This window comes from Staurois parvus, unplaced genomic scaffold (genome assembly GCF_062004578.1).
Source record: "Staurois parvus isolate SC_StPar_1 unplaced genomic scaffold, SC_StPar_1.0 ptg001302l, whole genome shotgun sequence".
Taxonomy (NCBI): Eukaryota; Metazoa; Chordata; class Amphibia; order Anura; family Ranidae; genus Staurois; species Staurois parvus.
In genome coordinates, this window is record NW_028319098.1 from 6,591,984 (window position 1) to 6,664,072 (window position 72,089).

Here is a 72,089-nt window from a genome sequence, read left to right on the forward strand (position 1 = left end):
AATCATTTCTGAGATTAGTAAGCGAAGAAAATGGAAACTATTTCAAATAAACACTGTTGACTGAAATTTTGTGCAGAACATAAAAATGTGTTAAATACATGACTTTTGTGTGATAAACAAGTGGAAAATTATATTTTGTATGCCCAATAAAGGTAAAATTTATAACTCTACATCCAAAGAATAGTTTTACTCCCAAAGTTTCCTGTGCTGTTATGATGGCATTCCATATATAAAGCCTTTTAATATTTATACATGAAATGGTATACAGTGACCCTTATTTACCATTGGGTCTATGGGACATTTGTGACAGCACAAATGTTCAGAGGATCCCAGATCCTCCTCAGAGGTTCAAAGAAGCAGCAGCCATTAACTTGTCTTTTTTTTATCCTTGGATTTCTCTAGTTCAGATACTACTGTACTCTCTCTAGACTTTTGGGTGTTCCTAATAGTTTTCATTTGAATTTGTTACAGTTTTGCTTAGAAAGAAATCAATGCAAGCATTTGGAGCAGAGAGGGAAGAGATCTATAGAGGTGGAGATCTACAGTATATAGCTATAGATGTCCAGGAATAAATCACAACTGTAAAATGGACTCACACACAAGATAGTGTAAACCAATATGGAGTTTATATTGGAATCAAAGGTAATTTGTTAAAAAGAACAAAATTACATTGATTGGTAATTGTGAGCAAAAATAACATTCACCATAAAGCAACAATACCTGACTCCAATCTGAGGGAACCGCTGAATCCCCAGTGAGCAGAAAAACACTATCAAGAAACAGGTAAGCTCACTGTTGGTCCTCAGAACTATATGACAAGTGTTAGATGTGAAGGAAAAGGAATTCTCATTATAAATTGAGCACTGTCCCTTTAAGTACACTACAGTGTCTTCTGTGTGCTCATTGGGGCCCAGTTGGTATTAGGTTGAGTTGAGGTGTATAATATAGTTCTTTGGAATGGTGATGCAAAGATAGCGAAGAAACAAGGGGAAAATTAACACTTTTCCTCTTGATGGTGGTGGATTAAGTCAGGGTCCCCTTTAAAGCACTAACATGAGGCAGTCTTGAAGTAATGAATAGCAACAACTGTTATAAATGCCTATAGGCAAAGACAGATCCTTTTGTACATCAAGGGCAAAAGTTAACAGTAATGGGAATCCTGCTTTGTTGAGGAAGGGAAACTTGTTGTTTCAGTAAACACTGCTGTATCCTAGCCTGCAACTGTATGTCCTGTGATCAGCTTGTACAAGAAACTGCAATGTAGATGTATCTCAACAATGGCGGTTGCGAGAGCTAGGCCACAAACGGAAGCAACTACATGTAATGTTCACAACTATGTGTAGGTAGATAGCTGAGGTGGCAAACTGTCAGTATTCACCAGGTTAGTGGATGCATGGGTCTCTCTCACCTGATTAAGTAGTCCAGCAGATTGTAGCAGTCTGCCTCTCTTTCTGCAAACAGGCTCAATCCATGGACTCTCTCCAGCTCAGACTTGGCATCCTATCTTGTTTCCTGCTAACAGATTGGCCTGCTGGGCAGTGTGGCAGACCAGGTGGTCAATAGTCTCTTTCTGCTCTTCCTCTCTCTCCAATTCCTGCTCCGCTGCCTAGTTCAGCACTTCAGCCATCAGTACACCTCCTTCTCTTTCAGTCTCTCCCTGCACTCTCCTGACCAATCTCCCGGGCTTTGATATTTATATGCCCCCCCCCCCCCCCCCACACACACACACACACACACATGCTACCTCTCTGGGGAAATGTAGTCCCTGACTGCCCTGCTCACTGAGCTAAGTCCTGCTATATAGCATACATGTTCCAGAAGGCTGTTCTGTCCATGTGAGTGACCCTGAATGGCAGACCACTGCCATCTAATGTCCATTTTAATGTACTGCAAGTAATAACATTTCAATGGGCTACACTGTACTTGTAGCATTTTTAACCACTTTGCTACCATGCTATAGCTGAATGACGGCTACAACGTGGTAGTCCAGTTCTGGGAGGGCGTTATATGAAAATAAATACATTTGCAAGTTATTGTCAGTACTTTCCTCACGTTGCCACTGCATGAGGAAAGTACTGCCGGTAATCGGTAACTGTCAAACAGACATCTGCACTGTTAGTCAGTGACCTGATTATCATTGCAGCCCCAAAAGTGCCCAACAGTGCTGCTCAGCAGTGCCCAACAGTGCTGCCAATCTGTGCCCGTCAGTGCCATTAGCCAGTGACGCCAGTCAGTGCCATCAGTCAGTGCTGCCAGTTAGTGCCACAAGTAAGTGCCCTTCAGTGCTACCTATCAGTGCCACCTACCAGTGTCCATCAGTGCCGCATATCAGTGCAGCATCATCAATGCCCACCAGTTCCAACTCTTCAGTGCAGCCTATCAGTGTCCATCAGTGCTTCCTATCAGTGCAACCTCATCAACGCACATCAGTATAGGAGAAAAAATACCTGTTTGCAAAATTGTATAATAGAAAAAAAAACTTTTTTTTTTTAATTTTGCTTTTTTCATTTATAGTGCAAAAAATAAAACACCCAGTGGTGATTAAATACCACTAGAGATGAGCGAAGTATTCAAAAATTCGATTCGACTGATTCGGCGAATTCGTAGAAAAATTTTGATTCGAGTCGAATATATTCGCTGTGAATTTAACTTAAAAAAGGGTGTTTCTAGGCTTCAGAGAGACTTAATATTAGTGCTGAACACTGTACCTTTAATTTAAATGCCCTTGGAGTCTGCTGGGGAAGAGAAATAATACTGTCAGGCAGTATGACATGCAGATGAGTGCCGTCGATCTTAGAATCACCGCACACTTCACTCATTTGGGCAGTCACGGGGCCAAAACCAGAGTGTGGAGCCACAGTGTGGCGGTGGAGGCAGCAGCAATGGGAGGCCATACAGCACCCTATGACAAAAATGGAAACCACCAGCAGTGTGAGGAGACCTGAAAGTGGCACATGGCAGAGTGTGGCGATAGAGACAGAAGCAATGGGAGGCCGTACAGGGACCCATGACACACTCTGGACCTGGCAGCAGCATGAGGAGGCGGTACAGGGGCCCATGGCAGATTACGGGCCTGGCAGCAGCATGAGGAGTCGGTACGGGGGCCCATGGCAGATTACAGGCCTGGCAGCAGCAATGGGAGGCCGTACAGGGACCCATGACACAATCTGGACCTGGCAGCAGCATGGGGAGGCGGTACAGGGGCCCATGACAGATTACGGGCCTGGCAGCAGCATTTGGAGTCGGTACGGGGGCCCATGACACACTCTGGACCTGGCAGCAGCATGAGGAGGCGGTACAGGGGCGCATGACAGATTACGAGCCTGGCAGCAGCAACTTGGACAGGAGGACGTTCAGTTTCTGCACCGTCTGGTGCGTGCTCGCAAACTGTTGTCTCTTGGAAACGGATTCCAAGAAAGACTGCTGACGGAATCCGTGAAGAGGAGTAGCAGGAGAAGGAGCATCTGAACGAGCGGAATATGCCAACAAGCGACAACAGGGGCCCATGGCAGATTAGGGGCCTGGCAGCAGCTATGGGAGGCCTGTAATCTGCCAGCACCCTATGACAAAAAATGGAACCCACCAGCAGTGTGAGGAGACCTGAAAGTGGCACATGGCAGAGTGTGGCGATGGAGACAGCAGCAATGGGAGGCCGTACAGGGACCCATGAGAGACTCTGGACCTGGCAGCAGCATGAGGAGGCGGTATAGGGGCCCATGGCAGATTAGGGGCCTGGCAGCAGCTATGGGAGGCCCGTAATCTGCCAGCACCCTATGACAAAAAATGGAATACACCAGCAGTGTGAGGATACCTGAAAGTGGCACATGGCAGAGTGTGGCGATGGAGACAGCAGCAATGGGAGGCCGTACAGGGACCCATGAGAGACTCTGGACTTGGCAGCAGCATGAGGAGGCGGTATAGGGGCCCATGGCAGATTAGGGGCCTGGCAGCAGCTATGGGAGGCCCGTAATCTGCCAGCACCCTATGACAAAAAATGGAACACACCAGCAGTGTGAGGAGACCTGAAAGTGGCACATGTTTGGGGCATGATTCATGGCGGATTTAGTCAGTTGTGTCAGGAACTGGTGGTTTGAAATCCAGACTAATCCACGCCTGATTCATTTTCACAAACGTCAGTCTCTCCACACTTTGGGTGGACAGTCGTGTCCTCCGCGGAGTTGCAATACCTCCTGCCGCACTAAACACGCGCTCCGATGCCACGCTACTGGCCGGGCATGACAGCCTTTCAAGGGCAAATTCAGCTAGTTGGGGCCAAAGGTCAAGTTTCGTTGCCCAGTAGTCAAGGGGATTGTCTACCTCGGTTGGCAGGGTGCTGTCCAAGTAGGCCTAAGCCTGTTGTTTGAGGTCCTGCTCCAGGTCCACCTGATGCTGCTGCTGCTGCTGCTGCTGCGGCTGGTTAGTAGTTTCCTCACTGCGCTGGTGAAGAAAGCTACTCATCATCGACTGCAGACTGAGGCAGCCGCTGCTGGTGGAGCTGCCACTGCTCCTACCACCCCACCCCTCCCCTGCTGCCATGGCAGCGGAACGCGAGCGCACAGGGCCCACAGTGTCTGAGGATGGACGTTGGCGCAGACAGGCAGAGACCAGCTGACTACATAGGTGGTTTTTATAGTACGTTATTTTGGCCTCCCTCTCAGCAGGTGTGAAAAAGGCCACCATTTTTGAACGGTAGCGAGGGTCCAACAAGGTGGACAGCCAAAAGTCATCCCTCTGTCTGATGGTTATTATTCGGCTGTCGCTACGCAAGCAAGCGAGCATGCTATGGGCCATTTGTGCCAAGGAATGCGAGGGACTCCCTGCCTCCATCTCCACAGCATACTGCCACGGTGCGTCTGGGTCCTCTGTCTCCTCCTCCTCCTCCTCCTCTACCAGATGCTCCTGCTCCTCCACTCCTGTCCGCTGAGTGGAAAAACCACCCATTTCACTCAATAATTCCTGAGCACCAATGTCCTCCTCTACCTCCTCCTCTTCTTCCTGTCCTGCCCCCACAGGGGTCATGTGGCGTTGAGATCTGTGCGCCACGTCTACCGCACCCTGACCAGCCATTGTTAACAGCATTTGTTCCAGGACGTGCAACAGAGGAATGACGTCGTTCATCCCATAGTCCTGCCGACTCACGAATAGCGTGGCCTCCTCAAAGGGCCTGAGCAAGCGCAGGTGTCACGCATGAGCTGCCAATGGCTGACATCTAATTTACACAGGGAGTACCTTTATCCGCTTTTAACATCAGGAAATCGGTGATGGCCTTTCGCTGTTCGTAAAGGCGGTCTAACATATGTAGGGTTGAATTCCACCTTGTTGCAACGTCACAGCATGAGGAGTCGGTACGGGGGCCCATGGCAGATTACGTGCCTGGCAGCAGCAATGGGAGGCCCGTAATCTGCCAGCACCCTATGTCAAAAAATTCAACACACCAGCAGTGTGAGGAGACCTGAAAGTGGCACATGGCAGAGTGTGGCTATGGAGACAGCAGCAATGGGAGGCCGTACAGGGACCCATGACACACTCTGGACTTGGCAGCAGCATGAGGAGGCGGTATAGGGGCCCATGGCAGATTAGGGGTCTGGCAGCAGCAATGGGAGGCCCGTAATCTGCCAGCACCCTATGTCAAAAAATTCTACACACCAGCAGTGTGAGGAGACCTGAAAGTGGCACATGGCAGAGTGTGGCGATGGAGACAGCAGCAATGGGAGGCCGTACAGGGACCCATGACAGACTCTGGACCTGGCAGCAGCATGAGGAGGCGGTATATAGGGGCCTATGGCAGATTAGGGGCCTGGCAGCAGCTATGGGAGGCCCATAATCTGCCAGCACCCTATGTCAAAAAATTCTACACACCAGCAGTGTGTGAGGAGACCTGAAAGTGGCACATGGCAGAGTGTGGCGATGGAGACAGCAGCAATGGGAGGCCGTACAGGGACCCATGACAGACTCTGGACCTGGCAGCAGCATGAGGAGGCGGTATATAGGGGCCCATGGCAGATTAGGGGCCTGGCAGCAGCAATGGGAGGCCCGTAATCTGCCAACACCCTATGTCAAAAAATTCTACACACCAGCAGTGTGTGAGGAGACCTGAAAGTGGCACATGGCAGAGTGTGGCGATGGAGACAGCAGCAATGGGAGGCCGTACAGGGACCCATGACAGACTCTGGACCTGGCAGCAGCATGAGGAGGCGGTATATAGGGGCCCATGGCAGATTAGGGGCCTGGCAGCAGCAATGGGAGGCCCGTAATCTGCCAACACCCTATGTCAAAAAATTCTACACACCAGCAGTGTGTGAGGAGACCTGAAAGTGGCACATGGCAGAGTGTGGCGATGGAGACAGCAGCAATGGGAGGCCGTACAGGGACCCATGAGAGACTCTGGACCTGGCAGCAGCATGAGGAAGCGGTATATAGGGGCCTATGGCAGATTAGGGGCCTGGCAGCAGCAATGGGAGGCCGTAATCTGCCAACACCCTATGTCAAAAAATTCTACACACCAGCAGTGTGTGAGGAGACCTGAAAGTGGCACATGGCAGAGTGTGGCGATGGAGACAGCAGCAATGGGAGGCCGTACAGGGACCCATGAGAGACTCTGGACCTGGCAGCAGCATGAGGAAGCGGTATATAGGGGCCTATGGCAGATTAGGGGCCTGGCAGCAGCTATAGGAGGCCCATAATCTGCCAGCACCCTATGTCAAAAAATTCTACACACCAGCAGTGTGTGAGGAGACCTGAAAGTGGCACATGGCAGAGTGTGGCGATGGAGACAGCAGCAATGGGAGGCCGTACAGGGACCCATGACAGACTCTGGACCTGGCAGCAGCATGAGGAGGCGGTATATAGGGGCCCATGGCAGATTAGGGGCCTGGCAGCAGCAATGGGAGGCCCGTAATCTGCCAACACCCTATGTCAAAAAATTCTACACACCAGCAGTGTGTGAGGAGACCTGAAAGTGGCACATGGCAGAGTGTGGCGATGGAGACAGCAGCAATGGGAGGCCGTACAGGGACCCATGAGAGACTCTGGACCTGGCAGCAGCATGAGGAAGCGGTATATAGGGGCCTATGGCAGATTAGGGGCCTGGCAGCAGCAATGGGAGGCCCGTAATCTGCCAACACCCTATGTCAAAAAATTCTACACACCAGCAGTGTGTGAGGAGACCTGAAAGTGGCACATGGCAGAGTGTGGCGATGGAGACAGCAGCAATGGGAGGCCGTACAGGGACCCATGAGAGACTCTGGACCTGGCAGCAGCATGAGGAAGCGGTATATAGGGGCCTATGGCAGATTAGGGGCCTGGCAGCAGCTATAGGAGGCCCATAATCTGCCAGCACCCTATGTCAAAAAATTCAACACACCAGCAGTGTGAGGAGACCTGAAAGTGGCACATGGCATGAGACACTGTGGACCTGGCAGCAGCATGAGGAGGCGGTATATAGGGGCCCATGGCAGATTAGGGGCCTGGCAGCAGCTATGGGAGGCCCATAATCTGCCAGCACCCTATGTCAAAAAATTCTACACACCAGCAGTGTGTGAGGAGACCTGAAAGTGGCACATGGCAGAGTGTGGCGATGGAGACAGCAGCAATGGGAGGCCGTACAGGGACCCATGACAGACTCTGGACCTGGCAGCAGCATGAGGAGGCGGTATATAGGGGCCCATGGCAGATTAGGGGCCTGGCAGCAGCAATGGGAGGCCCGTAATCTGCCAACACCCTATGTCAAAAAATTCTACACACCAGCAGTGTGTGAGGAGACCTGAAAGTGGCACATGGCAGAGTGTGGCGATGGAGACAGCAGCAATGGGAGGCCGTACAGGGACCCATGAGAGACTCTGGACCTGGCAGCAGCATGAGGAAGCGGTATATAGGGGCCTATGGCAGATTAGGGGCCTGGCAGCAGCTATGGGAGGCCCATAATCTGCCAGCACCCTATGTCAAAAAATTCTACACACCAGCAGTGTGTGAGGAGACCTGAAAGTGGCACATGGCAGAGTGTGGCGATGGAGACAGCAGCAATGGGAGGCCGTACAGGGACCCATGAGAGACTCTGGACCTGGCAGCAGCATGAGGAAGCGGTATATAGGGGCCTATGGCAGATTAGGGGCCTGGCAGCAGCTATAGGAGGCCCATAATCTGCCAGCACCCTATGTCAAAAAATTCAACACACCAGCAGTGTGAGGAGACCTGAAAGTGGCACATGGCATGAGACACTGTGGACCTGGCAGCAGCATGAGGAGGCGGTATATAGGGGCCCATGGCAGATTAGGGGCCTGGCAGCAGCTATGGGAGGCCCATAATCTGCCAGCACCCTATGTCAAAAAATTCTACACACCAGCAGTGTGTGAGGAGACCTGAAAGTGGCACATGGCAGAGTGTGGCGATGGAGACAGCAGCAATGGGAGGCCGTACAGGGACCCATGAGAGACTCTGGACCTGGCAGCAGCATGAGGAAGCGGTATATAGGGGCCTATGGCAGATTAGGGGCCTGGCATCAGCTATAGGAGGCCCATAATCTGCCAGCACCCTATGTCAAAAAATTCAACACACCAGCAGTGTGAGGAGACCTGAAAGTGGCACATGGCATGAGACACTGTGGACCTGGCAGCAGCATGAGGAGGCGGTATATAGGGGCCCATGGCAGATTAGGGGCCTGGCAGCAGCTATGGGAGGCCCATAATCTGCCAGCACCCTATGTCAAAAAATTCTACACACCAGCAGTGTGTGAGGAGACCTGAAAGTGGCACATGGCAGAGTGTGGCGATGGAGACAGCAGCAATGGGAGGCCGTACAGGGACCCATGAGAGACTCTGGACCTGGCAGCAGCATGAGGAAGCGGTATATAGGGGCCTATGGCAGATTAGGGGCCTGGCAGCAGCTATAGGAGGCCCATAATCTGCCAGCACCCTATGTCAAAAAATTCAACACACCAGCAGTGTGAGGAGACCTGAAAGTGGCACATGGCATGAGACACTGTGGACCTGGCAGCAGCATGAGGAGGCGGTATATAGGGGCCCATGGCAGATTAGGGGCCTGGCAGCAGCTATGGGAGGCCCGTAATCTGCCAGCACCCTATGTCAAAAAATTCTACACACCAGCAGTGTGTGAGACCTGAAAGTGGCACATGGCAGAGTGTGGCGATGGAGACAGCAGCAATGGGAGGCCGTACAGGGACCCATGAGAGACTCTGGACCTGGCAGCAGCATGAGGAAGCGGTATATAGGGGCCTATGGCAGATTAGGGGCCTGGCAGCAGCAATGGGAGGCCCGTAATCTGCCAACACCCTATGTCAAAAAATTCTACACACCAGCAGTGTGTGAGGAGACCTGAAAGTGGCACATGGCAGAGTGTGGCGATGGAGACAGCAGCAATGGGAGGCCGTACAGGGACCCATGAGAGACTCTGGACCTGGCAGCAGCATGAGGAAGCGGTATATAGGGGCCTATGGCAGATTAGGGGCCTGGCAGCAGCTATAGGAGGCCCATAATCTGCCAGCACCCTATGTCAAAAAATTCAACACACCAGCAGTGTGAGGAGACCTGAAAGTGGCACATGGCATGAGACACTGTGGACCTGGCAGCAGCATGAGGAGGCGGTATATAGGGGCCCATGGCAGATTAGGGGCCTGGCAGCAGCTATGGGAGGCCCATAATCTGCCAGCACCCTATGTCAAAAAATTCTACACACCAGCAGTGTGTGAGGAGACCTGAAAGTGGCACATGGCAGAGTGTGGCGATGGAGACAGCAGCAATGGGAGGCCGTACAGGGACCCATGAGAGACTCTGGACCTGGCAGCAGCATGAGGAAGCGGTATATAGGGGCCTATGGCAGATTAGGGGCCTGGCAGCAGCTATAGGAGGCCCATAATCTGCCAGCACCCTATGTCAAAAAATTCAACACACCAGCAGTGTGAGGAGACCTGAAAGTGGCACATGGCATGAGACACTGTGGACCTGGCAGCAGCATGAGGAGGCGGTATATAGGGGCCCATGGCAGATTAGGGGCCTGGCAGCAGCTATGGGAGGCCCATAATCTGCCAGCACCCTATGTCAAAAAATTCTACACACCAGCAGTGTGTGAGGAGACCTGAAAGTGGCACATGGCAGAGTGTGGCGATGGAGACAGCAGCAATGGGAGGCCGTACAGGGACCCATGAGAGACTCTGGACCTGGCAGCAGCATGAGGAAGCGGTATATAGGGGCCTATGGCAGATTAGGGGCCTGGCAGCAGCTATAGGAGGCCCATAATCTGCCAGCACCCTATGTCAAAAAATTCAACACACCAGCAGTGTGAGGAGACCTGAAAGTGGCACATGGCATGAGACACTGTGGACCTGGCAGCAGCATGAGGAGGCGGTATATAGGGGCCCATGGCAGATTAGGGGCCTGGCAGCAGCTATGGGAGGCCCGTAATCTGCCAGCACCCTATGTCAAAAAATTCTACACACCAGCAGTGTGTGAGACCTGAAAGTGGCACATGGCAGAGTGTGGCGATGGAGACAGCAGCAATGGGAGGCCGTACAGGGACCCATGAGAGACTCTGGACCTGGCAGCAGCATGAGGAAGCGGTATATAGGGGCCTATGGCAGATTAGGGGCCTGGCAGCAGCAATGGGAGGCCCGTAATCTGCCAACACCCTATGTCAAAAAATTCTACACACCAGCAGTGTGTGAGGAGACCTGAAAGTGGCACATGGCAGAGTGTGGCGATGGAGACAGCAGCAATGGGAGGCCGTACAGGGACCCATGAGAGACTCTGGACCTGGCAGCAGCATGAGGAAGCGGTATATAGGGGCCTATGGCAGATTAGGGGCCTGGCAGCAGCTATAGGAGGCCCATAATCTGCCAGCACCCTATGTCAAAAAATTCAACACACCAGCAGTGTGAGGAGACCTGAAAGTGGCACATGGCATGAGACACTGTGGACCTGGCAGCAGCATGAGGAGGCGGTATATAGGGGCCCATGGCAGATTAGGGGCCTGGCAGCAGCTATGGGAGGCCCATAATATGATTCATGGCGGATTTAGTCAGTTGTGTCAGGAACTGGTGGTTTGAAATCCAGACTAATCCACGCCTGATTCATTTTCACAAACGTGAGTCTCTCCACACTTTGGGTGGACAGTCGTGTCCTCCGCGGAGTTACAATACCTCCTGCCGCACTAAACACGCGCTCCGATGCCACGCTACTGGCCGGGCATGACAGCCTTTCAAGGGCAAATTCAGCTAGTTGGGGCCAAAGGTCAAGTTTCGTTGCCCAGTAGTCAAGGGGATTGTCTACCTCGGTTGGCAGGGTGCTGTCCAAGTAGGCCCAAGCCTGTTGTTTGAGGTCCTGCTCCAGGTCCACCTGATGCTGCTGCTGCTGCTGCGGCTGGTTAGTAGTTTCCTCACTGCGCTGGTGAAGAAAGCTACTCATCATCGACTGCAGACTGAGGCAGCCGCTGCTGGTGGAGCTGCCACTGCTCCTACCACCCCACCCCTCCCCTGCTGCCATGGCAGCGGAACGCGAGCGCACAGGGCCCACAGTGTCTGAGGATGGACGTTGGCGCACAAAGGCAGAGACCAACTGACTACATAGGTGGTTTTTATAGTACGTTATTTTGGCCTCCCTCTCAGCAGGTGTGAAAAAGGCCACCATTTTGGAACGGTAGCGAGGGTCCAACAAGGTGGACAGCCAAAAGTCATCCCTCTGTCTGATGGTTATTATTCGGCTGTCGCTACGCAAGCAACCGAGCATGCTATGGGCCATTTGTGCCAAGGAATGCGAGGGACTCCCTGCCTCCATCTCCACAGCATACTGCCACGGTGCGTCTGGGTCCTCTGTCTCCTCCTCCTCTACCAGATGCTCCTGCTCCTCCACTCCTGTCCGCTGAGTGGAAAAACCACCCATTTCACTCAATAATTCCTGAGCACAAATGTCCTCCTCTACCTCCTCCTCTTCTTCCTGTCCTGCCCCCACAGGGGTCATGTGGCGTTGAGATCTGTGCGCCACGTCTACCGCACCCTGACCAGCCATTGTTAACAGCATTTGTTCAAGGACGTGCAACAGAGGAATGACGTCGTTCATCCCATAGTCCTGCCGACTCACGAATAGCGTGGCCTCCTCAAAGGGCCTGAGCAAGCGGCAGGTGTCACGCATGAGCTGCCAATGGCTGACATCGAAGTTACACAGGGGAGTACCTTTATCCGCTTGTAACATCAGGAAATCGGTGATGGCCTTTCGCTGTTCGTAAAGGCGGTCTAACATGTGTAGGGTTGAATTCCACCTTGTTGCAACGTCGCAGATCAGGCGATGCTGTGGAATTCCGTTCTGCCGCTGCAGCTCAAGGAGGGTGTGCTTTGCGGTGTAGGAATGGCTGAAATGCATGCAAAGTTTACGTGACATTTTAAGGATGTCTTGCAGTGGGATGGTGGATTTTAAGAACCGCTTGACAACCAGATTGAACACGTGAGCCATGCATGGCGCATGGCACAACCTTCCTTGACGCAGAGCAGACACCATGTTCTTTCCGTTGTCGGTCAACATGGTTCCGATTTTCAGTTTGCGCAGAGACAGCCATCTGTCGATTTCTCTGTTCATTACACTCAGAAGTTCCTCCCCTGTGTGACTACGTTCGCCAAGGCATACCAGGTGCAGAACAGCGTGACACCGTTGCGCCCTGCACATGTGATATGCCGGTCGGGTAATGGGACTTGGCACGGGGGTGGCGGCTGAGGACACGGCGGAAGAAGAGGTGGTAGAGGCGGACATCTTTGCCGGACCAAGGACGTGCAAACGTGGAGGCAAAAGCGGCGTGACCTGTCCAAGTTGCTGGTGCGGCTGTGACGGCACCACGTTCACCCAGTGGGCCGTAAATGACATGTACTGTCCCTGACCATAGTTACAGCTCCACACGTCGGCGCTGCCGTGCACTTTGGCAGAGACCGACATGCTCAAAGACTGGCCCACCATGTCTTCTACATGTGAATGCAGGGCTGGCACTGCCTTTTTGGCGAAGAAATGACGGCTTGGCACTCTCCACCGCGGCGCGGCACAAGCCATCATTTCTCTGAAAGGTGCTGAGTCCACCACTTGGAAAGGGAGGGACTGCAGCACCAGCAACTTGGACAGGAGGACGTTCAGCTTTTGCACCGTTGGGTGCGTGCTCGCAAACTGTTGTCTCTTGGAAACGGATTCCAAGAAAGACTGCTGACGGAATCCGTGAAGAGGAGTAGCAGGAGAAGGAGCATCTGAACGAGCGGAAGATGCCAACGAGCGACAACTCCCCTCAGCAGAGGTGTTGGAGCCTTGACTGGCTGATGGAGGGCGATTGACGTCGGGTGACGGAGCAAGTAACGGAGCGGGTGATGGAGCGGGGGCTGGGGCGGGCAGAACCGCCGTATCTTTATCACGGTTTTCCCAGGCCACCAAATGGCGACGCTGCATATGCTGCCGCAACGCTGTAGTCCCAACATGGGCCCCCTGGCCACGCTTGACTTTCTGGCCACATAGTCGACATACGGCTACGTTTACTTCCTCGGGCGGCTTGACGAAAAATTGCCACACCGCCGAGTAGGAAACTTTGCCCCCGATACTCCTCACTGGCTGACTGCTGCTTCCTCCGTGCACACCGGCACCACTACTGGCCGTGGTGGTAGGCTGCAGTGGAGCTGGTGCTCTACTCCGTGGCCGTTTGGCTCCACTGACACTGCTGCGACCCTGCTGCTGTCTCCTGGGCAACCCACCGACTGTTTTGCTCGCTGCCAAGCTGCCACCCTCTTCTCCTGATGATGCGGAAGAAATTGCCTGATGACGACGAGGCTGCCAAGTGCGATCAACCTCCTCATCATCAAGTAGGGTCTCCGCCTCACTACTAGCCCCCTCGGCTGCTTCTGGGTCAGGAGACAGACCTGTCTCTAGACCGGCTACCGAGCCACTCTCCTCGCCACTACTTCTTCGCCTGGCTGCTGAAAAGGCGGATGTCTCCCCCCGTTCCTGACCGCCCTCTGTTAGCTCTTCCTCACTGTACAGTGGGGCTGAGCCCACAGCATGCGATACTTCGCTTGGTGAGGGAACACCAAAGGACAGGGGCAGGTAGAGGACACGTGATTTCAGTGGGCTTGGTCCCGGGCCATGCCAACTAACGGTTGTGTCTGACGTACCCACCGACCGTTGGCTGTAGGTGTCAGAGGTGACCTGGGAAGAGGAAGACGACCGAGCCAACCAATCGACGACGGCAGGGTTGTCGGTGGAGACACGACCGCTGGATGACACCGGGAGCACTGGCCTCTGGCTGCGAATAGTGCTGCCTCGACCCCTTCCTCTGCTGCCACGTCTGCTCGCTCCTAAAACATTGCCTCCTCTGCCACTCCTCTGCATGTTGTCTGACATACTCTTTAATTAAACGATTATGTGTCCCTGAGTAACAATTCTGTGTCCCTGAGTAACAATTCTGTGTCTGTGCGAGTAACAATTCTGTGGCCCTAAGTAACAGTTCTGTGGCCCTCAGTAACAATTCTGTGTCCCTGATTAACGTTTCTGTGGCCCCAAGTAACAGTTCTGTGGCCCTCAGTAACAATTCTGTGTCTGTGCGAGTAACAATTCTGTGTCTGTGCGAGTAACAATTCTGTGGCCCTAAGTAAAGTTTCTGTGGCCCTAAGTAACAATTCTCTGGCACTCAGTAACAATTCTGTCTGTCCCTGAGTAACAATTCTCTGGCACTCAGTAACAATTCTGTCTGTCCCTGAGTAAAAATTCTGTGGCCCTAAGTAAAGTTTCTGGGGCCCTGAGTAACAATTATCTGGCACTCAGTAACAATTCTGTCTGTCCCTGAGTAACAATTCTCTGGCACTCAGTAACAATTCTGTCTGTCCCTGAGTAAAAATTCTCTGGCCCTAAGTAAAGTTTCTGTGGCCCTGAGTAACAATTCTCTGGCACTCCGTAACAATTCTGTCTGTCCCTGAGTAACAATTCTCTGGCACTCAGTAACAATTCTGTCTGTCCCTGAGTAAAAATTCTCTGGCCCTAAGTAAAGTTTCTGTGGCCCTGAGTAACAATTCTCTGGCACTCCGTAACAATTCTGTCTGTCCCTGAGTAACAATTCTCTGGCACTCAGTAACAATTCTGTCTGTCCCTGAGTAAAAATTCTGTGGCCCTAATTAAAGTTTCTGTGGCCCTAAGTAACAATTCTCTGGCACTCAGTAACAATTCTGTCTGTCCCTGAGTAACAATTCTCTGGCACTCCGTAACAATTCTGTCTGTCCCTGAGTAACAATTCTCTGGCACTCAGTAACAATTCTGTCTGTCCCTGAGTAAAAATTCTGTGGCCCTAATTAAAGTTTCTGTGGCCCTAAGTAACAATTCTCTGGCACTCAGTAACAATTCTGTCTGTCCCTGAGTAACAATTCTCTGGCACTCCGTAACAATTCTGTCTGTCCCTGAGTAACAATTCTCTGGCACTCAGTAACAATTCTGTCTGTCCCTGAGTAAAAATTCTGTGGCCCTAAGTAAAGTTTCTGTGGCCCTGAGTAACAATTCTCTGGCACTCCGTAACAATTCTGTCTGTCCCTGAGTAACAATTCTCTGGCACTCAGTAACAATTCTGTCTGTCCCTGAGTAAAAATTCTGTGACCCTAAGTAAAGTTTCTGTGGCCCAGAGTAACAATTCTCTGGCACTCCGTAACAATTCTGTCTGTCCCTGAGTATGAATTCTGTGGCCCTAACTAGCGTTTCTTTGTCCCTAAGTAACAGTTCTGTGGCCCTGAGTAACAATTCTGTGTCTGTGCGAGTAACAATTCTGTGGCCCTAAGTAACAGTTCTGTGGCCCTCAGTAGCAGTTCTGTGTCTGTGCGAGTAACAATTCTGTGTCTGTGCGAGTAACAATTCTGTGGCCCTAAGTAACAGTTCTGTGGCCTTCAGTAACAATTCTGTGTCTGTGCGAGTAACAATTCTGTGTCTGTGCGAGTAACAATTCTGTGGCCCTAAGTAAAGTTTCTGTGGCCCTAAGTAACAATTCTCTGGCACTCAGTAACAATTCTGTCTGTCCCTCAGTAACAATTCTCTGGCACTCAGTAACAATTCTGTCTGTCCCTGAGTAAAAATTCTGTGGCCCTAAGTAAAGTTTCTGGGGCCCTGAGTAACAATTCTCTGGCACTCAGTAACAATTCTGTCTGTCCCTGAGTAACAATTCTCTGGCACTCAGTAACAATTCTGTCTGTCCCTGAGTAAAAATTCTGTGGCCCTAAGTAAAGTTTCTGTGGCCCTAAGTAACAATTCTCTGGCACTCAGTAACAATTCTGTCTGTCCCTGAGTAACAATTCTCTGGCACTCAGTAACAATTCTGTCTGTCCCTGAGTAAAAATTCTGTGGCCCTAATTAAAGTTTCTGTGGCCCTAAGTAACAATTCTCTGGCACTCCGTAACAATTCTGTCTGTCCCTGAGTAACAATTCTCTGGCACTCAGTAACAATTCTGTCTGTCCCTGAGTAAAAATTCTGTGGCCCTAAGTAAAGTTTCTGTGGCCCTGAGTAACAATTCTCTGGCACTCCGTAACAATTCTGTTGTCCCTGAGTAACAATTCTCTGGCACTCAGTAACAATTCTGTCTGTCCCTGAGTAAAAATTCTGTGGCCCTAAGTAAAGTTTCTGTGGCCCAGAGTAACAATTCTCTGGCACTCCGTAACAATTCTGTCTGTCCCTGAGTATGAATTCTGTGGCCCTAACTAGCGTTTCTTTGTCCCTAAGTAACAGTTCTGTGGCCCTGAGTAACAATTCTGTGTCTGTGCGAGTAACAATTCTGTGGCCCTAAGTAACAGTTCTGTGGCCTTCAGTAACAATTCTGTGTCTGTGCGAGTAACAATTCTGTGTCTGTGCGAGTAACAATTCTGTGGCCCTAAGTAAAGTTTCTGTGGCCCTGAGTAACAATTCTCTGGCACTCCGTAACAATTCTGTCTGTCCCTGAGTAACAATTCTCTGGCACTCAGTAACAATTCTGTCTGTCCCTGAGTAAAAATTCTGTGGCCCTAATTAAAGTTTCTGTGGCCCTAAGTAACAATTCTCTGGCACTCAGTAACAATTCTGTCTGTCCCTGAGTAACAATTCTCTGGCACTCCGTAACAATTCTGTCTGTCCCTGAGTAACAATTCTCTGGCACTCAGTAACAATTCTGTCTGTCCCTGAGTAAAAATTCTGTGGCCCTAATTAAAGTTTCTGTGGCCCTAAGTAACAATTCTCTGGCACTCAGTAACAATTCTGTCTGTCCCTGAGTAACAATTCTCTGGCACTCCGTAACAATTCTGTCTGTCCCTGAGTAACAATTCTCTGGCACTCAGTAACAATTCTGTCTGTCCCTGAGTAAAAATTCTGTGGCCCTAAGTAAAGTTTCTGTGGCCCTGAGTAACAATTCTCTGGCACTCCGTAACAATTCTGTCTGTCCCTGAGTAACAATTCTCTGGCACTCAGTAACAATTCTGTCTGTCCCTGAGTAAAAATTCTGTGACCCTAAGTAAAGTTTCTGTGGCCCAGAGTAACAATTCTCTGGCACTCCGTAACAATTCTGTCTGTCCCTGAGTATGAATTCTGTGGCCCTAACTAGCGTTTCTTTGTCCCTAAGTAACAGTTCTGTGGCCCTGAGTAACAATTCTGTGTCTGTGCGAGTAACAATTCTGTGGCCCTAAGTAACAGTTCTGTGGCCCTCAGTAGCAGTTCTGTGTCTGTGCGAGTAACAATTCTGTGTCTGTGCGAGTAACAATTCTGTGGCCCTAAGTAACAGTTCTGTGGCCTTCAGTAACAATTCTGTGTCTGTGCGAGTAACAATTCTGTGTCTGTGCGAGTAACAATTCTGTGGCCCTAAGTAAAGTTTCTGTGGCCCTAAGTAACAATTCTCTGGCACTCAGTAACAATTCTGTCTGTCCCTCAGTAACAATTCTCTGGCACTCAGTAACAATTCTGTCTGTCCCTGAGTAAAAATTCTGTGGCCCTAAGTAAAGTTTCTGGGGCCCTGAGTAACAATTCTCTGGCACTCAGTAACAATTCTGTCTGTCCCTGAGTAACAATTCTCTGGCACTCAGTAACAATTCTGTCTGTCCCTGAGTAAAAATTCTGTGGCCCTAAGTAAAGTTTCTGTGGCCCTAAGTAACAATTCTCTGGCACTCAGTAACAATTCTGTCTGTCCCTGAGTAACAATTCTCTGGCACTCAGTAACAATTCTGTCTGTCCCTGAGTAAAAATTCTGTGGCCCTAATTAAAGTTTCTGTGGCCCTAAGTAACAATTCTCTGGCACTCAGTAACAATTCTGTCTGTCCCTGAGTAACAATTCTCTGACACTCCGTAACAATTCTGTCTGTCCCTGAGTAACAATTCTCTGGCACTCAGTAACAATTCTGTCTGTCCCTGAGTAAAAATTCTGTGGCCCTAAGTAAAGTTTCTGTGGCCCTGAGTAACAATTCTCTGGCACTCCGTAACAATTCTGTCTGTCCCTGAGTATGAATTCCGTGGCCCTAACTAGCGTTTCTTTGTCCCTAAGTAAAGTTTCTGTGGCCCTCAGTAACAGTTCTGTGTCTGTGCGAGTAACAATTCTGTGTCTGTGCGAGTAACAATTCTGTGGCCCTAAGTAAAGTTTCTGTGGCCCTAAGTAACAATTCTCTGGCACTCCGTAACAATTCTGTCTGTCCCTGAGTAACAATTCTCTGGCACTCAGTAACAATTCTGTCTGTCCCTGAGTAAAAATTCTGTGGCCCTAAGTAAAGTTTCTGTGGCCCTGAGTAACAATTCTCTGGCACTCCGTAACAATTCTGTTGTCCCTGAGTAACAATTCTCTGGCACTCAGTAACAATTCTGTCTGTCCCTGAGTAAAAATTCTGTGGCCCTAAGTAAAGTTTCTGTGGCCCAGAGTAACAATTCTCTGGCACTCCGTAACAATTCTGTCTGTCCCTGAGTATGAATTCTGTGGCCCTAACTAGCGTTTCTTTGTCCCTAAGTAACAGTTCTGTGGCCCTGAGTAACAATTCTGTGTCTGTGCGAGTAACAATTCTGTGGCCCTAAGTAACAGTTCTGTGGCCCTCAGTAACAGTTCTGTGTCTGTGCGAGTAACAATTCTGTGTCTGTGCGAGTAACAATTCTGTGGCCCTAAGTAACAGTTCTGTGGCCTTCAGTAACAATTCTGTGTCTGTGCGAGTAACAATTCTGTGTCTGTGCGAGTAACAATTCTGTGGCCCTAAGTAAAGTTTCTGTGGCCCTAAGTAACAATTCTCTGGCACTCAGTAACAATTCTGTCTGTCCCTGAGTAACAATTCTCTGGCACTCAGTAACAATTCTGTCTGTCCCTGAGTAAAAATTCTGTGGCCCTAAGTAAAGTTTCTGTGGCCCTAAGTAACAATTCTCTGGCACTCAGTAACAATTCTGTCTGTCCCTGAGTAACAATTCTCTGGCACTCAGTAACAATTCTGTCTGTCCCTGAGTAAAAATTCTGTGGCCCTAATTAAAGTTTCTGTGGCCCTAAGTAACAATTCTCTGGCACTCAGTAACAATTCTGTCTGTCTGTCAAGGTCCTACCTTTCTTCAGAGCTTGTGCATCTCCATGAGCTGGCCTCCATCTTGGTTTTCTGCAAAGCATGGTGGGAACCTTTATGCCTTCAGGCTTCTGCGGCTCCTCCTCAGAAGGGTGTGGTTGAGCACATTTAAACCTGCTGTCTGCAAGTGTGCTCTGCACTTGTGTCCTGTATGTTGCCCTGTTGCAAGCTCTTGTGTTGTTCCCATTGCTCTCCTGGTAACCGACTCGGCTTGGACAAGACTACTCTCTGCGTTAACCCTTTATCTGACCTCCCGTTGTTGAACCCGGCCTGTGACCTGAGTCTTCTTTGCCTACCGTCTAGTACTGTCTGCTCCATTGTTATTGACCCGGCTTGTCTGACTACTCTACTCGTGATCCCATCTAGCTCCCACCAGCTGTACGCCATTGGCGGCAGTCGTTATCGCAGCTGGGGTCACTCGGGGGCCGCGACCTGGTCTCAGGCTGCGTCAAGTCCATCCCCACCATCAGGGGCCCTGGTGAAGGGTAGCCTGGGGCTTAGACTCCGCGCCCGGAGGGACTCTGGTCTGTGGGTAGTGGCTGTCGTCAGTCGCAGCGTGACCGTACCATAGGCCTGCCTGCCCATTCCATCGTTCCTGCCCTGACACTGTCCCTGAGTAACAATTCTCTGGCACTCAGTAACAATTCTGTCTGTCCCTGAGTAACAATTCTGTGGCCCTAATAACGTTTCTGTGGCCCTAAGTAACAATTCTCTGGCACTGAGTAACAATTCTGTCTGTCCCTGATTATGAATTCTGTGGCCCTAACTAGCGTTTCTTTGTCCCTAAATAACGATTCTGTGGCCCTCATTAACAAGTCTGTGTCCCTGAGTAATGGTTCTCTGTCCCTAAGTAACTTTTCTCTGTCCCCAATTATCGTTTCTGTGGCCCTAACTCTGTCCCTGTCCCTAGTACAGAGCGGTCTGCCTCTGTTCAATAACTGCAGGCAAATGAAGAATTCCAAAATGGCCGCTATTTATAGCTCGACCATTACACAGTGCTGGCTGGCTGGCTGCTGATTGGCTGATGCGATCACATGTAGTTGAGGAATGCATTATGGGTCAGCGCGCCTTGTCTGCGCGCCTTCCCAGACATCCCCGCTCCGTCGCCGCACATGTCAGCCGCCATTTTCTGAAAAATTTCGATTCGCGCGTCCGAATTAGGCTATTTTTCGGATTCGGCACGAATCGAAATTTTTCCGATATTCGACTCGAATTCCACTTCGGATACTTTGATTCGCTCATCTCTAAATACCACCAAAAGAAAACTCTATTTGTGTGAATGTTGCATGACCGTGCAATTGTCATTCAAAGTGCGACAGCGCTGAAACCTGAAAATTGGCCTCGGCAGGAAGGGGGTAAAAGTGCCCAGTAGGCTAGTGGTTAAAGAGATAAAACATGGAGAAATGTGCATGCATTTGAGAGATATATTGAATTTTTTTTTGTCCAGATATACACTATACAGAAATACACAGGATTGTTGAGCTTCACAGCACTTACTGAAGGCCCACAGCACTTACTGAAGTATATATTTCATTTGCCATACTACCTCAAACATGTAGACTCGTTGATGTTATTGGGGGGGGGGGGTTGGGGGATGGCTAGGGCACTTTTCTCCACAGCCCGCCTACCCAAGGTATACAGAGAACAGAGCCATTACATGACTGCTGCTGTGCTCTGAGCACCAAAGCAACCCCTTCTGTGAACTGACTTGCCTTCTCCAGTGGTATCCTCTCGGCCATCTTGGGGGAATCCCTGTGTCTATTAACAACATAGGATTCCTGTGAGATTTGGTGGACATGATGTAGCCAGGTGGTGACTACGTAATCATGGGTGAGGTATTATCCGGGACAATTAACCTGATCCTTCCCTCTAGTGCCCAAAATGCTAAAGTTTACCTCACTTCAGAGGGAGAATGAATATTCTGGATATAAGAGCAGAGAATATTGGGACATGTAGTCCTGGTGTCACTAGACAATAGGTTACCCTACCAAAGCTTGAACTACACCCTCCAAATGACTGAGATGCAGAATGGACTCCTGAGAGAGACTATATGTTTGACTGAAATAGGTGGGCCTATGCTCTTGACACTGGATACTGTAGAAACTGTGACTAGCAACCATCATTTTGGGCTAGCAAATATATCATCCCAGTTTTCACACATCTGGAACTTGAAGTGTTTGCATAACTTGACCCAAATAACTCAGACGTTCATTTTAGTAAAGCTGTTTTCGAGCAAGGGTACATTATAGGAATGTTCTTTAGTGTTTCAGTGGTTCAGAGGGAGCTGACCTGTTTGTAAGTCTCTAACCCCTTGCAACACTAGGACACTACACTTTGAGTGCACCAATACATTATAGTGTACCTGTACGTGCTGAAGCCATTGATCAACATTTATTCTTTAGTTTAATTCCAACACTTTTATGGTGTTATTGATGCTAAATTAGTCTCTTATCACAAACCATGTTACACATTATTATATGTGTAAACTGTTCACGCCTCAATACATTTATCTATCAAAGACAGTAGCATAGTTTGAGAATTTTAACTGCGTCACTTTTCTCGGTTGTCAAAGTATTGGTGTTTGCATTAACAATGTCTGAACCTGGGGGGGGGGGGGGGGCAGAGGGGTTGAGAAGCTTGCAAGGTCAAGGCAACAACTGGACAGACATCCATTAGTGGCTCCTACTGAACATTCATATCTATAGTCAAGTCAGAAGGAGGTCCTTAATGGGACAGCAGAGAGGGCAGAAGTAAGCATGTGAGGGCCACTGGTGCATGCAGCTGCCCCTTTCCAAGGAGTTGGTCTGCTCCCTGACTAAGTGAGAGTCATCAGTGGGAAAAATGGAGCAGAGCACAGGACACGTGTGAGTGTGCATTAAGGTAAAAAACCTTCAGCCTTTAGAACCATTTTAAGGCTACATGCACATGGATGTATTGAGCTATAAAAATATGCCTAGAGTCAAATCCTGTCAATCTTCCACACCTAGGGAGGCATAAAATGGCTTGTACGGCTGCCAAGGAAGTGAATTGCTGTATGTGGCCATATCTGCATTAAAACATATGCTTTAGTTTAATGCACTAACGCACACAAACACATGCGTGTATGACACCATATATGCATGTGCGTATGCAGTGCCCCTCTAGTTAGCCAGGGGAGCTAGCTAGATTTTTAAATTTAGAGGCTGGATAGCAGCCTGGTATGAGTCAGCCAGGTTAAGGGCTGAGGGCTCTGCAGGTCAGTTCCCTGATACCTCGCCCTGTTCTAGAAGCTTGAAAAGTTTCTAGAAGGCAGTGGGTTGGGGTGAGGAGGGGACTGATGTGCATGCTCAGGGAACTCTGACCAATCCCCAAGCAGGAGGCTTGGCATGGGGTCAGGGCAACCCTTAAGTATGGGAGAGCCTGATCAGTAAGTAGTCAGTGTCGGGTGGAAGATGATGTGAGAAGGTTGGAGTGTGGAGCCTAGGAGAGGGCCCAGGGAGGGGTTTACATGCAGGCTGGAGCTTGGAAGAAGGATCTCTCAGCTTCAACTGTCCTGAGAGAGGACAGTCTGGGAAACAGGGAAGGAGCCAGACCAGTACAAGGCCTGAAGGCATCCACCACCCCACAAGCTTACAGAAGAGGACTGAGTAATCCTGCACCCCCTGGGCCAGTTAAAGGGAGAGGGCAGTCAGGTGGCAAACCCAACTAGTTCCTCAACTGGGGCTGCTTTACCAATTGGCAGTTTCTGGGTCCTTTCAACCCCATCCAAGTACAATACCCCTTAATAAAAGTCATAAAAAGACAAGCTCAAGGACTGTTTACTGTCTCCAGAGTACAAGTGTGGAAGAAAATGCGTGTTGCCTGTCTGTGCAGAACTATATGGGGACTCGAAACTCAGCGACTCCTAAGGGGGTAGGGCTACACGTGTTTATGCACTAAAGCATAATAGTTTGCCTTTTGAAGATTTGGAGAAAAATGCAGCAATCCTCTGGGGGATTCTCCTACCATAAATATATTCCACCATGGTAAGAAGATGGTAATTCACATACCCAGAACATTTCCAGATGCCTCTTGAAATCTATTTAGCTAGTAACAGGTTGGAAGTTTGTCCGCCTGTATACTTGTATACACAAGCGTCTGTGCATTATGCTGTGTACAATGCATGCTGCCCACTGGTGTGCACTGTTAAGGGGAGGTGTGGTGTGTTATTACAACACATCTCACCAATTACCTTTTTTTCTTTTAACTTTAAAGACGAGGTTTTAGTATTTTTCTTTTTAATCAGCACCAGGAATGCTACTTACAATGAATAAAAAGCATCTTCTGTGCTGGTGGCTTCTCTGTTTGATGAAATCTTTATTCCCCTTCCCAAGATATCCCTGCAGGTGTAATCTTCAGATGCCTTGAAGGCTAATATGAGAGGCTGGACCTGTCACAGGCACTTGCCATAGGTCCTTTAAGCCCTCCTTCCACTATTCATAGAAAATATACTATTGATTCTCGCAATGAAAGTGATCTATGATTGGATTAGGCAGACCTTACACTCAGCTGCATTCATGGCTTCTATGAATGAATGAGGGGGGGCAGAAAGGGCGGGCATAGTCTGCATTTTTGATCAGTGCCTATGAAAGGTACTGCCTCTCGTAATAACCCCTGCATCAAAAGAAGATCACAACTACAGGGGTATCTGGGGTACAGACGATGGAAGAGTTCACTGAAATAACAAGCCACCTTTACAAAGGAAACTTTTCATTCACTGTAAGTACTGTCCCTGGTGCTGATTTAAAAAGAAAAACTAAACTTTGCAAACTGTCACAAAATGACAGTTCAAATAAACTCTCTGCACTGTAGCGCAAAAACAAAGTACAGACATGCTGCAGTCTTATAAAGTGCATCACAGCACATTACTATTTTGTGGATAGGACACGCAGAAAACTATTGTTTTATATGTGCCCTTGCACTGATAGTGTATTGATCATCAGTGATGGGCTCCGGTGCATTTGAATGTGAATCCAAACCCACCTGAGCTATCCCACTGGGAATGCAATCGCACGTATACATACCCTTGTATATGTGCAGATGCGGGGGGGGGGGGTGCCTTCATGGTCTATGACTGGTTCTGGAATAACTCAGGCCAATTCAGAGCTGCATCTGAGCATGCCTGAGCTCATCATTATTGATCAGTGATAATCAAGGCAGCTTAAAGTGGAACTTAAGGTTTCATTCACATTACTGCACCTCCAAAGTCATGTGATTTCCAGTGCGACTTTGGAGCATGACTTTGATGCAACTTTTGATGCGACTTTACATTCAATGGACTAAAGTCGCATCAAAAGTCATGCTGGAACTACTTTCAAGTCGCTTCGAAGTCACACAGATTTGAATGATGCTCATAGGGAAACATGGAGTGCAACTTGTCACGTGACTTTGGACACCAAAGTTGCATGGCAAGTCGCACAAGTGTGAATGGAACACCAGAATTGTCAGGTCCGCCACTGGCTCCCTATGCTTTTCATAGATGAGAGCAGGTTCACCCTGAGCACATGTGACAGACGTGAAAGGGTCTGGAGGTGCAGTGGGTCCTGGGTTACTACTGCTGCACGACAATGCCCGGCCTCATGTGGTGAGAGTATGCAGGCAGTTCCTGAAGGATGAAGGAATTGATACCATTGAATGGCCCCCCACGCTCTCCTGACCTAAATCAAATAGAGCACCTTTGGGATATCATGTTTCAGTCCATCCGACACCGCCAGGTTGCACCTCAGACTGTCCAGGAGCTCAGTGATGTCCTGGTCCAGATCTGGGAGGAAATACCCCAGGACACCATCCGTCATCTCATTAGGTGCCTGCCCCGATGTTGTCAGGCATGCATACAAGCACATGGGGGCCATACAAACTACTGAGGACCATTTTGCGTTTCTGCAATGAAATTTCAGCAAAATGGACTAGCCTGCTGCATCATTTTTTCACTTTGATTTTCAGGGTGTCTTTGAATTCAGTCCTCTGTAGGTTGATAATCGTCATTTCCATCAAACGATGGGGCATCCTTACATTCCTAACACATTACCCAGTCCATATCAGTATAGACATCCAGCATGAGCTTTTTCCCCATTGAGACCTGATGTGTTTTCAAAATGTTCCTTTAATTGTTTTGAGCAGTGTATTAAACCAAAAAACAAATGTAACCAGAGTAGAAACAACAAAGGATCGAAAAGAACGTTTCTTTCACAGTGAGAAACAAAGAAAAAAATTGCTGCTTGCCAGAGCCATTATCATAGCACAAAAGGATTGAAAGTAAACAAACATGGCATGGCGATCATAGCCAGCCGCCGTCCACTGTCCTATATAGCTGCGTTCACTTGTCAAGACTCTGCCGAGCTCCTAGCAAGCAGGACCCGCACTTATTGGCTAACATTGCGCATGCCCAGTTTGTGCTCTCTGGCTTCAAGCATGGACAGTCTGCTTTGCTGTGGTTGCGTTCCACGCCTTTCTCTCACCATACGAGCTTTATGTACGGCTGCGTTCCACGCCTCACTTCCGCCCAGACTGGTGATTGGACTCTGATTACAGCTTGTCTGAGTCAAGGTATGGTGGACTTCCTTGTTGGTTGAGTGTTGTTCCTGTTGGTGTTCCCTTTGGTATGTATACATACGTGTTGTGTCCAGTGTGTGTCTTGTCTGGTGGAAGGAGAATCCTACAGCTGTACACCCGATGTATCCTATATGAAGCACAGCTCTGACCTATGAGGGCTTTACATCTTCACAATAATCCTCTATCCATGTACTGTTCTTTACTCGGGATCTTTTTTTGTTCTTTTAAAGGGAAAGCATTTTTTATTTTTATAGATGAGTACATTTTTGATCATTTTTTTCTCTCTGAAGCTTGTGTACACCAGATGCAGTCAGGTGTGTTTGTTTTAGCCCCTTGCCTACCCGGGACTATACCCCCTTCCTGCCCAGGCCAATTTTCAGCTTTCAGTGCTGTTTATTTATTGATTTATTACAGCCACTTATATAGCGCCGTCAATTTACGCAGCACTTTACATATATATTGTACATTCACATCAGTCCCTGACCCTCAAGGGGTGTACAATCTAAGGTCCCTAACCTGTTGCACATTGAATGACAATTGTGCGGTCATGCAACATTGTACCCATATGAAATTTTTATCAATTTTTTTTCAAAAAGCTCTCTTTTGGTGGTATTTAATTGCCGCTGGGTGTTTTATTTTTTGCACGCTGTAAACAAAAAAAGAGCAAACATTATGAAAAAAAAAGTTTTTTTTTGTTTCAATTATAAAATTTTGCAAACAGGTAATTTATCTCCTTCACTGATTTGCATTGCTGAGGCTGCACTGATAGGTGGCACTGATGAGGTGGCATGGATAGGCGGCACTGGTAGGTGGCACTGATGAGGTGGCATGGATAGGCAGCACCGATGGGCACTGGTAGGTGGCACTGATGAGGTGGCATGGATAGGCAGCACTGATGGGCACTGGCAGGTGGCATGGATAGGCAGCACTGATGGGCACTGGTAGGTGGCATTGATGAGGTGGCATGGATAGGCAGCACTGATGGGCACTGATAGGTGGCATGGATAGGCAGCACTGATGGGCACTGGTAGGTGGCACTGATGAGGTGGCATGGATAGGCAGCACTGATGGGCACTGGGAGGTGGCACAGATAGGCAGCACTGATGAGCTGGCACTGATATGTAGCAATGATGGGCAGCACTGCTGGGTGGCACTGATCATCAGTGCCCTAATGACCGGTGCAAATCCGTCCTCTAACAATTTCTGGTTATCGGCAGTACATTACAGCGTGAGGAAAGTGCAGCTGATAACCGGCAACTGCATTTACCGGTCATCTGCTGTGTCGTTGGACACGGCTGATCACGTGGTAAAAGGCCGCTGTGATTGGCCTTTTACCACATCACGTGATCAGCTGTGTCTGTAGGACACAGCAATCATGGAGATCGAAAGGCGCGTGGGATGGTGCGTTCTGGGAGGACATCATATGACGCCCTCCCAGAACAGGGCGGCCGCGGTGAAGCCGTCATTCGGCTATCTGTGGTCAGCAAATGGTTAACGCATAGACAAGAAACTTGAATATATTCCACCGAAACTAGTTTACACCACTGCAGTGCTTTCATCTGCGTTTAACCACTTCAGTACTGGGCATGATAACCCCCTTCCTGCCCAGGACACATTTCAGCTTTCAGTGCTGTCGCACTTTGACAATTGCACAGTCATGCAACATTGTGCCCAAGTTAAATATTTCTTATTTTTTTCACACAAATAGAGATTTTATTTGATAGTATTTAATCACCACTGGGGTTTTTGTTTGCTAAATAAACAAAAAAAGACCAAACATTTTGAAGAAAAAAAAACAAGTTTTTCTTCATTTTGGTTATAAAAGTTTGCCAATAAATAATCTTTCTTCATAAATTTAGGCAAACATGTATTCCGCTACATTTCTTTGGTGAAAAAACCCGAAATCAGTGTTTATTATTTAGTCTGTAGGAGAGTATAGAGTTCACAAACTATGGTATATACCTGAATATTGACCAATCCTGATGTACTGACGTCCTATCTCTTTTCTTGAGGCCCAAAAATGTCAGAACAGTACAGATGTCCCACAAATGACCCCTTTTTGTGTATTACGTCCAAGGTATTTAGTAAGAGGCAAGGTAAGTTTTTTGAAGTTGTAATATTTTGTCATAATTTTTTAGAAAATAAAGAAAAAAAAACATTTGTCACATTTTTTTTTTTTTTTTTTTACATACTGTCACCAGTCCAGTCCAGCATCATCATATAACTGGTGTGACGGTGATCAGGGACACTGACTGGTGACAGTACGAAAAAAAGTAACCATTTTTAAATCTTTTTTTTTTTTTTATTACATTTTTTTTCTTTTAACACACTGTGACCAGAGCAATACATTGTTAGCATAGTATCATTGTATTGCTCTGGGGAAGTGATCAGGATTTTTTTTTTATATGTGTTTTTTTATTGCAGGAACCGTACTTGTATAGCACCGTCAATTTATGCAGCGCTCTATATATATATATATATATATATATTGTACATTCACATCAAACCCTAACCGTCAAGGGGCGTACAATCTAAGGTCCCTAACTCACATTCATACATACACATAGTAGGGACAATATACCTACCATCATGTCTTTGGAGTGTGGGAGGAAACTGGAGTACCCGGAGGAACCCCACACAGGCACAGTGAGAACATGCAAACACCAGGCAGGTTGTGTTGTGGTTGGGATTTGAACCGACAACCTTAGTACTGAAAGGTGGAAGTGCTAACCATGTAGCCACTGTGCTGCCCACATACACATGATTGCTTATAGCAGTGAACTTCACTGTTATAAGGAAGCATTTTTACTGAATTAAATACCTTCATTTATTATGTATTTATATAATTAGCTGGAACTGGCCCTGTCTGTACCATATGATCAGTGTAACCAATCACAGCTTTCAGCACAATTACACACAGCAAATGGCATGAAAGGAAGCCATTCATTGCTTGCAATTGTCATGTGATCCGGTGTGGTTGGTCTAGGGACAGTACAGTGATCTGTCATCGGCTGTGTCCAGTGGACACAGCCGCAAGGAGCATTCCATGAGGACGTCATATGACTTCTACCCGGAATGATGAAAATCCTTCCTGGCTGTCTTATAGCCCAGACAGGAAGTGGTTGAAAAAAAGTACAGAATACTGCATTTTTCTTCAATAGAATGCACTGCAATGCATGTAAATGTACATGCTCAAGTGCAGGTCAATGCAACTTAGTAAAGGAAATACATTGAAATTCAAAAAGCACAATTTAAAAGCACACAAAGGTGCATGTGAAGCTCACAGTGAAAGCAGACATTGTGGTGTAAATGAGCCCCAAGATCTCATTCACACCAGATATAGTGGTTCTTTCACTAACACAGGTGTCAGTGTTGAGGAGGACAAGGCTGGAGGTCACTCTGTCATGCTGATTGAGTTAGAATAACAGACTGGAGGCTTTACAAGGACGGCGGCATTGTTCTTCCTCTGTTAACCATAGTTACCTGCTAAAAAAATACATGCAGTCAGCATTGCTTTGCACAAAAAGGGATTCACAGGTAAGAATATTGCTGCTACTAAGACTGCAACTTAATCCACTATTTATCAGATCATCAAGAACTTCAAGGAGAGAGGTTCAATTATTCTGAAGAAGGCTTCTGGGCGCCCAAGAAAGTCCAGCAAGCGTCAGGACCGGCTCCTAAAGTTGATTCAGCTGCGGGATCGGGGCACCACCAGTGCAGAGCTTGCTCAGGAATGGCAGCAGGCAGGTGTGAGTGCGTCTGCACGCACAGTGAGGCGAAGACATTTGGAGGATGGTATGGTGTCAAGAAGGGCAGCAAAGAAGCCACTTCTCTCCAGGGAAAACATCAGGGACAGACTGATATTCTTGTAAAAAACCTTGTCTAGAGAAAAAAAGGTGAGCGCTACCATCAGTCCTGTGTCATGCCAACGGCAAAGCATCCTGGGACCATTCATGTGTGGGGTTGTTTCTCAGCCAAGGTAGTGGGCTTACTCACAATTTTGCCTAAGAACACAGCAATGAATAAAGAATGGTAGAAAAACTTCCTCTGAGAGCAACTTCTCCCAACCATCAAAGAATAGTTTGGTAAAGAACAATGCCAGCATGATGGAGCACCCTGCCATAGGGCAAAAGTGATAACTAAGTGGTTTGGGGAACAAAACATCAACATTTTAGGTCCATGGTGAGAAAACTCCCCAGACCTTAATCCCAATGAGAACTTAAGGTCGATCCTCAAAAGGCAGGTGAACAAAACCCCCCACAAATTCTGACAAACTCCAAGCATTGATTATGCAAGAATGGGCTGCCATCAGTCAGGATGTGGCCCAGAAGTTGATTGACAGCATGCCAGGGTGAATTGCAGAGGTCTTGATAAAGAAGGATCAATGCTGCAAATATTGACTTTTTGCATAAACTTAATGTAATTGTCAATAAAAGCCTTTGACACTTATGAAATGCTTGTAATTATACTTCAGTATAGTAACGTCTGACAACAAGATCTAAAAACACTGCAGTAGCAGACTTTGTGAAAATTAATATCTGTATCATTCTCAAAACTTTTGGCCAGGACTAAACTGAACAAAGAGTTCAGGTAGGTTCTCAATCAGATTTGGTAAATCTAAAGTTTGGTGTGCAAAAATTGTACCGACAGATTGTATTGTGTTTAATGACCCTCAGGCCTCATGTACACTGCTGCTCTTAAATGTGAGCTTTTGGCTTTTTTTTGGCAAAACCCCTAAACTCCACTCAATAAAAGCCTATTGTACACATAATAGGCTTTTACCAGAGTTTAGGAGCAGGAGAGTTTAGGGGCAGTTAAACGTTTCTCTCCTGAACGCGATTCTTCTGCATTCAGGAGAGGAACGTTTTGACCAAAACGCTAAATGTGGCAAAACGTGTCTAAACACTAGCCTCGTTTAGCACTTGGGTGTTTATTCTTGTCAGTTGTAAATACTGTGGCCAATCAAATGAATAGACCTCCAAGCGCTAAACACAGGTAAACACGGCTAAATGCAGTACCTCGTTTACATGCAGTTTTGCCGCTGCCAGGAGAGCTAATCGTCTAGGGGAGTTCATGTGTACAGGAGGTCTTAGATCTGCCACAATGTAATATAGGGACCTACCTACACCATCCAGTCTGGCAGGCCCTTGCACTACATGCTTGTTGGTAAGTCTATAAGAGATTGTAAAGTCAGAATGTAATGTGTACAGTGATTTTTGGCTGATTTGTGGAGGGTATCCCAGGTATTAGAAGATTGTTTTCTGGCAATTTTATCCTTGTAGATGCCCTATACCCTGATGCCATTTTTATTAACTGCACAATAAAATTTCAGTTTTGGGAGGTTGGATTTAGTGTTTGACATTGTAATTTTATGGGAGTTTGTCCCATGGGTACTAAGATTGCTGTGCTAAAGTGCAGGCTGAGATGATGTAGAAATTATATTTCCTGATATTCATGATGCCACTGCTGAGTTATCAGCTGTGGAAATTAAAGACTTTGGCACCTTTACTTTACATCTCATTTCTAACAGACAGACTGATCCTCCAGGGTGGACCATTGAGAATGGCATACTCATATTTCATTTTAATTTTCACCCACAGCTCATAGTTCAGTTTTGGTGAGATGACTTACCTTCCTCTGTGAGGTTGTTTTCAACTTTAGTACTTGGATTCTCACCCATTACTGCTGAGCCGAAGAAGTCTCACACCACATGCTGCATTTCTGTTCCATAGTGTCTTATAAAGGATCCCCACCATAAGAGAAACATGAAAACTGCCATTACTGATCATGATAATCCGCAGGCTTCAGTGCTTTGGGGTTGGTTTACTAAAAATTGGAGAATGCAAAATCTGATGCAGCTATGCAAACAAACCAATCTGCTTCCAGGTTCTTTTTGTTTGTCAAAACGTAATTGAACAGGTTGACGTTAGAGGCTGATTGGCTACCATTCACAGCTGCACCAGATGTTGCTCTCTCCAGGTTTACTAAATCTGAACTGACTGTGGCAAGACAACCTGAGAAGCTTCCAAGAGATGCAGAAGCATTTAGGCTGCTTTCACACTGATCCACTGTGTGACCATGTAATCCTATGGAACTCTTCACACTGATCTGTTGCTGGTCTGTGGTGGTTTTTAAAATCCTGCTTGCTGCATTTTCACCAGAAACACAACTCCCCATTAAAACCAATAGAAAATGCATCAAAAATGCACCTGTGTTGCGTTTTTGGTACAGTTTTTGAGTCACATGTCCTGTAAAAAAACGCACCGAAAAAGCACGTCAAATGCATATGCATTTTTTTGCCAAATTTCTGCTATGGATCAGCGTGAAAGTAGCCTTAAGGGATCCGTTTACCTTTCGGAACATGTTACACCCATATTCAGGGTGTAGCATGTTACGAATGGACTGGCCCCTGCACCCTCCCCCCCAATCCCCAACCAATGTGACAGCTAGCAGGGGATCTGCCCCCCCCCCCCTCCCTCCTGCTAACTGTCTCAAAAATAGTGCAGCCGTATAGGGCTCCGCCCACCCTGCCACGTTATTTGTTCACAGACTACTTGTAGTTCTCAATGAATACTTCATTGATTCTTCTTGTCAGTATATCTGTTTGCCACATACATTTTCTGTAAGGACAAGTAGACATACTGACAGGTCTGCAGGAGATCTGCATGGCACCAGCAATCTGCTGATAGTTTATTTTGTAAAAAGCTGAACTTGCACCATGACCAGGCTATATGTTTATTTCCCTCATGACCAGCGCATTTCTTCTTTTCTAAAACATTATGGCAAAAAAATATTAGATCACCTTAGGGTGTTTACTTTCCATACAGGGGTCATTGTAGGGGTGTTTGCACTGTCCTGGCATTTTTCTTTGATATGTTTTGTATTAGAAAGTAGGAGGAAATCTTTTTTTTCAACATTTTTTTTTTCCTTTATATAATAAAAAATAAAAACACAGTGATTATTAAATACCACCAAAAGAAAGCTCTATCTGTTTTTTTTAATGATATAAAATGTTTTTGTGTACAGTGTTGCATGGCTGTGCAATTGTCATCCAAACTATCATAGCAATGAAAATTGAAAAATGGCCTCATAATAAAGGAATTACAAGCTGGCACTGAAGTGATTAAAGCTTCTGTCCAGGAATAAAATGAATTTCATCATGTGTGCAGTTAATACTTGACCTTTCCTGTGTCCTCAGCTGAAAGATTTTTATCTTCGGTCTGATATCTTCTGATACGTTCAGAGGCTTTAACTGCAGAATTTCCTATTCAGGGGACCAGATACCTGTGCCTCCTGTATGTATAACATTGGGCAGGTCCCCTCAATGACCTCATGTAGTTTTTCTACCGATTGAATTGACATATGCACATCAGCACAATGTACACTTTGGCCAGGGTTAATAAGTTTGGAAATAATCTGCCTGCTTGTTTGCCCAGCCCTTTGTGTTAACGCCAGCTTCCCCCACTACCAAGCTCATGTGACTCTGTCATTGCACTGTGGGCGGTCACAGAGAAGAAATTAAATTTCTGGTACCACCCAAAGCTAGAACCTTCTTCCCTCTGAAACGTGGGACATGCTGTTTTAACATCCGTTTCTAGAACTGGGGAGAAATGACGGTAGGTAGCCAGACATTACTGAAAGGATAGAGCAGGAGTCTCCAAACTTTCTAAAGAAATGGCCATTTTACTGTCCTTCATACTTTAGGGGGCTGGCTGTGTCCAGTGGGAGTAAACAATGCTCAATCCTTGGTATTAGGGGGAGAAATAGTTAGTGCCAGTGGGAGGAATAGTGCCAAATTTTTGTTGTCAGTGAAAGGATTTATACCCCATCACTGGTGTTAATGGAAGGAATTATGCCCCGTTCTTGGTGTCAGTGGCAGGAGTAATGCCTCAAGGACCAGGTAAAGGCAAGCAATGGGCCACAGTTTGGAGACCACTGGAAATAGAAGAACAATATTCATGTTATAGCTGCTAAGATATACATTTTCTCAAGAGATCTAGTGAGTAAAAAGATAATATTTTTTGGGGGGGGGTTTGTTATTGTACCTTGGTAAAGGAAGTTATTCACAATGATTTCTTGGTATTCTTGGACATCTGCTATAAAGAAACTGTACTGAGGAAAACAGCCAAACTGCATAGAGCGAACCTTTAACCATTAAAATAACTTTTTTCACTTGTTTCCTCTTCCCTCCCTCAAACTCATTATTGGAACATGTCATAATTTTTGGAAACGTTCAGTACCTTTTTTTGGTACTGGTGCTGCAAAGCAATACCCCTAGGCAAAAATAACGTCCATTTCACATATCCCATGAGGCAGTGTTTTGCTGAGGGACACATGCCCCACATTAGATCCCACACATGTGCAGAAAACGCTGGTCTCTGCCAGGTATTTGGGAACTGCCAGAGATCTGCAGAGGATTCTCATGCTTGTGCATACATGACACAGATCTCTACATGGTCCCAGATAACTGAAACCAGCAGCATGTGTGGGAATCTTACATAAATGCTGTAGGTCTATGCCAGATCCCAAATACCTGGCAGAAACCTGTAGCACATCTTTGCATGTGCAGTGAGAAAGATACGTGGCTGACTTTAAAGTACTACTAAACCCACAACAGTAAAATCAGTCTGTATATGCAGTAAAGCATGCTTGTTATATTCACTGTGGAACCTAAGGGGTTAGTCCTCCGCATTGTGTAAAAAAGGCTGTTTGATCTTGTCTTCTCCAATTATCACTTCTTCTACTGTCCCCAATCAATCTGCTGATAGTACAGAGCTCTAGGAGTCACTCTGCACATGCGCAGTTTAGTGTGTATTGGTTGAGAGGTTTTTTTTTGGGGGGGGGAGGGTGTATGTGAGCAGCACAGGGCAAATTAGCACTGTCCAGACAGAGGGTCAGGGGTTATGTAGCCTCATAGGAAAGTCAGAGGAGAATAAAATCTCCCGCTACAAGGTTTAACTAATGCTCAGCTGGACACTGATAGAAGTCACAAGACTGATATGTACTTATGATGAGAAAAGGTATTTATCAGTTTATATTTACTACAATAGTTGCATTGCCGTGTACTGTGGGAGACCAGATATAGTGAATGCAGGGTCATGGGTTTAGTAACACTTTAAGCTTGGGAAGCTACCATCAGCAACCTTTTAAGTGCTGCTGTCATAGATAAATGCTGGGCCAATCTGACAGGTATGACACTATCGCCTAAGATTACCCTTTGGTGCTAAGCCCTTCATACACATTACTTTTGACCTATTACTGTTATGAGCAGCCTCCGCTTTAGAGTAGTAATGTGAAGGAGGTCAGAAGATGTGGGCAAGCTTTGGCACTATTGGAAAGTTGCTTTTGTTGGATTCATGTGGTGTGGCTAGTTGGGAATTTTCCAGGAGCAATTTAGGAAGGTCCCAGCTGTTTGGTTATAACTATTTACCGTAGGAAATGGTGATACATGCAATCACAGTGCTTTAGGCAAAAGGAGTTTATACAGTTAGGTCAATATATATTTGGACACAGGCACAATTTTAGTTTTTTTTCAGGTATTTACCAAAACATATTCAATATATAGTTACAGTGGATATACAAAGTCTACACACCCCTTTTAAAATATCTGGTTTCTGTGATGTCAAAAAAAGATACAAAGATAAAGCATTTCAGAATTTTTTCCACCTTTAATGTAATCTATAAACTGTACAGCTCAGTTGAACAACAAACTGAAATTTTTTAGGTGGAGGGAAGTGAAAATAAAAAAACTAAAATAATATGGTGTGCACACCCTTAAACTAATACTTTGTTGAAGCGCCTTTTGATTTGATTCCAGCACTCAGTCTTTTTGGATATGAGTCTATCAGCATGGCACATCTTGACAATATTTGCCCACTCTTCCTTGCATAAACACTCCAAATCTGGCAGATTGCGAGGGCATCTCCTGTGCACAGCCCTCTTCAGAGCACATCACAGATTTTCAATCGGATTCATGTCTGGGCTCTGGCTGGGCCATTCCAAAACTTTAATCTTCTTCTGGTGAAGCCATTCCTCTGTTGATTTGGATGTATGCTTTGGGTCGTTGTCATGCTGAAAGATGAAGTTCCTCTTCATGTTCAGCTTTCTAGCAGAAGCCTGAAGGTTTTGTGCCAATACTGACTGGTATTTGGAACGGTTCATAATTCCCTCTACCTTGACTAAGGGCCCAGTTCCAGCTGAAGAAAAACAGCCCCAAAGCATGATGCTGCCACCACCATGCTTCAGTGTGGGTATGGTGTTCTTTTGATGATGTGCAGTGTTGTGTTTTTTTTTGCCAAGCGTATCGTTTGGAATTATGGCTAAAAAGTTCAACCTTGGTTTCATCAGACCATAACAGATTTTCCCATGTGTTTTTGCAAATTTGTGTTTGCAGCCAGGCTTGGATGTTTTTTTTCGTAAGAAAAGGCTTCTGTCTTACCACTCTACCCCTTAGCCCAGTCATATGAAGAATATGGGAGATTGTTGTCACATGTACCACACAGCCAGTAGTTGCCAAATATTCCTGCAGCTCCTTTAATGTTGCTGTAGGCCTTTTGGCAGCCTCCCAGACCGTTTTTTTATGTAATCAACTCCTAGACCAGTATCAATCTGTAATCAACTCCTACATGTTATGCTTTTTAACCCAACATTAAAGTTGATATCGATGTTATCTGTTTCTGGGCTTGAGACATTATTCCACAGGGTTGGGTGCGCTACTTTTATATGTTGTTTTGGGCTTTTGTTTCATTGTTGTGAGATGAATTGTTGGAGCTGTCCATACTGTGGTTATCTACATTTCCCTGGAACCTCATTGTGCTTGGTATTTGCACATTTTTTAAGTATCCTGCCATGGATTGGTACTAGAAAAGGAAAATTATGGCTAAGTATGATACAATTTTCTGCTTTCCTGGTGCTAACAAAGCAGGATACATGTGGTAGACCAGTAACTAACTACCAGGGGGTAGTTGAGCTCAAGCAAACTCTGTTTCATAAAGTAATAAAAGCAGGAAGCTCCATCTTTCCTGCCAAAGTCAGCCATAGTGAGGTATGGTCTGTTGTGTGAGCATCAACACTGCACTGCACTGGTCCTGTGGGCAGACGTAGGCGAAGCTACTACTGTATGTATGCTGCTATGTTGGTGCCAGGAAACAGTTATATCATACTTAACCATAATTATGCTTTCCTGCTTCCAATCTATGGCATCATACTTGAGCACATATACAATACCAAGTCGGTGCCAGGAAAGTGCATTAAAGTGATACTAAAGAATATTTTTTTTTTTTTGTAAAATAAAACCTGTTATACTTACCTACTTGGTGCAATAATAATGCACAGAAAGGTCCCTTACCTCCTCTTCTGGCAGTCCCCTTCTCCGTCCTCCAGGTACCTCCTTAGCATGCCGGGTGCATCCATAGACACACAGCACTGGTAAGCTACGCCCCACTCCCTCCTCACAGGCATTTGACTGACAGCCTATGGCTCCCACCATCCTCAGTTTCTTCAGTGAAAGGAGGAGGAGAAGTGCTGCAGCCGAGAGCGCTGGTGTAGTGACAGGAGCCAAGTAACTGTTTAGTGATGACAGGAGCTAGAACAGGTAGTGGAGTGTTCTTTTCACGTTAATGCAGAGAATTCTTTAAGGTTTTGACTTTAGAACCACTTTAAGAAATCAAGACTTGGATGATTTTAGCTGTATCTTGGACCCTGAATTGTCTGAGTTGTAATTACCACCTGTAAGGTCATTCAAATAATAAACACAAGTTGATATGTACTATGTTTTCAACACCACGTGAACGCAGTATTTTTTTGTCAGAAGCCCCCTCACCATGATCTTGAACAGCAGAAGGCTGAAGTTACAGTTGGTGTGAAGTCTGCAACCTGTGAAATGTATTAGCAGGAAATGAATTACTGTTTGCATAGTGAGCATTGCATGCTGATCTAAACTACATGCACATGGGCTGCCAGGCTGGGGGCAGAGACTGGGCATTGCTGTATTGCCTAAAGTTTTTTTTTTTGTCATAATACATTATCTGAATCAAGATATAAAAAAAAAAACCTAGTAAAACACCCCACCCTCCAGCTCTCCCTAAATACTTCTCTAAGCCCGCTCTCTCTTTCTCTCTCTCAGGCCCAAACACAGCAGCCAGTAGTCATTGGCTATTGCTGCTGTCAATGAAATCCTGTGAGGAGGGAGCAAAGGACAGGGCTGAGCCATGCTGTGTGTGTCAATGGACACACATGACCCGGCTTGGGAGTGCGCCTGTACGACAATTGTTTTCTAGCAGTAACCTGCATTCATCCAGTGCAGTAAAACACAGGTCACCGCAGTATGTGTGAACAGGACCTTAATGTGCTGTAGATCTGCACCAGGTGTACGTAGGATAACATTCATTTTCTGCTAGATTTTCCCATAATGTGTCATTGTTGGGGAACACTGGAGACGGCAGGAACTGTGTTGACATAGGAATCACACTGTCTCCGCTACTGTGCGGCACTAATTGAAGAGTTTAATGTGTGACATCAATTTGATTGCCCTTGTAGCAAAGCTCTAATTATATCAGTCACATGATATGCAAATCTGAAGAAAAATTTGGTTGCGTTTCTATAGATAAAGGCTAATGCTAGTCAAACACAAGAAGATTATTTGTGGATTTTGACAAAAGAGTAAATTCCCTAAAAAAATAAAAAAAATACCAGAAAAATAGGATAAAACTTGTCACTGATCTGCGAGTAATAACAGACATGGATCACCATGTATCACCATCATGCAGAGACTCTGTGCAGTCTTTTATGAGTTAGTGCCCCTAGTAACAGTATACAGAATGTCAAAACATGTAAACCCTGCACTAGACCTGTAGACACCAGACAGTTCAAAATTCGCTTTATCCTTCTAACCCAAAAACAAATAATATTTGTCAGCAATGAAAAGTTTCATGGTACTACACTTATCCTTTAAGGGTGATGCCTGCAGTGGTACAATATTAATGAGGTAATCCTGAGAAAGGGTCTGTTCACACCAGGGCAGCTGGGTAAATTATCATGGCTCTTAGGTGTTCAGTTGACACCACTGTAAAAATTAGGACATGCATTACTTTTTTCACTGCAGTGTATTGTGACACACTACATCCTCATACCAATGATCTGATATGAATAAAATTAATCGAATGTCACTTGTGCCATTTCAGTAAAGTTAAAAAAAAATAAAAAAAGTTAGCGCAATGAGCTGTAATCTGCACATTGACACTACTTATTTCTGAGCGCATAGTAGCAGTCGCGATAGGACGCAGCTGCTGGTGTGACTGAGTCCTTAGGAAGTTATCAATTCAGGCCACATAACTATATTGATAACAGAAGTCGCCCGGGTTAATGTTCTGAGCTACTGCCCTTCTGTATAGTAACCACAAGGGATCACACACTTAGCACTGCCACCATTTAGTGAAAGCCTTGTCTTTTTTCAATGAATTTAAGGCATTCAGTGATTGGACAAGGTGAAGAGGTAGGGCGGTGATGTTACCATCTCCATCTGCTCCAATCAGAGAACTCCTTGTATTCATTGAAAAAATATAAGGCTTTCTGTGCATGGGGACAATGGATGGGTGCCATATATAAATGTTGCAACATTGTTGGAAATGACTAGCACCAGATATTTAAAAGGATTTTTTTGCCTAGTTTTCACACTCTTCACAATAAGGATGTTTTTTCATATTGAATAATTATTATGTTTCTATTTCAGGTCTGTTATTAAAGGAGTGATTGCCGTGCAGATTCCTTTTTAACCCTGTTATTTTGTTAAAGGTAAGAGATGTTTTCTGTAGTGGTTAAAAAAAAAAAGGAAACCATCGCGGCTAAACATAGCTTTCTAGGTGGTGAATTAGGATGACAGCACTGGGAGCATGCATCTGTAAGGCCCCTTTCACATGAAGGGTCTGATCAGGTCTGCCTGTCAGCTTTTCAGGCGGATCTGATCAGATGGTCCATTTACCCCTATGGACAGGCGGTTGTAAACTGACACCCATCTACCTTTGTTCTGATTCCGTCTTCAAAAAAAAACGGAAAGGGATCCGTCCCTTTCCATCTAGGTGGATCGGATCAAAGGGCAGTAGGGTGTGAATAGACTGCTAGGTCCATTTGCAAACGGCCACCCATAGAACAGAGCGGGCTCTATCTGTGTCTGTTCTGCATAAACTTGAGCGGACACTGACCTGTTATCACATCCCCTGCTGATCAAAACAGAGTTCACCCTAAAGTCAGCCACAGATAGCTGATTAAAGTCCAATTGTAGTGTCAGAAATAGATATTCTGTTAGGCATTGTATGAGTAGCCTCTCTGTTCATAGTCTTAGGGCCTGTTCACACTATAGGAACGCAGTCCAGATACGTTCCAGATGTGTTTTTGCATGTGCGTTTTTGGCGTGCTCCGGTGCGTTTTTGATGCGTTCCAGTGAGTTTTTTTATGCATTCCAGTTCATTTTTTTCTCCTCTCTTTTTCTTCAATTTAAATAGGGATATGTGTATTTTTGGTGCATTCCAGTATGTTTTTGATGCGTTTTACAGCGTTCCAGTACAGTTCTATGCGGAAAAAATGCAGCATGTTCTACTTTTTTTTCCGCATCCAGAACGCACTGGAACTGCAAGCACTGATGTGAACTATGACATTGACAACCATATAACCTGCTTTCTGTGCGTTTTTAGATGCAGAAAAAAAGCAACTGAAATGCATGTAGTGTGAACTGGCCCTTAGGCTAGCCATGCATGCCTAGGTTTCTCTTATTCCGCCTTGTATACTGAACTAGAGAAATCAATTTTTTCCCCCAACCACACTAAACAATGTGGATGGGAGAACCTAAACTACTAGGATGTAGGATGCACTGTTCTGCAGAACATTTTTTGTTTGGCTTCATCGATTTTGAAATCATGTTTTGTCTGACAGCTTGAATTTTGAAGAATATATCAGATGGATTTTGAGCCAGCTGAATTGTATGGCCAACTTGGCTCCACTTTCCTGTAGCAGCAGTTACACAGCATGTATTATTGTGGCTGTGTAGTACAGTAGGCTTTAAAGCTCGCCTAGTATACCTTGTCAGACACACATCTTCTGTTCTTTAGCGATACACATCTCTCTGAAGATCGAGGTGATGAGCGGGACGGCTGTAACTCATCAATGCCAGCATTAAGCACTGCAGTGGGAGGGCATGCATTTCCAGTAAGATAAAGAGCGTTCTTAATAAAGTTCCAAGTTTGAATCAATTACAAAAATCATAAGTCAGTAGAAGACTAAAAAAGACCAGGTGTAAGAGTTTGAGCTTTAAAGAGACATCTTGCATATTCAGGGCAAATTGAGAGTCTGGTCAAAGGGCCCCCCAGACACTTTTATACTCCCTTTACCAGTGACCTGTCATCGCTCCATCATCCTTCAAAGTGGGCGCTGAAATTACTGATGTTGGCTACCCATGCATTGTGACTTACTCCTACATATTCAGAAGTAATGGATATTCTGAAAAATTGAGGGGAAGGAAATAGTGGCAGGGAAGAACTTGCAAAAGAGGGCCCTATGCAGAGTCACTGTCATTTTGCCCTCCAAGGGTAAGGTAACAGTGTCTCCTTTAAATACAACTCCATGGCATGGCAGTCCTAATCTGTCTGCAGAGGTTGCCTTTATTAATTTAAATCTATATTTGAGTAGAATACTGCAAAAACAATGTAATAAGAATACCTGCATATAAGAATATAAAATACCTTTTCTATGTTACCTACTGTATTAGTAGAAGTTTGTTTTTTTTTCTTCCTTCCTCCTGTTCCAGTCCCCATTTCATGTTCGAGGCCCAGAGACTTAAGTAGGTGTTGCTGACTGTCTTGCAAGTGTTGACGTGTCTTCTTTGTATAGATACCCATACATACAGTTGTGGCCAAAATTATTCAACCCCCACTGAAATTGAGTGTTTTGGCCAGTTTGACATTGCTTTTGATCATTCAGTCATCTTGCTTACATTTACATTAAAGAGGCACTTGTAGGTCAGACAAATATAACATAACAGTTATAATGAAATAACCACAAATGTCTTTTCTGTGCTCACAGCATTATCAGTTTTATTCAACCCCCAAGTGACATTCAATCTTAGTACTTAGTACAGCATCCTTTTACAGTTATAACAGCTTTTAAACGTGAAGCATAGCTTGACACAAGTGTCTTGCAGCGATCTACGGGTATCTTCGCCCATTCTTCATGGGCAAAGGCCTCCAGTTCAGTCACATTCTTAGGCTTGCGCACTGCAACTGCTTTCTTTAAGTCCCACCAGAGGTTCTCAATCGGATTTAAGTCTGGTGACTGCGATGGCCACTCCAAAATGTTCCAGCCTTTCCTCTGCAACCATGCTCTAGTGGACTTGGAGGTATGCTTGGGATCATTGTCCTGTTGAAAGGTCCAACGTCTCCCAAGCCTCAGGTGTGTGACGGACTGCATCACGTTTCCATCCAATATCTCCTGGTACTGAAGAGAATTCATGGTACCTTGCACACGCTGAAGCTTCCCTGTACCTGCAGAAGCAAAACAGCCCCAAAGCATGATTGACCCTCCACCATGCTTCACAGTAGGCAAGGTGTTCTTTTCATCATAGGCCTTGTTCTTCCTCCTCCAAACATAGCGTTGATCCATGGGCCCAAACAGTTCTAATTTTGTTTCATCAGTCCACAGAACACTATCCCACAACTTTTGTGGTTTGTCCACATGGCTTTTGGCATACTGCAGTCGACTCTTCTTATTCTTTGGAGACAGCAAGGGGGTACGCCTGGGAGTTCTGGCACGGAGGCCTTCATTACGCAGTGTGCGTCTTATTGTCTGGGCTGAAACTTCTGTACCCACATCTGACAAATCTTTTCTCAGTTCCTCAGCAGTCACACGGGGACTTCTCTCCACTCTACGCTTCAGGTAGCGCACAGCAGTCGAAGTCAGCATCTTCTTTCTGCCACGACCAGGTAGCGTTTCAACAGTGCCCTTTGCCTTGAATTTGCGAATGATGCTTCCTAAGGTGTCTCTTGGTATGTTTAACATCTTTGCAATCTTCTTATAGCCATTGCCCTTCCTGTGAAGAGAAATCACCTCTTCTCTTGTCTTCCTGGACCATTCTCTTGCCTTCACCATGTTTGTAACCACACCAGTAAATGTCTAGAAGGAGCTGAGTATCACAGTCATTTTAAAGCTGCCTAATTGGTGCTTATTATGCTTGATTGCTGCTCGGTGACATCCACAGGTGTTTTCAATACCTGATGGAAAGCACCTGTATGAACCTCTGTTCTTCAGAGTGGTAGTCTTTAAGGGGTTGAATAATTGTGGCAATGAAGAAACCACATAAGAACCATTTACTACTGTATTACATAAACAATTGATGTCATTTTAGTTGCATTTGGGTAGTTACAACGTCCTTGTAGGATTTGATTCTGAATACAATTCCAAATGTACACTATAGTCCCTAAACCCCTTTACAGCATTGGGGGTTGAATAATTTTGGCCACAACTGTAGGTTAGTTATTGTAGCTGATTAGGTTAGTCTTCCAGTATTTATTTATTACAGTTATTTATACAACACCAACAATATTAAACAACACTTTTCTTATATACTGTACATTCACATAAGTCCCTGTCCTCAAGGAGCTTACAATCTAACTCACATTTATACAAATGTATACTAGGGCCAATTTAGACATGAGCTAATTAACCTATAAGCTTGTCTTTGGAGTGTGGGAGGAAACTCACGCAGGCACAGGGGAAACATGCAAACTCCATGGTTGGGATTCAGATCGATCACTCTAGTGTTGCTAGGTTGCCATGCTAACCAATTAGCTACTGTTCTGCCATACAGCCATGTATAGAGCTGAGATGACCACCATACCCACTTATATTTATTAAAATGGAGAGTAACAAATCCTGACCTCTGACAGTTGCATCTGTATGACCTATGCAACCTCTTTTATCATTCTAGAAAATTATAATCGTGTCGTGCTCTACTGACAAATGAATAGGTGATTCCCAAAAACAAATTAGTAACCAAAACAAATTTTGTATCCAAATACAATATCTTTAAAAAATTAAGTGTCCATATTCAATCTGTGACTTCACACTTTCAGGTGATGTAGACAGAACAATTTGTGTTCAATCCACCAGTATTGCGTTGTTATAACAACCAAATGTGCACCTTCACCAGTTGTGCTCTCACCTGGTAGATATGACCAAACCGTTAAGTGAGGTCATATATGGCTTGTGTCCCTTTAAACTGGACTTAGAACTGGATGGGAATGTCACTCTTCAAAGTCAAGGATCCCCTCACTTCCTTAGGACTCTTCCTCCATAGGTGTATATGCCATAAAGAGTAATAAAAACATAGTGCCTTATCTTCTTTTAAAACATTTATTAAAATTCTAGTAGTTCTTTTTCATATGAAGTATGTAAGCACCCAATTGTGAACCGCACTGATATATATTGTTTTGTATTGTATTAAAATCTTTCAATAAAAACATTTGAAATAAAATTCTAGTAGTGCACTCACATGTAACTGTTGTTAAAATCGCTTTAAAATCAATCCACAGTGTGTGTTTGCAATCACTGCTGTGTACTTGCTGTGTTTTGCTTGTCTCCTTAAGCGTCATGACGTCAGGGTTGCCATGCTTCTGTGATTTGGGAGTCACTGACAAGAAGCAAATTCTACAGATTGGAAGGTTTATTTTTTTCTTACTGCTTATTTCTTATGAGTCAGCTAGCTACTTAGAAGATAGCCAGAAAAAGCCATGTGACTAGCATCTTTAAAGAAGGTGTTCAATGGCAGGTACTTCTGTCAACACAGGTTTCCTCTAGGATTCATTGATGACAACCCTACCAGCATCAAAACCTAATCCGTGCATAGTGTGAATATTGACCAGGAAATAAATAGTTAATGTTTGAACATGGATTTTTGGTGTCCAATTAGTTTCTATGTCATTTCTGTGTTTGTTTTTTTTTCTGCTGTCCTTTCTGCAAAACAGCTTAATTGATTTAATCTTTACATTGGTCCACTTTTTCTGATATGCCAGTAAACCTGACAGTTGTGTTAGCCCCCCCCCTTCCCCACCCCAACCAAAATAAAGTCACAGCAATAGAGTTAATCTTATCTCTTTTTCTTTTATATACATCCCTGAACAAAGGTTTTATGACATAAAGGAGAATGTAATCCAGCAAACATTCTATTGCGTAGCATTTTCTTGCAGGGTGCTCACTTAAATTGGTCTAGGGGGAATACAATTCAGCATTCGGCTGTATTGGGATCGCCTCTCCATTTTCTGCATGTGCACAATTTGGCTTCAGTAGTTTGACTCTTCTTTTTGTTCGTGCAGTGACCTCGGGAGAGGGAACCTCGCTTTGTTCTCAGGTTTTGTCTCTGGATCTGGGGTCATTCTTTGTTACAACATGATATTCATGTGACGTCGAGTGAATGTCAATAGGTAGCAGAGAGTGGAGGATTGTATAAATAGTCCTTGAGTTACCCCACCAAACAGTTTTATTCTTTTATCAGATAATCACAGTACAATAGCTAAGCCCACCTGCAGAAGATGGTCTTTTGTTACTTGTTTCTGCTGGGCCCTGCAAGCATGGGGTCAGCTATCTGTGGCTGTTCTGAGCAGGGGATGATAAAATCATGTCACAATTCGGAAGTAAGGCAAATGCAAGTAGGACATTTAAAAACTGTGCACCTGCTGAGCTTTTTAGAAATGATCCCAACTTTTGCTGTTACTCAGATATTTTCCTGGTTGCATTGCCAGCTAGCAGTCCGGGTGTGTTCTGCCATGCAGCTTTTAAAAACCTGTGCTGCGGTATTATTCTAGCATCTTTAGAAGGTATTGGGAAAGGGTTTTCATTTTATTATTGTTTAAAGCGGGGTTTTTTTTATTTAAAAAGCAAATATCTCAAATTATTTTGATTGTTCCATGTATTAATTGGAACCTGTCACAACAATAAAGCTATGGATAGTTGTAATTTTCTTTCATGGTACCAACACACAGCTTTACTTGCTGTATACTAGGCACCCCATGTGCTATAGCCTGTATACAAATCTTGACATTTCTGCCTGGATTGGCACACATCTCCTCATCTGGGTCACATTGTCAGGATGAACAACTGTTTTTGCAATATTGCTTAGCAGTTTGTCTTATTAGTGCAAAAGGGGAATCCTGACTAACCTGTATGTACAGTTTTTCAAATAAAAATGCCATTTTGGAAAGTTTGAACAAGATGAAGGGAGTCGGAACACTCTCGGAAAAGGGGTGATCTGCATACACAATATAATTCAGATATCTTAGCCATAGGAGTTTTTTGATTTACATATAAAAATACAGGCAGGCTCCATTAGGTCAAAAATAGTATGGTGACATCCCCTACTGCTTATAGTAATTTGTTTGAGTCTGTTTGAACATTGAGAAGTTTGTGCAGTTTTACTATATGGCTGAAAGTATCTGAACGCTCCTCCAAGCTATTGATTCAGTTCACCTGCTCAAAGCCAGGTCCCTAAACACATGACTTGGCCTACTTAAACACCATTGGTGTTAATCAGTAAGACAGGTCAATTCCTAGCCTCACAAATGCTTTTTTTGCAAAATGGGTGCATTCATACAGATACACTCCAGAATCCTTTGTAGCCTTCCCAGAAGGGTAGAAGCTATTTTAGTAATTTTAAAAAATCTCTATCTCTACTGTCTTCAGTCCATTGACCTCACAGGTTCTCTGACCCTTCTTCCCATGGTTATAAATGGATCCTAAATGCTGTGGGCCCACATTGCAGAATTGGCTCACAGACAGTGGGTTTAATAATGCTGGGCATCAGTCCAACATTCAAATTGGAAGAAGGCCAGCATTGGATCAGTGCCTAGGTGAGTCTGCGAGAAACAGTTCCAGAGATCAGAGAATTATTGCAGTTGGAGCTGCTGTTTTGATTTTTTAAAAGATTCTGGGGCCTGAAATGAGCTCTGGAATTTTAATTTTGCCCCAACTGCGCTTTTACGACCAAGCAAGAAATGGTTGTAAGTTAAAGGGTAAGATGAAAGCAGTGGGATCATAATTATAAAGCATTGGTTGTGACTTCTACCAAACAATTACGGGTAGTGAATCAAAATACTGTCATTAAAAAAAAAACCATACCAATATGATGTTTAGTGCATGTCAGATTCACTGCTTAATAAATATACCTCTTATATTTAGGCTTAGGCATTGGACTTGACAACACAGGTGAATCCTACTATACACTAACAAGTACATATGAAACCAATTTGTTTTTAACAGGACCTACAGTGCCTTGAAAAAGTATTCATACCCCTTGAAATTTTCCACATTTTGTCATTTTGCAACCAAAAACATAAAATATAAACCATTCCATTGTAGCTCTGGCTGCTTGTTTAGGGTCATTGTTCTGCTGGAAGGTGTACCTCCATCCCAGTGTCAAGTCTTTTGCAGATGCTAACAGGTTTTCTTCTAAGATTACCCTGTATTTGGCTCCGTCTATCTTCCCATCAACTCTGACCAGCTTCCCTGTCCCTGCTGAAGAAAAGCATCCCTACTACATGATGCTGCCACCACCAAGTTTCACGGTGGGGATGGTGTGTTAAGGGTGATGTGCAGTGTTAGTTTTCTGTCTTATATAGCATTGTGCTTGTAGGTCAAAAAGTAAAATTTTGGTCTCATCTGACCAGAGCACCTTCTTCCACATGTTTGCTGTGTTCCCCACATAGCTTCTTGCAAACTGCAACCTAGACTTCTTATGGCTTTCTTTGAACAATGGCTTTCTTCTTGTCACTCTTTTATAAAGGCCAGATTTGTGGAGTGCAAAACTAATAGTTGTCCTGTGGACAGATTCTCCCACCTGAGCTGTGGATCTCTGCAGCTCCTCCAGAGTTACCATGGGCCTCTTGGCTACTTCCCTGATTAATGCTCTCCTTGCCCGGCCTGTCAGTTTAGGTGGACAGCCATGTCTTGGTAGGTTTGCAGGTGTGCCATACTCTTTCCATTTTCTGATGATGGATTGAACAGTGCTCCATGAGATGTTCAAAGCTTGGGATATTTTTTTTTTATAACCTAACCCTGCTTTAAACTTCTCCACAACGTTATCCCTGACCCATCTGGTGTTTTCCTTGGCCTTCAAGATGCTGTTTGTTCACTAATGTTCTCTATCAAACTTCTGAGGGCTTCACAGAATAACTGTATTTTAAATCGTGGATTAAATTACACATGGACACGTGTTTACTAATTAGGAGACTTCTGAAGGCAATTCCAGTAGATTTTAGTTAGGGATATCAGAGTAAAGAGGTCTGACTACAAATGCACGCCACACTTTTCAGATATTTATTTGTAAAAAAATTTTGAAAACCATTTATTATTTCCTTCTACTTCACAATTATGTGCCACTTTGTGGTGGCCTACCACATAAAATCCCCAATAAAATACATTTACGTTTTTGGTTGTAACATGACACAATGTGGAAAATTTCAAGGGGTATGAATACTTTTTAAAGGCACTGTATATTTATTAAATGTACCCTTTGAATCTATTTTTTGAATGGCACTCTCTTTTTTTGGAAAATTGGGTTTAACTGTTAAGTGCAGGTTATGCAAAGACTACCTTTCATGTTCCCTGTATAATGCAGACATAAGCTGAATATTTTTAATAGGATATATCCCTGATAAGAATAGATAGATGTTAGTTTTTGCAAGTCTTTAGTGCTTTGAATTAGAAGCTCTTGTTATTGGTTAGATAAATATTCTGCATGTTAAATAACCAGATTTATTTTCCAGCAGGAGAAATGGCTGTGGCAGAAAACAATATGGAAGACATAAATCCTGTGTTAAGAATAAGTCAACTGGATGCTATTGAATTAAACAAGGCATTGGAGCAATTAATCTGGTCTCAATTTAACAGTTGTTTTCAAGGCTTCAAACCAGGACTTTTGAGTCGCTTTGAACCAGAGATTAAAGCGTTTTTATGGCTGTTCTTATGGAGATATACAGTATACTCCAAAAACGCTACCGTTGGTCAGTCGATTTTGAACATTCAGTACAAAAATGACTTATCTCAAACTAAACATTACAGGCAACTTAATAGACAGCAGAAGGTATGGTTTGCACTTTTTACAGTTGGAGGAAAATGGCTGGAAGAAAGATCCTATGATTTATTCAGTAATCACCCTTTTGGGTCATCTTTTCAAAGAACAAAGTACTTTATTAATGTTGTGTCTGGCCTTCTGAAGATTTGTGGACTGCTTAATTTCTTAGTTTTTTTGCAGCAAGGAAAGTTTGCCACACTGGCTGAACGCCTTTTAGGAATCCGGTCAGTATTCCGCAAGCCTCAAACCATTCGTCAAGTTGGGTTTGAGTACATGAACAGAGAAATTTTGTGGCATGGATTTGCCGAATTTCTGATCTTCCTTTTGCCTCTGATCAACACACAAAAGCTGAAATCAAAGATGTTGTCCTGGTTTAAGCCAGTCAAAGGGCTCCGACTTACTGATCCATCTCTAGCGGTCCTTTGTAAGGAATGCTGTTTATGTGGAGAATGGCCAACTATGCCTCATACCATTGGCTGCAGTCATGTCTTCTGCTACTACTGTGTTAAAAGTAATTACATGGCTGATATGTATTTCACATGCCCTAAGTGTAGCACCCAAGTACACAGTCTGCAGCCCCTTGAGTTCAAAGTTGAAATTTCTGAAGTTCACACTTTGTAAACTTTGCAAAACACACTCACCTTGAACAACTCAGCAGTGATGTCTCATAGTTTTCAAACAGTATGCTCTTTGTATTACAGCAGTGAAAATGTTAGTGTTGAGTTTTCATGCCCTCTTCAAAAGCATTTATGAAGATGAACAGACCCATGAATAGCAAGGAACAGTAGCTGCCGGAGTTTCCAAGAAATAGATGAAGCCACTGGTTGATTCAGCTAACCAGTTTGCACTCCACATCTGAACTGTCATTTTTTTATTGGATTCCCTTCATTGTGACTTGTTAAATTCCTTGTCAAAAACCAGTACTTTTGAGTTGTATTTTATTTTCGAACCTTTAGCTGATTTGTATTTTCTTCTCACTGTAGAAGAAAAACAATATTTTCCACTTACCCTCAGAAAAAGCCCGGTTGGTCATTTTGATCCCTAACCCCAAGCCACGAATCCTAACCTTAGTCTGACTGGTCATGTTCCGCCTGATTGGGTATTTTGAGCCCTCAGGAGAAGCCTGAATAGTCATATTGAGCCCTTGGGTCAATAACTTTAAAATGGTTGTAAACCCTTACATATACCCAGTGAAGAGACTATCCTCAGGTGATACACAGAGATGAAATCCTACTACTAGTATTGTACCTGTTTATTTGCAGTCTTCTTTTCTCCACATTTGTACAAAGTGTTGCTTTTATAAACTTGTCTGAGAGTTCAGAAAAAAGGGGGCAGAGAGACGAAATTGCACTCTGCAGAGCTCACTGAGGACAGCTCTAAGAGCTGATTGGTGGGAGAACCCCCCCCCCCCCCCCCTCCACACAGCTCAGAGAAAAGGCTGTCAAGCTGCTAGAGGTCCCTCCCCTGTCACCATTTTTGTCTTGGTGTCAGGAAAACATGTCAGAAGTGATTCATGCTGAGAGCAGAGGAATAAGGCAGCAGACAGAAATTACACTTAGTACTCTTAATTGAGACAAGCACAATAGAGGGATGTGCTTTGTTCATATTTCATGTCTGAGGTTTACAGCCACTTTAATAAAGCTGAGGGCTGTTTGATATTTGAGCCCTTTTCTGAAATGTAAATTTAAACTAGTGTCTTACCACTACCTCATCAAAATTGCATCAAGTGCGCTAAAAAACTTCTGATATCCAGACCATGCAAAGCATGCAATTCACAGCACAGCCCCACACTCACAATTTAAAGTATAACTAAATGCTTTTTTCTTTAAGTTTTGGATTGAATGGAGAGGGATTATAACACCTGTCAGTTTTATTGCTGTCTGTGCCCCCCCCCCCTTGGGAAGATTTACCCTCTCTGTTTGTCTTGTTTATCATTCTCACTGAGAATGAAAATAAAAAGAGATCCTAAATCACCAGAACAGGAATAGAGGGGAAATCTTCCATATGGACACTGGTTCTGATGGCAACCAAGGATTCCTTCACTTTTACTCGCTTTACTATTAAGTAAGTAGTTAAGGTGCCTCAGTTGTGTTGTGAGTAGAGGTGGGATTATGACTTGGAACTGTGTCAAGATTTGCATACTGTGTGCTTTCTGAATTTCGGGGTCCTGGAGAACAATAGGGTAGATTTTTGGATAAGGCAATGGTGTATTTGTTGTGCCTTCTGTTACCTGGTTAACCTGTGTGACCTCCACTCATAGATGCATAGCCATACCAATTTTTATATTTGTTTTACTCCTATAAATCTGTTTATGGAACTTTATAGGAATACATTAACCCCTGTCAGGTACATACAGTAAATAGTGTGGACAATTTAGCTGGAAGCTTTTTGACTTCTTGGCGCTAAGCGTACGCAAATATGCAGACTCTCGGTGGCTAAGTCTTGGTGCTGAGGGGCCGCATATTTGCATACCAAATGTAAAAAAGAATATGTGCCGAGAGCATGCTCCCTACGCGCTTCCTGCTCATGGAAAGGTCCCAAATGTTGCTTGTGGTCGGGAGCTTTCCAATCGTGACCGCTGTGACAACCAGTCACTGTGGTCACATAACCCTATTCCGTGCCCCTTACAGGGCTGTCAGGTGCCAGCGCTAAGGGGTTAAACAGTCAGAATTTATTTCATGGAAGGAGACGCCATTAGAGCATAAACATTATGTGCCACCATGCTAAATACTCCTAAAACTGCCATATCTTTTCTGCTGTCTGTAAACCTGGTGGGCAAATTCTTCAAAAGAAGAGTAATAAAGACTCAGCAAGGGTTCATATCCTAACTTAGTCTAATAAAACTAGAAATGGTAGAGTAGTTTACTGTTGGACATATACAACAACACATCACTGCAACAAAAATACAGTAACATAAACTTGCCTCTACAAACTTCTTCCACCCAAAATATGACTTGAAGGATCCAATGTGCTTTCTTCATAATATGGGTCTTTGGTGTGGCTGAAGGCTCTAAAGCCCCAGAGACAGACAGATCCGTCTTATATTGCTGGACTAGTGACATTACTGAATATTTAGCTATACTGGACTGCGTACAATTGTGCAAAGAGGACAGATGTACTGGAATTCTTATCAGTCTTCCAGACATCAGTACTAGTTCTAGTGAATCCTTAATTTTTGTCATCAATACCTCCATGCAGCTTTGTTTTGGTGATCATCCTGGTTTAAGAAGGGATTGATTTTGTAAAGACAGGATAAACACAGATTAGGAGTTAAAGCTAGAAGTTAATTTTAGGAGTTGGTTTTTAGGGGGCTAATGATTAATTTATGTTTATGGTTAGTCCATCTGAAACCATTTCCTTACTCTTAAAAAGAGATTGTTCCTCACTTTTCCAACCTATGATAACGGATCACAAATGAGGATAATGTGGGTGACCAGGACAGAAAGGTACAGATGTCAATAAAAAGAAAAACCGCAGTCACAGTCATTCTAACCTTTTTCTGCTATGTCCCCCTTGGAGAGATTTACGATCACTTTCTGCCCTTGTGGCTCCATGTTACCAGGACAAGCCGTGAAAGGGAATCTCTCCAGCTGGGACATAGACGGCAATAAAAACTGGATAGAAATTCCTACTGTTCTCTGCTATATCTAAAATAAAAAAAATATTTTGGTTGGACTGTACATATTGAGGGTTAAGTGTAAGTGTGAGGGTAAGGCTATGGTAAAGTTCAGGGTCAGATCAAGGGTTACATTTTAGGGTTAGGTTAAAGTTAAAAGATATCTAAAACCAACATTGTTTTATTAGCTTTGGATAGAATGAGGAACTGTTGCAACGCTGGCCAGGTTTTTATTGTTATGTGAAAGATGAGTGTGAGAGGTTCTGAATTCCAAATTTGACCTGATCTCACAGTGGGGAATGGAAATATATCAAGTAGAGTGCAGTGGCTCTAGTTAGGCAGCTGTAATACCCAAAGGGTCTCTAAGAGGTGTTTGGATGTAATCCACAGAGTATAGGAGCAAAGAAAGGCTAAGGCAGTACGGGGCCCTAGGAAAAGTAGCAGCTTTGGCCCCCATCCTTTTGACTGACATTTATAAGGATTGCAATAGGCTCTGAAAAATTGCCCCGTTTGTGTTGTCTGTGCTGGTGTTGTCAGCCCTATAAGACACCAACAAGGTTGTAGCTGGGCCCCTAAGCAGCAACCAAACCTGAGGATCAAGCCTAGGTTGCCTTGTGGATGGTTCAGTTCTTTATAGGAGAAAAGCAGCAACACCCCAAATATGGTTATTTCATTCAGACAAACTTCAAAAGACAATCCCATGCATTTCAGGGTGTGTGAAGGATCCTTTTAATTAAGGTTAAAAGAATATACTAAATGCAGATTTGTGGTGTTCTTAAAAACTCACTTTAAGCTAGCTTGTATGTTTTCCTTATTTATTAATTATAGTAAAATTACCTGATTATGTGTCAGTGTATACTTCTGAATATTAATTTGATTATTAATGTTGTTTTTCGCAAATACTGGTAATTAAAATACATAATTAAACTATTTATTTTTCTGTAATATTACTAATGATATTAATCTAATTTTTAGGATACTTTTGTCAAGAATTTCTGAACTTTACAGAATTTTTGTTTGCGTTATGTATTTGTAATCTTGCTGTTTTGTCTAACTCGATAAATGTATTTTTTAATTTTGTTGCAGGAAAACAAATAATGTGGCTGGCATTGTGCCTTTATGCAGGTGAATGCGTTATTTTTCAATAATTCCGACGGAGTATTCAGAATTCTATTACCTTATATCTTTAGAAGCTTTAAGTGTGCAGTAAGGTTTTTCATACTGTACCTCATAAAAATTCATTACGGAAGGGCATAAACAAGTACTTTTTCCTTCCAGTCATTGGCAGTAAGTGATTCATCTGTTTTCCACAGAAAACCAATTTCATTGCAGATGTCCTGTAATTTCCAATCTCCCCGAATTGTGGAAGCGTATCACACCATCCTCATGTAAGGAATGTGAGGATATTTTTGTGAGGGAGTAAAAGAGGGAGAGGGGAAAAGCTGTGCTTAGTCTTGTTAATGGGATTGAATAGCATTTGCTGTCTCATCAGTTTTGCAAAAGAACCGTAAAGTAATCAGGCTGCCTTCCTTTCTGCCTTACACCGGCTATCAATTTAAGCATGGGGGCTGGTTTTGTTACATATATGTGCCGGCACAAAAGTGGAATTGGGAAGTCCTTTCAGATAAGTCTTTCACTATCAAAGGAACATTGATTTACTTCTGCCTTTGGCTGTAAAATTGTGTATGGTAGAGGTTAAAAATTAATGTTTCCTGAAATGTTCCAAAGCAGTGAAGTGCGTATTCGGTACAAGCACAGTAATGTAAAGTAGGTTTAAAATACATTGTTTCTTTTCTTCTTTTCCACTTTCCCACTCCAGGTATAGTTCTCGCTTATATGTGTGGACATACCTGTAGCCATAGTGGCCAGTGTAGCATAGTCCTAGCAACACAGAGAGTCTGACCGTGTTATGAATTATATAAGCTGCATCTGGCAAAAACCTGCAATGAAATATATGTTTGCATATACTTAAATACTAGTGTACATTTATGCAAAAAAAAGGCTAGTATACCAAAAATTAGACCTTGGATGCATTATGGTTCCTCTGCTAAGTTGGGTTGGGAACTTGTAGTCACTCCACCCAGCACAGTGGAAAATCAGGTAGTGCTAAGGGGGTGGTGGGGGACCCTTAAAGCCCAACTCTAAGTAATTTAAATATTTTCCCTTGCAGTGGGGCCATGTTCACACTGCAAGGGTTAATTGCTTGTCTTAGTCTAGGCCAAAACAGGGTCCATGGCCCTGAAGGGGAAGTGATGACTTCAAGGGTTAGTCCAACTCCAGAGCGTGGGGGAGCAGAGGATAAGGTAAGTAAAAGTGTTTCTTCACTACCCTAGACAAAAGGAGCAATTAACCCTTGTAATATGTCACAACTTCCAAATAAATTCTTGTAAGTGCAAATAAGATAGGTGACACAGGCTGCAAAGAGCAAGATATGCAGCACTCTTCAGGAAGAGCCTATTGGCTAAACACGTGAGAGGCTGTGATTAAGGAAAACTTCTGCACAGTTGGAGTGCACAAGTTGCAGTGTTTCCAGAATAGTATTAGGAGTTCAATGTTCATTTTCACTTGCTGACTGGCTTTTCAAAATCCATCAAAATAAATTCCAGAGTGGTTTGTCTATTCTAAAGCCAGCACGTTTGCTTTGTCTTTGTGTTTGAGTGTTTTCTACAGGTCCATGCTTTATATGCATCAGGTTCACAAGGTTCAGCAAACGTGGACAAAGGGTGCATTAGTAGTCATGATTGTACTGTATATGTACAATTGTTACTTAATTTTGTGTGGGGTTCAAGTGTTATGGCTCTTTTGGGTACCTTCTACCATCACTGTAATATTGTTTTGGACTCAAAATTTGCTTCTGATTAGAAAACTCAAATTCAATATATTTCTAACAATACGAGATCTGACCTGGAGCATAAATAATTGGTGTCAGACTAGAAAAGAATGCACTAGGATGCAACCTTTTGCTTTTTAAAATGGAATTGTGAATGTCTATCAAGACCTTTTTGTGTTTTTGGTTCTCACTGACAGTTTGCTTTAAATGCATTTATCTCACCATGCTACCGTTTTCATTTTTATTTTTGAGTATTTCTAATAGAAAAAGGTAACCCTTATGAAGGTACTGTCTGTACAGTTGTATAATGTACAGGCATTGCAATATCATACATATTTAACAAACAGTTTGTAGAGCATCGCTCTTAGATTGTAAGCTCTAACGAGCAGGGCCCTCTGATCCCTCCTGTATTAATTTGTATTGTACTATCTGCCCTTATGTTGTAAAGAGCTGCGTAAACTGTTGGCACTGTATAAATCCTGAATAATAATAATAGAGTGTTTTGGAGACCTAGACAAAAGCGGAGGTCCAAAGGTAAGAAAAGAAGTTGGTATATACACCCACAGGGCCAATGGCAAAAGGATGTTATGGATCAGGTAAATAAGGTTTATGATCTCTGACCAGTATGACTTTATTGAGGGACAATGCCACCAAAATGTTGGTACCACATTTTACCCAAATCACAAAATAAACTCAACTGTTGGAAAGTTTGACCATCTGGCTTTGAATTTAAAGGATAGGTTTACCTTTGGAAACATGTTACATGTTCCACCTGTTTTTTGGGGGTGGAAAATGTAGTATGTTCCTAATGCTGCAGCTGCCACCCGCAACCTCCCCCCCCTTTTTTGCAATGCTTTACAGGCTCCTGAAGCCAAAAATAATGCACATTTTTTACGTGCAAAAAATGTTAATTTATTATTTTTGTGCAAAAGGCAAACTTATCCTTTAAAGTTAATTTCGTCTGTACTGGATACATGAGATAAGAATAAGATTTTTTCTTTCGGTTCAGAAGACAAGGTAGTTTGACGTTCATGTTCCTTTTTCGGAATCTTTATGAAGGCCATAATCTCCCATGGCACTCTATGACATAGAAGATAAAACAAGGATTGGTAGTACTGGTAATACAATACCTAATATGTGCCAAATTCTAGTATATAGTCTTTTAGCAGCAATAGCAACTAAATATAGGAGAGAGGCCCTTTCCAAACAATCCAGAGGTATAAGAGGTAGAAACCGAAGGTAAATGAAATGATATGTCAAATGAGAGTAGTGATGGGTCATTGACTCTAGCAATGGATAGCGGAATCCCCCTCAACAGGGATGATTTACTAAAGTCAAATAGACTGTTCAAGGGAAGTTGCACTTTGCAAGGCAACTTTTCCAAGAGCTTTGTGATTGAGGTGAACCTCTGCTGACTTCCGTGATTCAATCACATACAAGCAAAAATGTGTTTTTTTATTCTTCAAATGTGATTGGGTATTTTTTGCAAAGTGGAATTTCACCACATCCACAAAGCTCTGGGCAAAGCTCCCTTGCAAAGTGAACACCCTATTTGACTTTACTAAATCAGCCCAAGTGCATCAAAAAGCAAGTGTGTTAAATATCTCACCCAGGGGGCATGGCTTGGTGCATGGAGCTGTAAGACTTGCTCCTTAGCAGCTCCCGGCTCTCACTGCTCCCGCAGGGATACCCTCTGCTCTGATCCTCCATCCTTACATATGGCAGGAACCAGCACCGGAACCCCAGGAAGTCTGTTGGGGGGTGCTCCGGAGGCGACTTGGGATGTTTTTACACGAGGCCGTGGCCTCTCACAATACGGCTGGCAAGATGGCACTGGCGTCTCCCTCTCCTTTTGACACAGGGCCGCAAGATGACATACAGGTGAGCTCCCGAGACCACCTCTCATCCCCAGGGGACTCGGACAGGCTTTTCCAGCTCTTATGTAGTCTTTCTTAAGCATCCCTATGCTCCGGGGATCGCTGGGATATGCAGTCCCTCATCAAGTCCTTACATTCATATATCAGATCTCTGCCTTCTAAAGAGGACTTTGAACATTGCATAAAGCACATTGAAAACACATACAAGCAGGAGATTAAAAAAGATATCCGTGTTCGCATGAAGGAAATTGAAAACACCTCTGATGGTGTTTGTAACGCCTTGCAATCTCACAAAGAGACCCTTAACTCCCATACAGTTTTAGTACAGCAACTCATGTACCAACAGGATAACATAGCAAATTAAAACCGCCCCAACAATATCAGAATTCGGTGTATCTCGGAATCCGTAGAGTCTAAGGATTTAGCCACAGCAGTTATTACTATTTTCAACAAATTACTGCAACAGCCTAAAGATACGAACATCGAATTGGATCGCGTGCACAGGACATTAGGCCCCAGAAACCCTGATCCCTCCCTTGTGATACGTTGTGCGGAGAATATTACTACAAGGTCATGGATGCTATTATGCGTGTGGCCAGTAAACAAGACACCATACTATTTAAGGAAACTGCTATCATGATCCTTCCTGATCTCTCTTGCCAGACATTGGACATGTGTAGAGCCCTGAGACCACTTATGCAGCTACTACAAGAGCGACACATTCGGTATCAATGGAAATTCCCTTTTCAACTTCGAGCCTCCCATAATGGCAAGTCTGAACAACTTTGCACTCTTGGAGATCTACGCTACTTCCTCAGCACTTTTGAACTGCCCCCGGTGTCTTTACCAGACTGTCCTTTCTCAACGCCAACACTGGGATTACCTTTTAAAATGCAATGGCAATGCCCAGGAAAGAAGAAACACTCCCGGTCTTCTTCCCATAAGGCCCCAGATTACTGACTGACTCCCTGCTTTGATTAAGGAGGTTCCTTCCTTCTGTTCTCCTTTAAATGGGTTTTTGCCCTTACCGTATAACCTGAGCGGGTTTCGCTGGTTTGCTGATCCTGTTGCTCATGTCAGTGTTTTTCATATTATCAGTACTTGTTCACTGTGATTTTCTAATTTGTGTAAACTGGATTGAGGTGAGCTTCTGAGTGAGTATCCCTGTATGTGTTTCCGGGGAGGACGGTATGGAGCCCCTTCAATCCCTGGAGGAGGTATAGGTATTTTGTTTCTCTTCTCTGAGATGTTTCCGATACTCATTGAGTACTGCACTCCTGCTGTTTGAGGGTTTACAAACTTATAGAGAAGATGTTGTGATTTCCTTTTTCTTTTTTTTTTTTTTTTTTTTTTTTTTTTGTTTGAGGGTATATGTTAAACTTTTTCTCTTATGGGGTGGCTCACACAGTTGAGTGGCCTCCTACTCCACTCTTTCCCTGCGGGAGGCCTGAGCTGGGACATATTCTATGTGCCTTCGACTTTTCCCACCTAGGCCTCTCCAATTGCAATTCCAATGCACTGTCAGATTATTGGACGGTTCTCTGTCTCCTAGCTATTAGTTGCTTGCTCTATGACTTTCCTATTCTGTCTCCTCTTATGATGTCTCCTACTTCTTCCTCTCCTCTTTCCCTTCCCCTACCACCCCAGGGAATTGGGAACGATATGGGATAGCATCACTTGAAACATCATCCTCCCTTGCCGTTCGTCTAATATGGCGGTAGCTACCCTGATTAGATTTTCCTCTACAATTTGCAGAGGATTTAATACCCCTGATAAAAGGAGCCAAATACTGTATCATTTCCACAAAGCTAGATCTCAAATTCTGTTCCTCCAGGAAACCCACTTCCGCTCTGATAGCATCCCAGTTCTTCGTAACCATTATTAGCAACAATGGTATCACAGTACCAACCCACAGGCCAGATCTAAGGGGGTGTCGGTGGCCTTCCATAATACTTTTAGCCCTGAGGTCTTGAACTCCCTTTTTAGATTCTGGTCGATATATTTTTCTTAAATTGAAACATCAGAACTTTATTTTTATGGTGGCTAATATTTACGTACCTAATCAGGACCAGGGGCACTTTCTCTCTGCGACCTTTAACAAGTTATCTTTCTTTGGAGGTCCTTGCTTCATCGTTGGGGGTGACTTTAATGTAGCATTCTTTCCTGCCACGGACACCTCCTCGGGTAAGTCTTCTATTTCTTTCCCCATGCTAGCTCAAATTAAATAACGCTTACATGATTTGCAATTAGATGTCTGGCGAGTTCTACATCCTACAGAGAGGGACTACAGGTAATTTTCAGCAGCTCACACTTCTTAAGTTGTATTGACTATTTTTTCATTTCTCAATCTTTACTCGATTTCCCTTTTTCAGCTTCACTCGGTCACTTCTTATGGTCTAACCACTCCCTCATTCATCTCTCCATACAGTTGTGCTCAAAAGTTTACATATCCTGACAGAAATTGTGAAATTTTGGCATTGATATTGAAAATATGACTGATCATGCCAAAATCATGCTGATCATGCTCTTTTATTGAAGGATGATGGTCATATGATAATGGTTGTATGTAAATTTTTGATCATGGCCATTTGGGTGATTTCTGTTATCATTATGATTTGAAAAGGAGCCAAACAACTATTTGATAATAAATGGCTTCATATGATCATCATCCTTCAATAAAAGAGCATTTTTTGGCATGATCAGTAATATTTTCAATATCAGTGCCAAAATGTCACAATTTCTGCCAGGGTATGTAAACTTTTGAGAAGAACTGTATCTAACCTCCTTCCCGTAGCCCCTCTTGGTATTTAAATGACAACTTGCTCAAGTATTCCCTGTGTGTCGCAAATGTCACGAGTGTCATCCAAAACTTCGTTCTTGATCATGCTATGGACCCAACAGGTCTCCTTGTCTAATGGGAGGCCCTGAAGTATGTCCTTAGAAGGGTTTTTATCTAGCATGGCTCCCGTTTGAAGAAGGTCCGTACATCTGAGATACACCGGTTGCTTTTGGTTATCACTACTCTAGAAACCTCCCGTAAATGAACACTGGATCCTTTGAGCCATATAGATTTGTCCAATGCCTGCCGTGATCTTCTCCAGTTGTTAGACTCTTATTCCCTCATTGCGCGAGATGAGGCGCGTAACAATCATTCTTTAGCCAACAAATGTGGCCAACACTTGGCTCGGGTGCTCCATCCACGTCCGCCCCACTTTTTGATCCAATTATCCAAGCGCCCGATAACTCGAAAATACAGTGAAGGAAATAAGTATTTGATCCCCTGTTGATTTTGAATGGTTGCCTACTCACAAATAAATGATCAGTCTAAAAATCGAACGGTAGGTGTATTGTAACACTGAGAGACATAGCTAAAAAAAATTCAAAAGAAATGCATGTCTAACAAATTCTGCACTGATTTGCATGTTCGTGAGGGAAATAGGTATTTGATCCCCTTCACAAAACGTGGGTGATTTGGTGGCAAATCCCTTGTTGGCAATCACAGAGGTCAGACATTTCCTGTAGTTGGCCAACAGGTTTGCACACATCTCAGGAGGGATTTTGGCCCACTCCTCTTGGCAGATCCTCTCCAAGTCATTAAGGTTTGGTGGCTGACATTTAGCAACTCGAACTTTCAGCTCCCTCCACAGATTTTCAATCGGATTAAGTTCTGCAGACTGGCTAGGCCACTCCAGGACCTTAATGTGCTCCTTCTTGAGCCACTCCTTTGTTGCCTTGGCCGTGTATTTTTGGTCATTGTCATGCTGGAACACCCATCCACAACCCATTTTCAATGCCCTGGCTGAGGAAAGAAGGTTCTAACCCAAGATTTGACGGTACATTGCTCTGTCCATCGTCCCTTTGATGCAGTGCAGAAAAACACACCCAAAGCAGAATGCTCCCACCACCATGTTTGACAGTTGGGATGGTGTTCTTGGGGTGATAGGCAGCATTCCTCCTCCAAACACGGCGAGTTGAGTTGATGCCAAAGAGCTCGATTTTGGTCTCATCTGACCACAACAGTTTCAACCAATTTATTTTCCTCATCCTCCGGTGACTCTACTGATCCTTATCATTCTAATATGTTACAATACATTAACGAGACAGCGTTGCCAGTCATCGATACACAGGACTCTTTTGGCCCTTGATGAACCCATTTTGGTGCTTGAAGTTCTAGGGGCAATCAAAGGTTTAAAACCCGGTAAGTGCCTAGGGGGCCTAGGTTTTCCCCAAGTTTTTATAAAACTTTCGCCCCCGTATTGGCCCCGCTCATAGCTAAGGCCGTTAACGCCATTGACGATTCTCACCCTCTCAGGCTTATCCTTCCGCCAACATATCTGTTATCCCTAAACTGGGTAAAGATCCCCTCCCCAATGTAGTAGTTGCTGTCTAATATCTCTACTTATTGTAGATATCAAATTGTTTGCAAAAGTCATGGCAACTCGTCTGTCCCCAGTCTTACCCGCTTTAATTCACATAGATCAGGTGGACTTTGTCCCGGGCAGAGAGGCTAGGGACAACACCACCAAATCTCCTATGTCAAGTAACATAACTTGAAGGCATGTTTTCTCTTGTTTAATGCAGAGAAGGCCTTTGATCGGGTTGACTGGCTTTTTTTACACCTTACACTGGAACAAGTGGGTTTGGGACCAGGTTTTTTTTTCCAAGGTTATGTCTCTCTATTGCCATCCCACAGCATCGGTGCTTGTGAATGGCACGTCTTCCCCACCCTTCCCCATCGCAAACGTCACCAGACAGGGATGCCCCCTTTCCCCTTGTTATGGAACTTCTTGCACACGCTATATGGAATAATGACTCCATTGTTTGTATCCGTACTCCTCCTTCCCATAAACTCTCCTTATACGTGGACGACCTTTTGGTTTTGGTACAGCATCCACATATCTCACTCTCTAGTTTACTCCAGGAATTCCATAGGTTTGGAGTGTATAGTAACTTTAAATTAAATATTTCAAAAACAGAGGCCCTGAACGTTACTCTCCCCAACAGCACGATGTCACATTTACGTTCCAAATTTTCCTTTCAATGGCAACCTAGAGCTATCTCCTATTTTAGATTTTCATCCCCTCCAATCTCTAAGACCTATATTCGCTTAATTATATCCCCCATTGTCCCATAATCGTAAAGACTTGACCTCCTGGGGAGTTTCCTCCCTGCCCTGGTTTGGACGCATTAATACCCTTAAGATGGATACTCTTCCCAAACTGCTTTATGTTTTCCAGACGATACCAGTTTCCATGCCCAGGAGTGTCTTCATTTCGTTACATTCCCTATCAATCCGGTTTATGTGGCAACAAGGTTTTTCCAGATTGAAACAAATTTCGCACTTATCCGAAACTTCAGGGAGGAGTGGGTCTGCCAGACTTTGAACTTTATTACAAAGCCACCTTGTTGGTGCGCATGCTGGACTGGTTCCCTCAACCCTTCTGTAAAGCCTCTTCTATGGTGGAACAAGACCTGTCCCCTGTTGACCTTTGGGCTCTCCCACGGGGTTATGGAAGTGACTTGCATCGTTTCTCTGGCCTCTCGCCCTTAACCCTGGCTGCTTTGCGACTGTGGTACAAACGCAGATATAACGCTCTTTTATCTTCTGACCCATCACTGCTGTCACCTTTATTTGACAACCCTTCCTTTACACAAGGTATGGGGTCTACTTCTCTTGGTCCTCTCTGCCGTAATCTGTGGCCGGTGGCTCATGCCTTTATTCATCCTCAGTCGGGTCTTCCTATTCTTCCGGGTGGGTCAGGGGACTGGCTTACTGCACTACACCTATCCTCATTTTGTAAACATCTGCACTCTACCTCTCAAGTACATCATCCACTCTCTGGTATGAGCGGTTATGTTCCCTCCCTGAGCAGCCCAAACACCTCCTAGCCTCTCTTTATAAATTATTACACTCTTCGATTTTCACCCTATACTGGGGCGTGGTCCATGGATTTGGGTAGGGATTTATTAGAAGCCGATTGGCTTACCTTGTTCCATTTTACTCGTAAATCTTCCATATCCTGCTACTCACAGGAGAAGAATTATAAGCTGCTCTCACAATGGTACAGGGATCCCTCCTCTTTGCATAGGATATTTCCTTCTACATTCAGTATCTGCTGGTGGTGTGGCACCGCGGTGGGTACTCCTCTTCATGTCTTGTGGGATTGCGATAGAATTCGGCCCTTCTGGTCCCAGGTCTTTGCTGTATACAAAATCTATGGTGAGTCCTTGACCTCCTCTCCAGAAATAGCTCCTTTGTCTGTTACCAGGCTCACTAGCTGCTCAGAAGAAATTCCTGTTGTGTTTTTTTTCTATCTACAGCTCGCCAACTGATTTTTTTGGAAGATGACTACCATTCTCCCTTTGTCTTTATGGTCCTCCACTATCAATTTATATCATGCTTATGGAAGAAATGTTAGCGCTTGATAATGCTACTTATGAGAAATATAAAATGATATGGTTGGTCTGGCTCCACTTTTCCTCTTCATCTGCCCTTAAAGAGATTTTGTCACCTGTAGTATCTCCCTAGGACCTTATGCATATGGCTTACTAGGCTAGCGACAGACTGCTCTTGGTTTGTCCATCTTTTACATGGCTTGATTCTGTCTTACCCCCCGATGTCTGACCAAGTTGCCCTCCGAATTTAACAACAACCCACATCATATCATTCTCACCCATTGTATTCCTGCTTCCCATTCTTCCCTACCCCTTCCTGCTTTCCTTCTTTCTTCCTGCTCTTGCTCATCTCATATTTTTTTTTTTATATTTCTCACTCTTCTGCTGAGTTTCTTGTTGTTTCCTGTTAATGAATGAGTACGGACGCTCCTTGCGTCTTTACCCATGATGAGTCCGTATGCTCTATTTTTGTTGTGCTTTATAATTTTTCATGTTTTAATATTGACTTGTGTAGACTCTTGTACTTATTGGTTGGCTTGACCTACCATGTCTGCACACAACTTTACTGTATTTTATTACTGAGATTAAATAAATATAGACAAATTTGCCTCTAAATATCTCACCTAGTCCAAGAAGCTACGATCATCCAACATTAAAAAAAAAAAAATCATTCTTTTAGTCCATTAAAATCACAATGCAACCATGGGGATAGATACACTATATTTCCAAAAGTATTGGGACGTCTGCCTTTACACGCACATAAACTTTAATGGCATCCTAGTCTTAGTCCATAGGGTTCAGTATTGAGTTGGCCCACCCTTTGCAGCTATAACAGCTTCAGCTCTTCTGGGAAGGCTGTTCACAAGGTTTAGAAATGTGCGTATGGGAATGTTTGACCATTCTTCCAGAAACGCATTTGTGAGGGCAGGCACTGATGTCGGATGAGAAGACCTGACTCGCAGTCTCCACTTTAATTCATCGCAAAGGTGTTCTATCAGGTTCAGGTCAGGACTCTGTGCAGGCCAGTCAAGTTCCTCTACCCCAAACTCGCTCATCCATGTTTTTATGGATCTTGCTATGTGCACTGGTGTGAAGTCATGTTGGAACAGGAAGGGGCCATCCCCAAACTGTTCACACAAAGTTGGGAGCATGAAAATGTCTTGATATGCTGACACCTTAAAGAGTTCCCTTCACTGGAACTAAGGGGCCAAGCCCAACCCCTGACAAACAACCCTACATCATAATCCCCCCTCCACCAAACTTCATACTTTGCACAAAGCAATGAGACAAGTACCGTTCTGGCAACCACCAAACCTAGACACGTTCATCGAATTGCCAGACAGTGTAGCGTGATTCGTCACTCCAGTGAACACTTCTCCACTGCTCTAGAGGCCAGCTGTGGTGTGCTTTACACCACTGCATCCAACGCTTTGCATTGCACTTGGTGATATAAGGCTTAGATGCAACTGCTCAGCCATGGAAACACATTCCATGAAGCTCTATACACACTCTTGTGCTAATCTGAAGACCACATGAAGTTTGGCAGTCTTTAGCTATTGACTTTGCAGACCGTTGTAGACTTCTGCACACTGTGCGCTTCCGCATGCACTGACCCCGCGCTGTCATTTTATGTGGCCTACTACTTCGTGGCTGAGTTGCTGTTCCCAGTTGCTTCCACTTTGTTATAATACTAACAGTTGACTGTGGAATATTTAGTAGCAAGGACATTTTTGGATAGACTTGTTGCCCAGGTGGCAATCTATGAAGGTACTACGCTTGAATTTACTGAGCTCCTGAGAGCGACACATGCTTTCACAAATGTTTGTAGAAGTAGTCTGCATGTTTAGGTGCTTGATTTTATACACCTGTGGCCATGGAGGTGATTGGAACACCTGAATCCAATGATTTGGGGGGGGGGGGGTGTCCCAATACTTTTGACAATATAGTGTATATTTTGGTAAAAAAAAAATCCTTTTTGTGAGTTTCACTACCCTATTACAAGTAGGGCTTGATGAATCCTAGCGCCATCCTTTTGGTATAGACTTTTTTTTAATTTGCCAAGCCACTTTTTGATCCATGAATGGATCCAAAGAGAGAAATTATAATGCAAATGTAAGGCATGAGACAGTCATTTTTGGATAAGAGTAAACCATCACTTTGCACAACTTATTCTCATGAAAGAGCCAACAGTACAGTCTCTCCACACCACAGAAAACCCTAGTAGTATAAATCACATAAATAGCTGCCACTTTAAAAATAAAACACTTAAATGGTTCCTTCTAGTGACATCATTTATATCTACAGGAGGACACTGAGGGATGGGGATAGCAATGGGAACAAACCTTTTCACCACACTAAAGTAAGCCATTCACATTATAATCTGATTGTACAATCTCATTGCAGTTTCCAAAATAATATGATGGCCTGCCTGAACAGTCCTTTCAATTTATATGTTGCACTTCTTAGCTCCCAATAAAGCAAAGCAGATTGTAACTCCTCCAGCTTCTATTTTTATATCATACTAAAATATCCTGAAAAGCAAATAGGCCACCTGGGGAGAAGATTGCTTTGGTGACCTTGCTACCTTACATCAACTCTTGTAAGACCCATTGGTTCTCCCACAGGCATTAAAATTATTATTGGCCAGTGACATCAGGCATTCTTGTTTTTTTTTAAATAAATATACATCTACTGTATGTTTTTTTTTTTTTTACTGTATATGCTGCATTAGTGATCCATTAGGCTCTACCAGGTTTATTAAGTGATATGTAGAACATGACAGTTTCACTTTAATAATGCCCTTGTCCTCCATTAACTTGAGCTTGCAGAATTTGTTTTATTCAGCTGTCAGCAGTTGGAGATTCATTTAAGTTCTATTCGGCTCCAGCCGTCTGACTTTGTGGAAAGTTTCTGTGTCTTATTTTCAGTAATGATACTAATTACACTAATTTATTGTGGATACACTTAGGGATAAATGTATGAGAACAGCAATGTGAAAAGTTTGGTGTTTGGAGCCAAAACAAACCTCACCAAACCTCCAAAGCAGCAGCCAGGGCGGTAGAGAGGCATATTTCATACTTTAAACTGAACAAAAAAAAGCCCTAACCATATAATGGGATAGGTTTTACATCGGCTCTGCTCTTCATGTGTTTGTGACATTTTTTCCACATTTTTTCTAAAACAATGAGTGCTTCCCCTACGTTGTACAAGAAATGACTAATAAAAAAAAATGGATGCCAATTTAGCTTGTTACCAACTGTAGTCTAAACATTTTCTATACTTTGTAGTGACAATATTGTTGAAATCTTTAAATCTCTCTAAACATTAACCACTTTCTGACTGCCCTGTAACAGTTTTACTGCTACTGGGCGGCCGCTCTGTGCAGATTAACTTGTATATATACATGATTCTGAATTTCCGGGTAGGGGGTGTGCATACACGCCGTCCTACCCACGCTGTCATTGGCTCCTGTAGATGTTAATCACCAGGTCCTGGCACGTGATTTATGGCCAGGTCTTGGCAATTGGTGAAGCAACTGACAGGAGAAATATCTGTGAGTGTAAGCAACACAGATCTCTCTCCTGCCATCAGGGACATTTTAGCACATCTCCTAGTAAAACATCACAAAGTATATAGATAAATCACTCCCTAACACATACTTAACCATTTGACTGCCCCAGATGTTAACCCCTTCCTGTCCAGTGTCATTAGTACAGTGTCAGTACTTTTTATTAGCACTGATCATTGCATTAGTGTCACTGGAGATGTCAGTGGCAGTTCCTACCCAGTGCCCATTAGTGTCAGAATGCCAGCCGTACTATCGCAGTCCCACTATAAGTCGCTGATCGCCACCATTACTAGTATAAAATATAAATAAAATTCCAGTAAATATACCTCTGTTTGTAGACACTATACTTTCACGCAAAACAATTAATATTCATAGTCTGGCTGAAAAAAGACAAAAGTCCATCCAGTTCAACCATTGAAAAAAAAAAAAGGTTATAATCCTATGCCCACAGTTGATCCAGATCCCCTGAGAGGCATTCGGATATTCTCTGGATCAACTTTAGCTATAAATGTTAGTATACAGTGTGACGATCGGGGTGTGAGACCCTAGTCCTTCTCACCAAACTCGTGACCGAAGGACTAGCCAATCTAAAACCGCGCTGTCACGTGTGTAACAATGCTGCACCCTGCACAAAGATTTTCCAGCTTTTTTCTGTGTATTTTCTGCCTGAGAGTGATTGTTACTGGGTCAGGTTAATTACGCAATTAACCCTTCACACTGCCACCACCTCCTTTTTGTACAGAGAAAGAGGAAACTCGGCAATATCAGCAAGAACATGAATGTTTGAATAATCGTTTGGATACACAAGGTCACCGCAGATAGATGTATGCAGACGTTTAAAACACACAGTAGCACTCTTCAGAGACAGGGGTTCTTAGTTTGCATTAAAGCGCTTTATAATCAGTTTAACACTTTCAGAAAGTAAGATTTATTACTAAAAGGTCAAAAGGGTGCAATAAAAATATTTACAGAAAAATATGTAGCCAATATATACAGTGGGGATCGAAAGTTTTGACATATTATAAGAATGTCTAATCTGTAATTTGATGCCTTTTGGAGATTTTTCCATCTTTCCTTGGCTTCTTTATGCACATTAATACAAATTTTTAGCTGGGGTACCCAAACTTTCGATCCCCACTGTATATATATATATATATATATATATATATATATATATATACACACAGAGCATTAACACAGCAAAGAGATAACAGAAAGAAATTTAGGGAGGTAAAGTACTTGCCAAACATCCTGGTTTAGGCAGATCAAGTTTCAGAGCAGAAGGGCGCCTTATCTCCCAAAGTTGGTTCCTGATGTTAAAAGGGAGATTTCTTCAACTTAGCTCAACTTCAAGTTTAGCTTGGCTCCAAACATAACAGCCTTTTTTCTAGGAACTCAGCAGGGTGTCTCCTTAAAGCACTCCAATCGCCTCATTTGGGGATGGGTGTTGTAGGCAGGGAGCTCAGGCTATGACCAAATCCCTCGCAAGTTATACTATGGTCAATAACTTTTCCTAGGTACATGTAACATTCTATCCACGGGTAGATTAATACACAGAATCATCAGCTGAACATCTAGATACGAAATATGACATACCTGCTGGGATGGTGAAGGAGATATCATTTTCTGCTCTCCTGTTTGTGTCAGCTAGGGGGTATAATATATCAGACGACTTGTATTGAAGTGACTGGTCTGAATACATGCCTGGTTTTTATGCAAGTCTTTCATATTCCAAGATATGTAATCATAGGGCAAAGTGGATTTTGAATGTGATGTCTGCTTTATGGCTTATCTGGAATGTCTTTGAAGCTCAGAGGAAAGACTGGTTTATGGTTTTACGATCCTTTTCCAAGCAGAGTCTCGCAGACATATGGGGGCCAGGCTAATTGGGATTTATAGCCATGACCTCTCCCGCTGGGCCTTGATGCTTTTTTGAACTCAGCATCCAGGGACCACGTGTCACTCAACAGAGAAGGAGGGGGGATTTGGAGTAGAAAATGATACAAGATGGAGGCCTTTGCCAAAATGGAGGTTCGCATCCATCTCTGTATGTACACGATTGCTACATCCAGTTCTATTCTGTGTATCCAAGAAAGAATCCAGGCCTTTTTTTTTAAAGCAATCCACTGAGCTGGCCAGAACCAACTCTTGAGGGAGTCTATTCCACATTTTCACAGCTCTTACTGTGAAGAAACCTTTCCGTGTTTGGAGATTAAATTTCTTTTCCTCCAGATGTAAAGAGTGCCCCCTTGTCCTCCTGTGATGACCTCATGATGAATGACTCTACACCGAGTTTACGATATGAACTACTGATGTATTTATACATGTTGATCATATCCCCCTTTAATCTCCTCTTCTCAGGACAGAATAAATTCAGTTGCTCTAAGCTTTCCTTATAGCTGATCTTCTCCATGCCTCATATCCGTTTGGTTGCCCTTCTCTGTACTTTCTCCAGTTCCCCAACGTTCTTTTGTGAGTTGGTGCCAAAAATTGAACTGCATATTCCAGATGAGGTCTTACTAATAATTTGTACAGGGGTAAAATAATGTCTTTCTCTCTGGAGTCTATACCTCTTTAAATACAACAGAGGATTTTGCTTGCTTTAGGAACTGCAGCTTGGCATTGCATGCCATTATTAAGCTTGTGCTCTACCAGGACTCTCAGATCCTTCTCCACCATTGATTCCCCCAGTTGTACTCCCCTTAGTATGTATGATGTATGCATATTCTTATCCCCCAAGTGCAGAACCTTACATTTATCAACATTAAACCTCATTTGCCACATAGTTGCCCAATTAAACAGTACATTGAGGTCAGCTTGTAAGTTGGAGACATCTTGTAAGGACGTTATTCCAGTGCACAGCTTGGTGTCATCTGCAAAGACTGAAATGGTATTTTTAATCCCAGACCCAATATTGTTTATAAATATATTAAAAAGTAAGGGCCCCAACAATGAACCTTGGGGTACACCACTGACAACACTAGACCATTCAGAGTATGAATCATTAACCACTGCTCTCTGAATACGATCTTTTAGCCAGTTTTCTATTCATTTACATATGGATTTTTCCAAGCCTGTAGACTTTACCTTACACATTAGTTGTGTGTGGGGAACTGTGCCAAACGCTTTTGCAAAATCCAAGTATACCACGTCCACCGCCACCCCTCTGGCCAAGGTCCAAGGTTTTGCTCACCTCCTCATAAAAAGAAATCAGATTTGTTTGACAACTTCTGTCTTTCATGAATCTATGCTGTCGCTTAAAGTATTTTTTTCCAGCAAGAACTCATCTATATGGTCTTTTATTAAACTCGTCAGTATCTTCCCAACTATAGAAGTTAAACTAACTGGTCTATAATTAATTGCTAAATATTTTGGACCCTTTTTAAATTGTGGCACCACATTGGCCTTACGCCAATCCAGTGGTACTATGCCAGCCATTAAAGAGTCCCTAAAAATTAGAAACAATGGCTTTGAAATGACAGAGCTCAATTGTTTAAGGACCCGTGGGTGTATGCCATCCGGTCCAGGTGCTTGCTTCACCTTTTATTCTGTCTAAATATTTTTAGATCATATCAATTGTGCGCCAATGTGGATCATCTGGAGCTGTGTCAATACCATGCCCATTATGGACAAGAGCTCTCCCATGCTCCTTTGTATACACAGAGCTGAAGAAGGTATTAAATAAATTTGCCTTCTCTTTGTCCCCAGTCACCCACTCTAGATTATTTTGTAAAGGGCCTACATCCTCGGACCGGACCTTTTTACTATTAATATATTTGAAGAATGTTTGAGGATTGCTCCGGCTATCTTTTGCAATCTGTCGTTCGTTTTATTTTTGCAGCCTTTATTTACTTTTTGCATGTTCTGTTATACTCTTTGTAATGTTTAAACGATGATAGCGTTCCTTCATTTTTATATTTAATAAAGCTCTTTTCTTAACTTTGGCCGCAAACCACATAGTGCAGAGTGTTCACATACAGTCTTTTTTGAAGAACTCCCATTTCTATGTTGTGTTTATTGATGCCAATATTCCCTCTCAGTCTTGGAGAGCAGCTCTCAGCCTTGGAAAATTAGCTCTCTTAAAATTGACCTTTTTTTTTTTCCCCCGTATGTGCTTGCTGTTTACAGCTAACAATAAATAAAATCATGCTATGGTCACTGCTACCCAGATGTTCTTTTATATGGACATTCGTAATGAGCTCTGCATGGTTTGCGACTACCAGGTCCAGCACAGCATCATTCCTAGTTGGAGCCTCTATGAACTGTACCATAAAATTGTGCTGTAGTAGGTTTAAGAATGTTTGCCCTTTAACTGTTCCTGCAGTACCATCACTCCAGTCAATTTATGGGTAGTTGAAATCCCCCATTATTATCACTGTCCCAGCCCTCACAACCCTTTTGATCTGTGCAGGGAGCTGAGTCTCTACCTCCTCATTAACACTGGGAGGCCTATAGCAAACTCCAATTATTACCTTTGTAGTACGCCCAGCTGCACCCTGCACAACGATTTTCCAGCTAATGGACCACAAATCCATGTACCGGTAGCCTGAATGCGATTGTTACTGGGTCAGGTTAATTACG

The 72,089-nt window shown here is 44.0% G+C and overlaps 1 protein-coding gene across 1 annotated transcript; it reads left to right on the plus strand.

Moving 5' to 3' along the window:
- The first annotated feature begins 26,082 nt into the window (after positions 1 to 26,082).
- On the plus strand, positions 26,083 to 53,767 carry PEX2 (peroxisomal biogenesis factor 2). Its single transcript, XM_089661021.1, has 3 exons — positions 26,083 to 26,161; positions 39,844 to 39,905; positions 48,914 to 53,767. The coding sequence occupies exon 3, from the start codon at positions 48,922 to 48,924 to the stop codon at positions 49,840 to 49,842; it is 921 nt and encodes a 306-aa protein (XP_089517147.1). The 5' UTR covers positions 26,083 to 26,161; positions 39,844 to 39,905; positions 48,914 to 48,921; the 3' UTR covers positions 49,843 to 53,767.
- Positions 53,768 to 72,089: the final 18,322 nt, after the last annotated feature.

Coding starts and splice junctions, on each gene's coding strand:
- PEX2 (XM_089661021.1), top strand. CDS start 48,922: ATGGCTGTGGCAGAAAACAATATGGAAGACATAAATCCTGTGTTAAGA.